The following is a 60948-nucleotide window of genomic DNA, read 5'->3' as shown; positions in this document are numbered from 1 at the left end:
TGGCAGTATGGATACAAAATTGGCTAAGGAGTGAACGGTTGTTTTCGCACTGGAGGAAGGTACACAGTGGTGTTCCTCAGGGGTCGGTACAAGAACCATTGCTTTTCTTGATATATATTAATGACTTGGACTTGGTGTACAGGGCATCATTTCAAAGTTTGCAGAAGACAGAAAACTTGGAAGTATAGTGAACAGTGAGGAGGCTAGTGATAGATTTCAAGAGGACATAGACCAGCTGGTGGAATGGGCGGACATGTGGCAGAAGAAATTTAACACAGAAAAGTGTGAAGTGATACATTGTGGTAGGAAGAATAAGGAGAGGCAATATGTACTAAATGGTACAATTCTAAAGAGGGTGCAAGAACAGAAAGACCTGGGGGTATATGTGCACAAATCATTGAATATGGCAGGGCAGGTTGAGAAAGCGGTTAATAAAGCATACGGGATCTTGGGCTTCATAAATAGAGGCATAGGGGCCGAAATTCAGCCTCCCGATAAGGCCTGTTACCGCCAGAAAGCGGGGGCCACGCAGCGATGTCGAATGGCCGACGATATGTATTCGAATAGTCGTCGCTCGCGAAATTCTCCCCGGTGGTTTTTCTGATGGTTCTCACTTCCGGCCCGCTGCTGCCATCCCCTCCTAAGTGCATTATCAAAGCGTGCACCACCGATGTCCTGCCACGGAAGGAAAACTCACTGTAGAAAATCTTCCAGCCGCCGCTCAGTGCCCCCAACAGTTTTTTCTGTCAGTGCACTGTGTTTGCAGTGTGTGTAAAATGGCGGTGCGGCCTCCATTAAAAGGGAGAATGCACACTGCCACAGCCGCCATGTTATTTTTTTTGTCAACTGACTGCCAGGTCAACCTGACCATTATGGCCCCGGGTACAGCCGGGCCACCAACAGGCAGCCTGGTGCCAAGTCGCTGGCCTGGCCAAAACCCTCCCTGGTGGCCCACTGGTTAAAAAACTGCAGAGCTTGTAGCAGCTCTCCCCTTTAACAGAAGGAAAGACATGTTGACGCGCCAGCACGATGACATCACCAGCCCAGTGCTGATGACTGACAGCGGCAGACACGCCACCCTCTTCCACTTCTGCTCGTCTTATGATGGACACTCCGCTCCCGCCCCCACTTCCACCCCCATTATGACCGACTTCTGCCCTGCTTGAAAAAAACGAAAAAGAGCTGAATTTCGCAAGATGGGCCGCCACATCCATTGCAGCGGCCAATACATGAGAAAAACAGTAGCTGCGACCCATTTCCGGCCGTGGTGAATTTCGGTCCCATAGTGTCCAAAAGCAAGGAAGTTATAATAAATCTTTATAAAACACTGATCCGACCTCAATTAGAGTATTGTGATCAATTCTGGGCACCGCACTTTAGGAAGGATGTGAAGACTTAAGAGAGGTGCAGAAAAGATATACAAGAATGGTTTTGGGATGAGGGACTTCAGTTACGTGGATAGACTGGAGAAGCTGCGGTTGTTCTCCTTGGAGCAGAGAAGGTTGAGCAGAGATTTGATAGAGGCGTTCAAAATCATGTGGAGTCTAGACAGAGTAGATAGAGAGAAACTGTTTTCATTAGCGGAAGGGTCAAGAACCAGAGGACACAGATTTGAGGTGATTGGCAGAAGAACCAACGGCGACATGAGGAAAAACTTTTTATGCAGCAAATGGTTAGGATCGTGAATGCACTGCCTGAAAGGGTGATGGAGGCAGATTCAATCCTGGCTTTCAAAAGGGAATTGGATAAGTACCTGTCGGAAAAGAATTTGCAGGGCAACGGAGAAAGGGCGGAGGAGTGGGGCTAGTTGAAGTGCTCTTGCAGAGAGCTGGCATGGGCTCGACCGGTGGAATGGCCACCTTCTGTGCTGTAACTTTCCCTGATTCTATGAATTTATGATGAGCGAAGATGACCTGTCTACCCAGGGGAACACGGGGTAATATTGTTTATTTCTCTGTATATCTACCGCTCAAAGACATTGGCCCAGAAATTGCGGTCAGAGGCTTCCCGCGGGCGGATGCCTCCGACCGCAAAAAAATTATGAAAATACCTGGTGGTCCCAGAGGTGGCTCCGGGGCCGAGCTGCGCAGCCCAGTGCAGATGCTCATGCATCCCAGGAGCGTTATCGCATCTTGGGATCACGTGGGCTGGGACTACCAATCGAAATGTAATATTCCCAATCATAGTAATGGGAGCTGCCATTACTGTTAATGAGAATAGCCCCCAAAACAAAGAAAACACTTTACATAAATAAATAAAAAACATCTCACTTAATACAAATTGAATTAAATTAAATGTTTTAGAAAAAAATATTTTTTTTAATGTGTTTTAATATTGTTAAAAAATAAACTTACCTTAATGGACAAGGTTTTTAATATAAAAATTATTCATAAAATTAATTTTTTCTCTCTTAAACTTTTTTACGCTGGTAAAAGCAGGCCTGCTTTTTACCAGATGTAAGACTTTTAAGGACATTTGCTGGGCAGGATTTGGGAAAATAGCCCAACTTTTGCCTTGCAGAGGCCCTTTACTTTTGCATTTGTATGATCTGTGAAAAGAAATGTTGAAAGATCGCAACTTCCGTGCACGCCTAAACACGAAACTTGTGAGTATCACCCGGAGATGCCGCAATTTATGGGCCAAAGCATGTGTCTGCACTTGGTCGAACACAATAAACTGATTTTGTTGTATCCATATTTGGTGTTGGATTCGAACTGTCTTGCATGTCAAGCTCAACTCTAAGCTCTGCTGAAGGGAACAGAGATGCTAACTCCAGGGGCCCAGCCTTCAAATGAAAACTACTTTCAGTAGATGTGCAATTGTATGATGTATTAGAAAGTCAGCCAATGAGTTGCCGTAGCATGTCTGAAAGTTTGGAGAAGTATGGTTGGCTTCCAGCTTGTGTGGCGTCCTGTTGCAGGGAATCAACACTGTGTGGCAACCTCCGTAGATGTTGCAATAGGGCTCTCACACCGGGGGGGGTAAGTTTGACTTCGGCTAATAGTGTAAAATAGGCGATGTCAATTCAGTCACCCAATATACATATCTCCTGATTTTCATTTCCATTTAAGTCAAATATTTGCTTCAAATGGTTAGGGAGAATCAGGGGACATGAGTATAAGTTACTTAAACGTAAAACTAGATTAGACATCAGGATGTTTTGCTTTTCACAGAGGGTCATGAATCTTTGGAACAAGTTGTCAGCTTGTGTAGTGAGTGTAAATTTGCTGCAAGCATTCAAGAGGGAGCTGGAGGAGTTCCTGGCTTTGGCTGATTTTACTGCATCAAAAAGTAGGTGGAATGTTGGGTGACGAGCCTCATGATAACTGTGGTCTCCTTGAAATTGTTTTGAATGCCTTTGGGGGTCACAGAGAAATTACCCAGAATGTTGTTTCCCTGAGTTGGCCTAGAATTTTTAAATGGATTTTGTTGCCTCGCCAAGGAGATTATGTGACGATAGCTGGATGGGATCATGATGTTTAGTTGCATCATGACTATATGGGACAGGCTACACGGACCCCAGTTGGTCCTTTCCTGTCAGTCACTTTCGTATGTTCATATGACTTGGGATGCCCTCATCCTCACCTAGTGGTGTCGTGCTCTGTGCTCTCACCTCACTGCTGACAGTGAATCCACCAGTGAGCCAAATCTACCCCCAGCACTGCCAAACCTCAGGCTCACCCTCCATCTTTAAATTAGCAAGAATCAACCCTGGCCCCCACCACCATCACCACTACCACATGTTGTTAAACTCCAAAGAAAGCAAATGGCATGTTGGCCTTCATAGCAAGAGGATTTGAGTGCAGGGCAGGGAGGTGTTACTACAGTTGTACAGGGCCTTGGTGAGGCCACACCTGGAGTATTGTGTACAGTTTTGGTCTCCAAACTTGAGGAAGGGCATTCTTGCTATTGAGGGAGTGCAGCGAAGGTTCACCAGACTGATTCCCGGGATGGCAGTACTGACATATCAAGAAAGACTGGATCAACTGGGCTTGTATTCACTGGAGTTCAGAAGAATGAGAGGGGATCTCATAGAAACGTTTAAAATTCTGACGGGTTTAGACAGGTTAGATGCAGGAAGAATGTTCCCAATGTTGGAGAAGTCCAGAACCAGAGGTCACAGTCTAAGGATAAGGGGTAAGCCATTTAGGACCGAGATGAGGAGAAACTTCTTCACCCAGAGAGTGGTGAACCTGTGGAATTCTCTACCACAGAAAGTTGTTGAGGCCAATTCACTAAATATATTCAAAAAGGAGTTAGATGTAGTCCTTACTACGAGGGGGATCAAGGGGTATGGCGAGAAAGCAGGAATGGGGTACTGAAGTTGCATGTTCAGCCATGAACTAATTGAATGGCGGTGCAGGCTCGAAGGGCCGAATGGCCTACTCCTGCACCTATTTTCTATGTTTCTATGTTTCTATAAAAACCCCACTGGAATGGACCTAACCATAGTACACCCATCCTAGTTCTGCCAAAGCTCGACACCATCTTCAGCACTATCAAAGCCCAAGAACACCCCTAGTGCAATTAATCCCCACTGTCACATCTCAGTACTGCTAAATACCAGAGCATAAAACTGCTGTCCGCTGCTTTGCCATCACCATGACCCAATACCAAATTCCAGGAATGGGGTCATTTACATTGTACTGGCCAGGGCACATGCTATTAGTGGCACTACAGAGGCAAACACGCCATAGTCCCACCAGGACTTTGTAGCAGCACCTTGTTCTGTGGGAGATGGCTTTGGGCCAGTCTGGTTGAAGACTTGAGGTGCTGCTTCTTTTTCTTTGGCTGCTCTGTGGATGGTAGTTCTCATCTGGGATTGATTACTATTTGAATAAGGCAGAGTAGGGCCCACAAATTGCCCCGCACAGCCAGTGTGCCTGCTTCCTATCGGCGTATGGCCTGCTGGATGCCATTTTTCTGGAGGTACTTCTGGACAAGCTCAGGAAATCCCTGGACCTGCCCTAAAGCTGACAACAAGGTACGGGAGGCGGGGGCTTCAGCTGGAAGAAACGTCTGCCACTCCTGCTCTCAGACGTTTGTTGAGTGAACATGCTGTAAGAGATTCCGAAGGTGAGCGAACCAATATGGTGTGTAGCGAGTATATTTTATTAATACATTTAAAAGAACACTCAGCAGTCACAGAGTTAACAAGCTGATTCACTAATAAAACACAATTCTTATGCTCAAGAATGGCCTTGTACTTCAACAAGTTACAATGATCAATACAACTGGGAGGAGTGTTGAGCTCAAGACTCACTTCTTTCTCTGCCTCGACATGTGGAATGTCTTGCAGTGTTTTGTATTTTGCCTTATCTTGTTCGCATTCTTTTTCGTCTAACTATTGTGGGAGATTGATGGGGGCATCTATTTGAAACACACTGGTGGAATCAGCACACTTTATTTTTAAAACCAACAGGATAAGGCAGGACAATACACACCCAACATTTCCTTTGGAACAGGGGTTCTTAACCTTTTTGCTTCCGAAGACCCCCTCCCGTGTAAGAAAAATTCCACGGTCCCCTGTAAACACAATTATTTTTTCTGTGTATAAATTAGTTATACAATTAAACATATATATATTATTATTACTTATTATTATTTTTGTTTTAATTACTTAATGTGACTAGAAGATTGATCACATAATCTCCCATGCAGTACTGAGGGAGTGCTGCATTGAGACAGTTGGAAACTAGAGGTAAGAAGTGGCATGCCAACAGGGTGAAGGAAGTCTTAAAAAAAGCCTTCTTTAATATGCACTGTTGAACACACTGGTATTATAGAATTAAGAAATGTTCTTTTGTACAGATACTCAGTTTGGCGGATTTCAATGCACTGCTGTTTAGGACCTGATTAACTTAAGGTAGCAGGCAATTGGAAAAACAATCTTGAGTGCATTCAACAAGGTCTTTCATGGGTGTGAAAGAATCCCGCAATGCTTGTGATATGTAGAGTTATATTTTTGAATGGGCAAAACTACCTCTTTACTATATATAGTCGTTAAGTCTATTTATTACATAGATGATTTTAAACCCAATTATATATTAACCCCACCCCTTTTAATTAATAACTGAAAATCACATGCAATTTTATTTTTCCACTATCGTTAAGTCAGAGCCAAACTAACACAAGATATGATCTGAACCATGCTTTAAACCCCAGTATTACTGCACCTGGTCTGCTGGAAAAGAATGCTGGGACACTTAGCCCTTCTACAGTAATGCCAAGGCTCACGATTTAATCGTGGAACATGTGATTTTTAATGAAAATGCTCCAAACATGCTACCTCACAATTCCACTCAGTTAATTCATTAATTTGCGATTTCTTCCTGTGATTGCCTGCTGGTGACATGTGGGTTGGAGGTCAGGAGTGACGTGTTGTGTCACCCTCTGTTAAGCGCCACGTGCTGCAGGCAGAATCTGTAGAGTTGGTTGATAGTTTTGGTGGAACATCTGGTCGTGGTAAAACTGGAGGGAAAAGAAAGCACGCGCCCAATCTAAAACCCATTCATCCAGAGCTGATCTCAGTTTCCTGTCGGCCGCATTCACCGGCAACTGCGCAAGGGTCACTATGCCAACCATATCGGAGCCGGAGCCCCCGTTTACCTGGCTGCTCTCCTCGAGTACCTGACCACCGAGATCCTGGAGCTGGCGGGAAACGCGGCCCACGACAACAAGAAGACTCGGATCATCCACTGCCACCTGCAACTCGCCATTGTGATATCTTCATCTAGCACAAGCACACATAGCTTCCTACATGGCAGGCAGCTCTTCGGAAGCCTCATGGCTGGTGATTGGTGAGTAGCTTTTCTTTTATTTTTATTGTTATTACCAATTTAAGGGTATCTAAGGTTAAGACATGGCAGGAGAGCTCGGTCATGTGATATGCTCCTCCTGTACCATGTGGGAACGCGGGGACACTTCCGGTGTCCCTGACGACTACGTGTGCGGGAAGTGTATCCGCCTCGAGCTCTTGACGGTCCGCGTTGCGGAATTGGAGCTGAAGGTGGATTCACTCTGGAGCATCCACGATGCTGAGAATGACGTGAGTATCACGTGTAGTGAGTTGGTCTTACCGCAGGAGAAGGGTCCACAGCCAGATAGGGAATGGAAGACCAACAGGAAGAGCAGTGCAAGAAAGATAGTGCAGGAGTCCCCTGTGGTCATCCCCCTGCAAAACAGATACACTGCTTTGAGTACTGTTGGGGAGGATGACTCATCAGGGGAGGGCAGCAGCAGCCAAGTTCATGGCACCGTAGGTGGCTCTGCTGCAAAGGAGGGCAGGAAAAAGAGTGGGAGCGCGATAGTGATAGGGGATTCGATGGTGAGGGGAATAGATAGGCGTTTCTGCGGACGCAACCGAGACTCCAGGATGGTATGTTGCCTCCCTGGTGCAAGGGTCAAGGATGTCTCGGAGCGGGTGCAGGACATTCTGAAATGGGAGGGAGAACAGCCAGTTGTCGTGGTGCACATTGGTACCAACGACATAGGTAAAAAAAGGGATGAGGTCCTACGAAAAGAATTTAAGGAGCTCGGAGCTAAATTAAAAAGTAGGACCTCAAAAGTAGTAATCTCGGGATTGCTACCAGTGCCACGTGCTAGTCAGAGTAGGAATCGCAGGATAGCGCAGATGAATACATGGCTTGAGCAGTGGTGCAGCAGGGAGGGATTCAAATTCTTGGGGCATTGGAACCGGTTCTGGGGGAGGTGGGACCAGTACAAACCGGACGGTCTGCACCTGGGCAGGTCCGGAACCAATGTCCTAGGGGGAGTGTTTGCTAGTGCTGTTGGGGAGGAGTTAAACTAATATTGCAGGGGGATGGGAACCTATACAGGGAGACAGAGGGAGACAAAAAGGAGGCAAAAGCAAAAGACAGAAAGGAGATGAGGAAAAGTGGAGGGCAGAGAAACCCAAGGCAAAGAACAAAAAGGGCCACTGTACAGCAAAATTCTAAAAGGACAAAAGGTGTTAAAAAAACAAGCCTGAAGGCTTTGTGTCTTAATGCAAGGAGTATCCGCAATAAGGTGGATGAATTAATTGTGCAAATAGATGTTAACAAATATGATGTGATTGGGATTACGGAGACGTGGCTCCAGGATGATCAGGGCTGGGAACTCAACATCCAGGGGTATTCAACATTCAGGAAGGATAGAATAAAAGGAAAAGGAGGTGGGGTAGCATTGCTGGTTAAAGAGGAGATTAATGCAATAGTTAGGAAAGACATTAGCTTGGATGATGTGGAATCTATATGGGTAGAGCTGCAGAACACTAAAGGGCAAAAATCGTTAGTGGGAGTTGTGTACAGACCTCCAAACAGTAGTAGTGATGTTGGGGAGGGCATCAAACAGGAAATTAGGAGTGCATGCAATAAAGGTGCAGCAGTTATAATGGGTGACTTTAATATGCACATAGATTGGGCTAGCCAAACTGGAAGCAATACGGTGGAGGAGGATTTCCTGGAATGCATAAGGGATGGTTTTCTAGACCAATATGTCGAGGAACCAACTAGGGGGGAGGCCATCTTAGACTGGGTGTTGTGTAATGAGAGAGGATTAATTAGCAATCTCATTGTGCGAGGCCCCTTGGGGAAGAGTGACCATAATATGGTGGAATTCTGCATTAGGATGGAGAATGAAACAGTTAATTCAGAGACCATGGTCCAGAACTTAAAGAAGGGTAACTTTGAAGGTATGAGGCATGAATTGGCTAAGATAGAATGGCTAATGATACTTAAGGGGTTGACTGTGGATGGGCAATGGCAGACATTTAGAGAACGCATGGATGAATTACAACAATTGTACATTCCTGTCTGGCGTAAAAATAAAAAAGGGAAGGTGGCTCAACCGTGGCTATCTAGGGAAATCAGGGATAGTATTAAAGCCAAGGAAGTGGCATACAAATTGGCCAGAAATAGCAGCGAACCTGGGGACTGGGAGAAATTTAGAACTCAGCAGAGGAGGACAAAGGGTTTGATTAGGGTAGGGAAAATGGAGTACGAGAAGAAGCTTGCAGGGAACATTAAGGCGGATTGCAAAAGTTTCTATAGGTATGTAAAGAGAAAGAGGTTAGTAAAGACAAACGTAGGTCCCCTGCAGTCAGAATCAGGGGAAGTCATAATGGGGAACAAAGAAATGGCAGACCAATTGAACAAGTACTTTGGTTCAGTATTCACTAAGGAGGACACAAACAACCTTCCGGATATAAAAGTGGTCAGAGGGTCTATTAAGGAGGAGGAACTGAGGGAAATCTTTATTAGTCGGGAAATTGTGTTGGGGAAATTGATGGGATTGAAGGCCGATAAATCCCCAGGGCCTGATGGACTGCATCCCAGAGTACTTAAGGAGGTGGCCTTGGAAATAGCGGATGCATTGACAGTCATTTTCCAACATTCCATTGACTCTGGATCAGTTCCTATCGAGTGGAGGGTAGCCAATGTAACCCCACTTTTTAAAAAAGGAGGGAGAGAGAAAGCAGGGAATTATAGACCGGTCAGCCTGACCTCAGTAGTGGGTAAAATTATGGAATCAATTATTAAGGATGTCATAGCAGCGCATTTGGAAAATGGTGACATGATAGGTCCAAGTCAGCATGGATTTGTAAAAGGGAGATCATGCTTGACAAATCTTCTGGAATTTTTTGAGGATGTTTCCAATAAAGTGGACAAAGGAGTACCAGTTGATGTGGTATATTTGGACTTTGAGAAGGCTTTCGACAAAGTCCCACACAGGAGATTAATGTGCAAAGTAAAAGCACATGGGATTGGGGGTAGTGTGCTGACGTGGATTGAGAACTGGTTGTCAGACAGGAAGCAAAGAGTAGGAGTAAATGGGTACTTTTCGGAATGGCAGGCAGTGACTAGTGGGGTACCGCAGGGTTCTGTGCTGGGGCCCCAGCTGTTTACATTATACATTAATGATTTAGACGAAGGGATTAAATGTAGTATCTCCAAATTTGCGGATGACACTAAGTTGGGTGGCAGTGTGAGCTGCGAGGAGGATGCTATGAGGCTACAGAGTGACTTGGATAGGTTAGGTGAGTGGGCAAATGCGTGGCAGATGAAGTATAATGTGGATAAATGTGAGGTTATCCACTTTGGTGGTAAAAACAGAGAGACAGACTATTATCTGAATGGTGACAGATTAGGAAAAGGGAAGGTGCAACGAGACCTGGGTGTCATGGTACATCAGTCATTGAAGGTTGGCATGCAGGTACAGCAGGCGGTTAAGAAAGCAAATGGCATGTTGGCCTTCATAGCGAGGGGATTTGAGTACAGGGGCAGGGAGGTGTTGCTACAGTTGTACAGGGCCTTGGTGAGGCCACACCTGGAGTATTGTGTACAGTTTTGGTCTCCTAACTTGAGGAAGGACATACTTGCTGTTGAGGGAGTGCAGCGAAGATTCACCAGACTGATTCCCGGGATGGTGGGACTGACCTATCAAGAAAGACTGAATCAACTGGGCTTGTATTCACTGGAGTTCAGAAGAGTGAGAGGGGACCTCATAGAAACGTTTAAAATTCTGACGGGTTTGGACAGGTTGGATGCAGGAAGAATGTTCCCAATGTTGGGGAAGTCCAGAACCAGGGGTCACAGTCTAAGGATAAGGGGTAAGCCATTTAGGACCGAGATAAGGAGAAACTTCTTCACCCAGAGAGTGGTGATCCTGTGGAATTCTCTACCACAGGAAGTAGTTGAGGCCAATTCACTAAATATATTCAAAAGGGAGTTAGATGAAGTCCTTACTACTCGGGGGATCAAGGGGTATGGCGTGAAAGCAGGAAGTGGGTACTGAAGTTTCATGTTCAGCCATGAACTCGTTGAATGGCGGTGCAGGCTAGAAGGGCTGAATGGCCTGCTCCTGCACCTATTTTCTATGTTTCTATGTTTCTAATCTGCCTGGTTCAGTTTATTATTAACTCTGCAGTTGCAGTACACAATACGTCCATATCCACAGTGTGGAGCTACAAACATTACAAGCTTACAGACATTATACTTCTCCCTCTTTAATGAAGAAGTTAGTATAACAAACATCATACATAACTTTCATGTTTACACTTAACACAGGATATAAACCTATTTTTCCCCATATTTACAAATTTAACTTTACCACTTGTTTTTTGTTTCGAAGAGGATACCTTCGCTCTCGAAAAGAACCTTCCAAACCTGGTGTCGAATGTAAACTCATTCGAGGCACATCCTGAGGAACGTTTTCCTCCACGGAATTTCCTTGATTTTCATTTGAACTCACTCTAACTTCAGGCTCTTTGTTTTCCTGACTCGGACTCAGACTTTCATTCTGATTCTCTTCTGGATTTGTTTCCTGTACATTGGATTTAGGATTTGTTACTGGTGTATCAAAACTATCTGATGAGTCAGAAATAATTGAATCATTCCCACCTTTAACTCCTTCCATGTCTGTAGGTAAAATATGATCAATATGAACAAACCTAACCTGTCCATTATCAAACATCTTTAACAAATATGTGCGAGGACCACATTTCTTCACCACTCTTCCTGGTAACCACTTTAACTATTTATGGTGATGGTTCTTCACTCTCACCTTCTGGTTTAATATCACACTTCTCTCTTTTACTCTACCTCTATCATGATTCTCTTCCTGTCTTAATTGTGTCTCTTCTATGGACTGTGCTAAATTTGGCTTTAACAAAGAGAATCTGGTTCGTGGCTGTTGTTTGAGAAACAACTCTGCTGATGTTCTACCAGTAGTTGTATGAGGAGTATTTCGATATGTAATCAAAAAATTAGCCAATTTGTGATCCAATGACAACTGTAATTTCCTTGGATTTGGATCTAACATTTGTTTTATGAGGGCATGTTTTACAATTTGTACAGTGCGCTCTGCTGCACCATTCGAAGCAGGATGGTATGGTGGAACCTTGGTATGTTTCACACCATTTTTGCTCGTGAATTGTGCAAATTCTTCTGAACGAAATTGTGGTCCATTATCCGAAACAATTTCTTCAGGGAGGCCAAATGAAGAAAATAATTTTTGCAAAATATCCAATGTTTTACTTGTTGTTATTTTCCACATTGGAAACACCTCAACCCACTTCGAATGGCTATCAATCACAATGAACAATTGTTGTCTTTCTAACTCAGCAAAATCAATATGTAGCCTTTGCCACACCCTGGGAGGCCATTTCCATGGCTGTAAGGTGTTGGTGGTGGTTGCTTGCTTACCGATTGACATGTCGTACACTGACTCACGATGTACTCTATATCTTTATCAAGACCTGGCCACCATAAATAACTACATGAAAAATTCTTGGTCAAGCACATTCCTAGGTGCTGGTCATGGAGGTCTCCTAATAATTTGGACCTGAATTTATTTGGTATAACCACTCTTGCACCCCACATGATACAATCTTTATCGACTAATAATTCATTCTTACGAATGAAGAATGGATGTATATCTTTGTCTGTTACTTGGTTTAGCCATCCATTTGCAATATACTCATACACCTTTGACATCACTGGGTCACATTTGGTTGCTCTACTAATCTCTTCAGCTGTGACTGGCAGTTCATCAATGTTATGAAAAATAAAACACTTCTTCCCTATCGGGTGTAACTTGTGATGGGGAAGGCAATCCAGACATTGTATCAGCATTACTATGATCAGCTGATCGTCTGTATTCAATATCATATGTATATGCTGACAAAATCAAAGTCCATCTCTGCATTCGGGCTGCAGCTAATGTTGGAACTGGGGACTTTGGATAGAGGATTGCTGTTATGGAGTTTATGGTCTGTAATGATGGTAAACATACGACCATACAAGTATTTGTAAAACTTCTTGACCCCAAAAATTAATGCCAAAGCTTCCCTTTGAATTTGCACATAATTACTTTCACTGGCACTGAGAGTGCGTGAAGCAAAAGAAATTGGTCTCTCCTCCCCACTACGTGATACATGAGAGATCACTGCCCCAACTCCATACGGAGAGGCATCACATGCTAGCTTAATCTCCTTAGATATGTTATAGTGAATTAACATGGTGCTCTCTACCAATTTGCTTTTACACCCCTTGAATGCTGTATCGCATTCGTTTGACGACTTCCAATGGACCTGTTTTTTCAATAGTTCATTCAGTGGATGTAATACTGTAGCCAAATTTGGTAGGAACTTTCCATAATAGTTCAAAAGACCCAACAATGAACGAAGTTCAATGACATTCCTGGGAGTGGGTGCATTTCTAATTGCATCCAATTTTTCCATGGTCAGCCATGATCTTGTTGAATGGCGGAGCAGGCTCGAGGGGCTAGATGGCCTACTCCTGTTCCTAATTTTTATGTTCTTATGTTCTTTGTAAACCATCTTTGTCTACTCTGTACCCTAAGTACTTCACTGAGTTTTGAAATAACTCACACTTACGAGCAGACACTCGTACTCTGTGCTTCTCTAGCCGTTTGAGGACTTCATTCAATGTGTTATTATGAATTTGCCTATTTGGTGCTGAAATTAGTATGTCATCCAAATAACATACTACCCCTTCAATACCTTGCAAAATCTGGTTCATCACCCATTGGAATATGGCAGGGGCGGAAGACACTCCAAACGGTAGCCTATTAAATTGATATAGGCCTAGATGAGTATTTATAGTCAAACATGACTTGGACTCCTCATCTAGTTCAAGCTGTAAGTAGGCATTCGTAAGATGCAGTTTTGAGAAGATCTGACCACCTGCAAGTGTGTGAATAAATCTTCTATATTTGGTAATGTATTGGGGGCATTACCCTCTGGAACCTGGTTTATGGTTACTTTATAATCACCACACAATCTTACCTTACCGTCGGATTTAGGTACAACAACAATGGGTGTAGCCCAATTACATCGATTTATCTTACAAATAATGTTCTCAGTCTCTAGTCTTTTGAGTTCTTGCTCAACTTTCTCCTTGAGTGCATATGGTACGGAACATGGCTTGTAGTAAACCGATCTAGCGTCCTGTTGTACCCTGACACTCACCTTGAAGCCTTGGATTGGAATGCCCGTTTCGCAGAACACCTTCGGATACTTCTTGATAACCTCATCCGTTGATGAAAACCTCGCTTCCACACAGAAAATCTTACTCCAATCCAGCTTCAGTGAGCTCAACCAATTTCTTCCTAGTAAGGCAGACTTGTCTCCTTTCACTACTATTAGAAGCAAGTTCTGAAATTGATCTTTATATTTCATCAGTACGGTGATATGACCTACTACAGGAATTTTCTCATCCGAGTCGCCTCGCAGCTCTATCTTGGATTTCTCCAGTTGGAAATCACGCAATTTGTCGCGGTGTAGTGATTCCGGTACTACACTCATGGATGCACCCGTGTCAATTTCCATTGGTATCTTGAATCCCGCAACATCTATGTGGATTTTGATGCTTTCCGAATCGCTGTCCGTTAACCTCATGCTCCTGATGACATGTAATTCTAACATCTCCTCGTCCTGTTGTTGTTCTTCCATGCTATGTAGTCTCTTGGTATTTCTACTCGTAGCTTTGAACGCTGGACTCATAGCTTTGAAAGCTGGTTTTCCCTTCAGTCGGCATGCCTTCGCAAGATGCCCAGTCTTTCTGCAGAAGAAACACTCTGCCTTCACGTATGGACAACTTTGAGCAATGTGTTGTCCCAGGCACCTATAGCACAACTTCGACGCTCTGTTAGAATTTCCAGTTTCTGAGACTTTGGGCCCCCACCATCTTTTACTTTGAACCTGCAAGTGATTTACCTCGGTTGACTGACAACCGTAATCATTATTTATTCTCGGGAACATTGTTCGGCCATGCCCATCGACCTCGCTGTCTGACAAGCAATCTCAAAAGTCAAGTCATCCGTCGTCAATAACTTCCTTCTGATTGCATAATTTTTCACCCCACAAACAAAACGATCCCGTAATGCTCGGTTTTGAAAGTTTCCAAAATTACAGTGCATTGATAGCTTTTTTAATGCTACGATATAATCACATACTTACATCAGTCTTTTGATTCCAAATTCCAAACGATAGCTTTCAGCAATTTCTAACGGTTTGGGGTTATAGTGCTGCTCCAGCTTTGTTAAAATCTCTTTAAGCATTGTGTCCTTTGGCTCGTCAGGCACAAGCAGATTTACAAGGGTTTTGTACAATGCCGGACCCGCCTCCGATAAGAAGATCGCTTTCTTACGTTCCAACGCAGCCCGGTTCTGGACTGCATTGTCTGGAACTTCGATTATGTTATTTGCAGTGAAATACATTACTAGCCGATCCACATATGCTTTAAAACATTCCCGGTCGTGTCTATATTCCCCCAAATGTCCGATTACACCTGTCATTTTAATCGCTAGCTGTTCACACCGCGTGCTGTGTTTTACCTCGGATTTTGTAGCTTTTTTCCAAAGACAGAAACTTCCAAAGTCTCTCTGTCGGCTGGCTGAATCCTTCACCAACAAAATTTAAGCTTTAAATCATCCGAAAAATCCCATCTCATCGCCAAATGTGATATCTTCACAGAGCACAAGCACACACAGCTTCCAACATGGCAGGCAGCTTTCTCGGAAGCCTCTGGAATCTGCCTGGTTCTGTTTATTATTAACTCTGCAGTTGCAGTACACAATACGTCCACATCCACAGTGTGGAGCTACAAACATTACAAGCTTACAGACATTACAGCCATCTGCAATGACGACAGCTGAACAAGTTGTTGGGTGAGGTCACCATAGCCCAGGGTGGGGTCTTACCCAGCATGCAGGCCATTCTGCTGCCAAAGAAAACCACCTATCCAAGCAAGGTTTACGCTGACATGACAAAAAAAATAAACCGCTCGACCCTGGGCACCTCTAACGGGCTGGCTGTGGGAGGAGTGCCGCGTAGCAGGAAAAGCTCAGTCGTCTCGGCTCGTACTATGGCTGAGGACCAGAACCTGTGTGATTGAGGCGGATCATATGGGGCCCGGGATAATGACCCAAATCATTGAAGGATGCTGAGTCATCAGTACCGGGAGCTCATCAACAGCAATCAGCAGAATCGGGAGGATATGACCAGACCCGACAGTAATAAAATAACAGAAGCACTCGAGGAAGCTAACAAACTGTTTTCCAATATCCGACAGACACACGACGCAGCCTTGGATGCCCAGTTTCTGGTGCTTGCAACAAACCTGGTTCAAGAGAAAGCTAATCAGTTACGCACAGATATGGTGCTTTTTGACCCATCCGTCTTTGCAGAGGAACTGCTAACATTCATGTGTTTGAACCGACTGGAAACTGAAAGGAATGATGATGGCGATGAGTCTGCAGGGTAGCTTCCTAAAGATGCCTGGACCAAACTAGGAAATGAAACTGAAAAATATTTTAAAAGAGCTCAAGCCGTCATTATATGTTGGGATCTTTCAAGTGAACCTCCAGTTCCATGACGGAGAACTGAGAGATAGAAGAGGGTCTGAACTAAGGAAGAATGCAGAATAAGGTCTGTGAAGAAAATGGGTGAATCTCACCAAGAACCCACTGAAAATGAAATAGAGAGGATCTTAGAACTATTGTAGGCGTACTTCAATTCTGATCCCGAAATGGCAATCAATTTATTTGACTTTGTAATTGATTCACATTCTTACTCGCAGACTGTAGAGAACATTGTCCCTGTCTCCTTCATTGTGAGAGATGGTTTTGCTGCAATTGGGCTTGACCAAGACAAACTACCCATCATTGAGCCAGTAAATGAAAGTGTGGATAATGAAAGGCCACAACAACCAAAGCAACAGTTATTTTTTGAGTCAACAGTAACGATACATTTGAAACAGCAGATGCTATGATACCAGCATTCACCCAAGGAGACTGATAACATTACTCGATAAATTTAATGTGCCTTATACAAATCCCTACAACAAATGAAAAATGTGGTTTTTCAGAAATGAGGATTATTTTGTACATATGGCTTTAGACAGCAATACAATAAATGCTAATGCCTTCATTTGTGTACTTTTCCAGTTCTATTTTTGAAATTAAAAATCACGGCTACTTTTTGCCTAGCTATAGTTATGCATTTACACTTTTTTGAAAATAAATGGTTCAAATTAATAAAAAAACAAATCAGCCAGTTCCCATGCGTGTCCCCCCTTCTCCTTTGGTGCCACGGTTACAGAAAATAAAGCGAGCCAGATCAGTACAGCCGACCTCCACTGTGGAGCTGGACAAAGCATTCAAATTGGTGGGAGAGATCAGTTGATATCATCTTCTTACTAATTCTATTACACGTGAGTGAGCCGCCGAGTTTTACCTGCAACAAGGGAGCAAGAAGGTACTTTGTTGCTTTCAGATGGCAGTGGCATGTTTTCGAAGAGGAAATGAGAAACAAGTTTGTGAGAATTGTGAGCTGTATGTGAATACGCTTTGTAAAATAAAATGATCCGACTGTAGATGGGTTTGTAAGATCAGGCTTTCAATCATTAGTTGAGGCAAGGAAGTATTTTAGTAGAAGGAAGAAGAGTGATTGAAACAGGTTTAACTTCATTTTATTAATTACTTTCTATTAAGTCCAATACTCCACCAGGGGACGGATTTATGGTTTAATCTTGACGCTGATGAAAGTTAATTAAAATTTTAATAACATAAAAAGTGGGGCAAATTTTGAAAATCAGAATTCTGGTGTCAGGTTTACATTTTTAGAAATGTTGAGGCACCTCACTTTCTACAAGCCAACCCAATTAGTACATCTGTCTGCTTAAACATTCAATCCGTTTGGGGGCAACAAAGGTTGCCTCTTGTATTGGATGGTAGCGTGAGTGTGGCCAGCTGAAGACATGGCCGTCAATGGCGGAATGATTAAAATTGGGAATGCGCAAGAGGCACAAATAGGAGGAGCACAAAGATCTCGGCGGGTTGTAGGGCTGGAGGAGGTTATGTTTCAGAAAAAATAAGGTCAAAAGCAGAGCGAGGGCAGCCTGTGAGTGACGTGACAGCGGGGCCACTGACCCACCCACTCCTGCTCCTTTTTCTTATGTTCTTATGTCAGTAATCGGCCGAATGCTCTTCCTGTCTGGGGAAAAGGTCAGGGAAAACATAGCAACTCATGATTTCTTGCCAAATCTCATGGTTTTTAAGAGTTTGTCTCATGATTTATTACCGGGTGGTGTTGGCATTACTGAGACTTCTAGGTTATATCTTACAACATAAAAATGAAACACATAAGTAGAGGAATATATTTATGAAATTATAAAGGACACTCTTTTATGATTTTCACAGAATAACAGATATAATCATGGAATTCAATCTCCAAATCACTAGTAAAACTCCCAGAATATAATTTAATGAAAATGGAATTTGATTTATTCAGTCAATGTAAATGAGAAGCCCTGATGTTATTCTCTACATGGCATAAGCTCCCTTATTTTCATAAACAGCAAATCTGACTCAATGTGATCAGCACCACGGGAGATCTGCTATATATCTCATATTTTGCTTGGAATCTATTATAGAAATGTATCACTCCTCTCCTATGGAACTATAACAACAATTCACCACAACAATTCATTGTATGGCAACCAGGTGGAAATTTTACCAATAATTATCGCAAGTGAACAGCAGAAAGTAGAGGAAGTTTTACTAACTGTTATACTTGATCTTCGATTTCTGGATAGTAACACTGAGTGAAAAATTTAGAAAAGTGTTCCACCCCCAATATTAACATCTCTCACTGTGAAAAACATCGGCAACCTATTCAACCCCAAACAGAAGTTTCAACCCCATTTTCATTGGCTGTAAAGTGCTATGGGGCGTCTTGAGATTGTGAAAGTTGCTATATAAATGCAAGTCTTTCTGTTCTTTTTTAATTTCTCTCCATCGCACAGACTGCTTACTTCCACCTTTATAACATTTCCCACCAACTAATTTCTCCTTCTTTGGCTCGGTTCATTTTATTTCTGATTAAGGGAAGGTCGTGTCTGACTAACTTGATTGAATTTTTTGAGGAGGTAACATGGAGGGTCGACGAGGGTAGTGCATTTGACATGGTGTATATGCATTTTAGCAAGGCTTATGATAAGGTCCCACATGGCAGATTGGTCACAAAAGAAAAAACCCATGCGATCCAAGGCAAAGTGGCAAGTTGGATTCAAAATTGGCTCAGAGGCAAGAAGCAAAGGGTAATGGTCGAGTGTTTTTGTGACTGGAAGGCTGTTTCCAGTGGGGTTCTGCATGGCTCAGTACTAGGTCCCTTGCTTTTTGTGGTATATATCAATGATTTAGACTTGAATGAAGAAGAAAGCTGTAGACTGCAGGAAGATATCAATGGACTGTTCAGGTGGGCAGAACAGTGGCAAACGTCATTCAATCCGGAGAAGTGTGAGGTAATGCATTTGTGGAGGTCTAACAAGGCAAGGGAATACACAATAAATGGTAGAACACTGAGAAGTGTAGAGGAACCTTAGAGTGCATGTCTACAGATCCCTGGAGGTAGCAGGTGATTAAGAAGGCATATAGGATACTTGCCTTTATTAGACGAGGCATAGAATATAAGAGCAGGGAGGTTATGCTTCAACTGTACAAAACATTAGTTAGGCAACAGCTAGAGCACTGAGTTCTGGTCACCACATTACAGGAATGGTGTGATTGCACTAGAGAGGGTACAGAGGAAATTTATGACAATGTAGCTTGGACTGGAAAATTTTTGCTATGAGGAAAGATTGGATTGGCAGGAGTTGTTTTCTTTGGAACAGAGGAGGCTGAGGAGCGACCTAATTGAGGTGTATAAAATTATGAGAGCCAAGATATGGTGGATAGGAAGGACTTATTTTCCTTAGCAGAGGGGTGAATAACCAGGGGGCATTGATTTAAAGTAATTGGTAGAAGGTTTAGAGGGGAATTGAGGAAAATTTTTTTCACCCAGTGGGTGATGGAGGTCTTGAACCGACTGCCTGAAAGGGTGGTAGAGACAGAAGCCCTCATAGCACTTAAAAAGTACTTGGAAATGCACTTGAATTGCTGTAATCTACAGGGCTAAGGACCAAGAGCTGGAAAGTGGGATTAGGCTGGATAGCTCTTTGATGCTCGGCACGGACATGATGAGCCGAATGACCTTCTTCTGTGCTGTAAATGTCTATGATTCTATGCCTCTGTGAATTATAGTGGGCTGTTTATCTACATTAAAGGCGTTGGCTTTATTTTTGGGTCATTTTCGACCCGATTTTCGCTGGGTTTTGACCCTATGCGGTGGAAAATGGAGCAGTCAGCTGTTTTTCGCCTGGTCGCAATCCTTGGGTCAATTTTTGGGGCGGTGCTTTGAAGCAACGCCGGGGAGAGCTGCACCGCATGTGCAATGGCTCGCAATGTGACACCATTGCGAGTTTCGAGTCTCACCTGACCCATACGCCGCGAAACGCGCCCCGTGATGTCTGCCAGGGAAAACACAGTGGTGCAGCCCTGCCAACGGCAGTGAGTTGGATAAACTGAAAAAAGGGTAAGTTTTTATATTTTTATATTTTTAGATTTTTCCAGCGTGTAAGAATCAGCGAAAACAAGCTTTTTGGACTTTTTGGAAATTGCTTGGACATATTTACTGTACAGCAGAAGAGCTGACCTGGAGCAGGTCAACTTAAACATGTTTAAGTTGAATACACATCAACTGGGCGGAAATGAGAATGAGCTGAATGCGGTAACATCATGGTTGATGAGTGCCTTTTGTCATGGAATCAGTGAGATATGAAGTAAAGTTGCTGGTGTTTCAGGCCATCGAAAGACAAAGGAAAGCTATTTTGACCACAGGAGCCACCCATCGAGGGACAGCCCAGTTGACAAAGGGGCAGGCAAAGGCTTGGTTTTGCTTTTCAGTTGGACAGTCTCAGGCGGGAAGAACAGTTGGATTTTAATCTTGCACGTATAAGAGAATGGCTGTTGGAAGCCATCTCTCTCTCTCCCCTCTTCTATGCCTGCTTGCAATGCACAAGGATCAAGCATGCCATCTGGAACAGAAAGAAGAAACCACCATCGACAAGCCAAGAGAGCCTTGCTACTTCGACTGGGAGGCTGATCTTGAGACTGGATTTGAATACCACAGTTTGGTATGGACCCAGAAGATACGCCTCATCGAGAGAAGCAGCGAGTAAGCCAGAGGGGTAATTGGTGAGCATTTATCCCAGCCCATGGATCTTTAAGACCACTGCATAGTGTGAAAGGATATCGTGTGTCCCAACCAAGCTTTAGAGGTTTTAGTGGGGAGGATTTTGCAAGGATCATAAGCACGTGCACATTTCTGTTGGACAGATTTAGTGGTGCATTTTGAATTCGAGCAGGGGTGTTTTAGATGTGGGTACTTCGCGTTAGGGGCCTGTTTAGATTGGCCAGACTGTGTATTGTACTGCATTTGTTTGTTTTACACACCAGGGTGGGTGTGGCTTTACTGTGTGTTTTAACTTTAATAAAAGCATTGCTGGTACTCGGACCAAGGTACCCGTCCCTGACTCATTTCATCTGTTCAGTACAGTAATTCACTCCCAGCATTAGAATTATTGTAAAATGGGGGGTGCTTCGAAAACACCTAAGGGAAACCACTTACAAGCGATTTGCGAGGCAAGTGTGTTGGCAATGTTTTTTGAATGTTTATTTGAATTTTTTTGTTGTTTTTTTTCCCCCTCCCAAGGCACCTCTCTCAGGGTGCTCCCAGCCCCGCACTAAAGTTGGCGAGGTTCCTGCTTTTGCGCCGTGAAAGTAATTCAATGTCTCCCTTTGCGCTGCGTTCCGGCTAACATTAATTGGGCAGTAAATTTCCCACCCCGCCTCCGTTTTCACCCTGAAAACGGCAAAGCTGAAAACCCAGCCCTATTTAAATGTATGTTTTGTTTTTGAACAGGATACAGTTGGCTCAACAAAAAGTGACTTTTTTAAAAAAGTGTCGGCTATGTTGTAAAGTTTACCATTCACAACTATAGTACAAAGACTATCAATTCTAATTGTCCTAGTTACCATCCCTTCATAGGATAACACTTAATCACAAAATCTTTAGCATTTACCTATGGTGAACTTTGAGATCATTTCCAGGAAACTAAACAAGTCAGAGCCTTTGGTTTATTTATAACTTGGCATCAGAACCAAGGCCACTAAATGGCAAAGATAAGCATTCCTGAACCTAAAGATATCACCGCTGTTAAATGCAGATGTACGGAAAGACAAGTCGGCAACATGTCATCATGTTGGGATCATTATCAAAACCAATTGGTTTGAGACTATCTCCAGAAACTCAGTGTTTTGAAATAATATAGGAATGGACCTTCTTTGGAATTCTTTGAGGATACAATGAACAGGGTGGATAAAGGGGAACCAGTGGATGTGGTGTATTTGGACTTCCAGAAGGCATTTGACAAGGTACCACATAAATGTTACTACACAAGATAAAAGTTCACGGGATTGGGGGTAATATATTAACATGGATAGAAACATAGAAACATAGAAACATAGAAAATAGGTGCAGGAGTAGGCCATTCGGCCCTTCGAGCCTGCGTCACCATTCAATAAGATCATGGCTGATCATTCCCTCAGTACCCCTTTCCTGTTTTCTCTCCATACCCCTTGATCCCCTTAGCCATAAGGGCCATATCTAACTCCCTCTTGAATATATCCAATGAACTGGCATCAACAACTCTCTGCGGCAGGAAATTCCACAGGTTAACAACTCTCTGTGAAGAAGTTCTACACCAGAGGTCCAAATTCATAAAATCTATCCTACAGATTTTTTCCATCCCATCAGCGACCCATTGGACATATTTATTCAGCAGACAAAGAAACATCAGAATTTATTTAGTCATGTTCAGGTATTACATAAAGATATCTTTTATTTCTGAAATTTCAGAAAAATCTTACCAGCTAATCTCATTAATGGCAAGAATTGATAAATTATTGGGTTGAACTAATACTTGTAGCTATTATAATAATGGTCAAGAAACATTGATGATATGTTTACTAAACTTTTATTAAAAATAAAGAACACTGCAAATATTCCTTTAAATATGTTTCTTATAAAGCAATATATACATGCAGAATTGTAATTAAGTCTCAATGTGCACCAACTGAGTTGGCTAACTACTTTGCTAATTATTCTTTGCTGGGTTCTCAAAGAATTGCTGTTTATTCATAGGCAAAATGCAAGCTTAAACCCCTCATATATTCTCCAACAGCATCAACAAGCTACTAATAAAAAAAAAACAATCAGTACTAGAAAAGAAGGGACTGAAAAATGTGGTCAATAACTTGCATCATTCGTCATGTTCTACACAAAGGGATAAAATTGTAGGATTTATACCAAAAGAATATACTTACAGAACACAGAGAGAAGCTATTTGGCCGATTTTTGGCAGATAAAACAGTGGACAACCAATAGGAAACATTCAAACAGAAGATGCCTAGGGTACAAACTGGACATATTCCACAAAGGGGGTGCATTAAAAGATGAAGTTCTTTGGATGATTAGAAAAAATAGAAATTAAACAGAGACTTTTAAAAGTGGCGAACCTAGGGCTACTAATACAAAAGAGAATCAAGTGGAGTATAGAAAATTATGCGGGGAAGCAACAAAGATTTGAAAGGCTAAGGAAAGTGCTATAAAGACTGGAAGGTAAGATAAGGGGAAAAGTATATAATTTTATAAACATAAAAAGTAAAAGAATTAAAGAAAAAGGGCCAATTTAAGTAGAAAAAGGGCCAATTTAAGTAAAAAAAGGAAACTTTGCAGAATGGCTGCCATTCCTGACATGCCCTTACAAAGCAAATGTCACCAGGAGGAGGGAGGACAGGTGGAGCCTGAATCACGGATTCCCTACCCTTGGGGGTTCTGCTAGCCTGGCTCAGTCAGGAACGTGGCTTATCTCCGAAGCCCAATATACCAAGTAAGTCGATGCATGATTTGTAAAAGTGTCCTGGACCAGTTGAACTACAAGCAAATTTTTCGAGACTCTCACTAATGGAGACTACCTACTAAAACTTCCTTTTGTATACCTCCCAAAGGCAAAACTACTGTAATAATATGGGATTTCACAGAGGCAAAACATCATTTTTGTTGACAGTGTAATTATGGAATCACAGGAATATCCATCACATATTGACCTAGTGGAGCAGGATTATCCAGTGATTAGTTTTAGTGATAACAATAGATTTCGGGTCAGATTTGGATAGTGCAAAATAAATGCAAATTCAAATTGAAAAATATATATATGATAGTATTTTTACTGTATTACAATTGAAAAAAAGGAAATCATTTTAGCTGTGCAGATTAAATTGTGATAGGTGTATTGTTGTCTCCCAGTGACACCTCTTCCCTGCAGGAATGGTTGTGTCTTGAAATTCTCTAGCTGCTTTTAAAACCATTCATAACCAGCTAACAGTTTGTGTGCTGTTGAAGGGCCCAGCTGAAAGTTGGCTAAATAAAGGTAACTCAATATGAATATCAGTGAAAACAGCAATCTTCTAGTTGGAAATTTAATGACAACTACTGAAAGATCAGAGGTGATATAAAATGTTAAAGTTTATTTTATGAATCATTCCTTGCCTTTATGTGGTAGGGGTTTTCTTTTCTTTTAATTTTTTTTAGCAGTTAAAAAAGTACCTTCTGTTAACCTAGCTAAACTTTACATTAAAGTCATCTCACACATTTTCAACAAAGCCCCTTATTTAAATGTACATCACTATTACAAACTGTAGTAAATTTAAATTACATCTTGAAATGTCACAATAATGCTTAAATAGCATAGGAATATTTTATTTGTCCAGTGATAATATTTCCCCTCTTTGGTGCATGAATATTTTAGACAAATTCTGATCAGATTATAAGCTTATGACTAAATTATATATATATATTTAAGAAAGCTGGAGTAATTTTACTCCATCAGAAACAATTAATGTCAAATCAAATAACTCTTCATGAGATGCTGGACAAATAGTTGATTAAGAATGGAATTCAAGATAACACATATCTGAAGTCCCATTTGTCTGTTCCATTGGTTCAGGTGGATGTTAAAGATCCCATAGCACTATTTGATGATGATCAGGAAGTGCGCCTGATGTTATGGCCAACATTCCTCCTTAAACTATCACAAACAACAGATTAACTGGACATTCGTCTAATTGCTGTTTGTGGGACCTTGCTGTGTACAATATGGTGTTATGTTTACCCAAGAATCAACAATAACTGCACAATGTTATTGATTCCATGTGAAGTGTTTTGGGGACATTTCTGAGAACCACGTTAAGAGGTTCAGAAAATGCAAGTTGATGTTCCTTTTGGAAAGTTTACCTCAGGTTGGTTCATCTCCTCAAAAGATCAAATTAATTGAGTAGAGGTCAGGATAATGTAAATTGTAGATAAATCTGTGGGAAGGGCATGGATGGGTCAATGGCTCTTCTTGTACCATAAATTCTTCATTCTTCAGAGTTATATGCGGATTAATTCTCATCTTAGTCAGTCATTTCTGAGTCTTTCAGTGTAGTTTTCAGAATCTTAAAGTTTGCTACTGACATTGAAGATGTACTTTCTATGGTCATAGATACAATGAGGTTTGCATGAACTACTGACTGTAATTATATGATCTCTGGGTCATCAGACTCTTCTGTCAAAGAACGAGTAAATGGTTGATCCATTTTGGGAATATTCAGATGCTTTAATATGCTTTGCTGGCATAAGATATCTTATCTTCTTCCAAAAGTATGAATTTTGTGATAAAGACGTATTTCTCCACTTCAATGTCCTGTTTGATCTCAAAATAAGCTGAAGTGATTGTGGCAAAAATGTAATGTCTCTTATTGGATTATATTCAATAAGTATCGGATTTATTAACCTCTCAACCAAAGCTTGATGAAGACCTGTCATCAGTTCATACATAGAACTGTCATCTGCCAAGCATTTAGCACATAGTATTATAATTAATCTTCTACATTTGTTAATGTAGGAAAGTATGTCATCTGCAGAAGCTGAAAAACAAAAAAAACATTTTTAGGTGATCAAATAATTTTAATAAATGGATTACATGCACAAATATGAACAAACACAAACTCGAACTGTTTTACACAACCATTTTTCTTTGTGCTCAATGTATTTTTATTGTTTCATTTTATGTTATTTCTCAGCTGGACAATTCACATTGTCAAAATGGGTAAATTAATGTATTATCCTCAAACATTCACTCTATTATATTGGCATTTGATATTCTTCATATCAACTCTACCATCTAAACAGGGTGTCAAAGTTATGAACAGTATGGTTCGGTCTGAGAAAATAGCTACGGTGGGGTTATTTTCTCAGACTGGTGGCTGAATTGGTGGCGAAGATATGGAGTTTGTGGCAGGAGCAGAAGATGATGGATTCAGTCTTCTCAATGTTTAACTGGTGGGTCATCTAGGACTGGATGTTAGACAAGCAGTACCAGGCAGTGGAGGGGTCGAGAGAAGTGGTGGAGAGGTAGAGCTATGTGGCATCAGCACTCATATGGAAGCTGACCCCATGAGTGTGGATGATGTTGCAAGGGGCATCATATCGATGAGGAACAGGCAGAGGTGAATCCTTGGAGGACTACTGAAATGACAGTTCAGGGGTGGAAGGAGAAGCCATTGCTACAAATGCTCCGATTACAAACAGATAAACAATGTTGAACCAAGCAAGGCCAAACTGATGGAGCTGGATAATGAAAGAGAGATGTTGGAAGAGGATGGTGTGGTTAACTATGTTATATCTTCAGTACAACTCACAAACAAACACATCCTTAAGATGGCAGAACACTCCGGAACTCTAGTCAGGTGACCTGTTCCCTCTTTATTTGTACATAGTATTGGCTGCAGTGCCACAGTAGTCCACAGGTGGCGCTATATATATATTACACCTCTCCCTCCTTAATGAAGAAATAATTATAACAAAATAATCATCATACATAACTTGCATGGTTATACATAACAAAAGATATGGACTTATTTTGCCATGTTAACAAATCAAGCTTAACCACTTGCTTTCTGTTTCGAAAAGGATATCTTCGCTCTCAAACTGAACCTTCCAAACATGGTGTCGAATTTAACCTCATTCGAGGCTGATCTTGAGGAAAGTTTTCCTCCAAGGGATGCCCTTGATTTCTATTTGAACTCTCTCTAACTTCAAACTGTTTGTCTGCCTGACTCGGACTCAGATTTAAATTGTGACTTTCTCTTGGATTTGTTTCCAGTACATTGGATGTAGGATATGCTACTGGTACTTTACTTGTATCAAAACTATCTGATGAGTCAGAAATAATTGAATCATTCCCACCATCAACTACTTTCACGTCTGTCAGTAAAATATGATCAATGTGAACAAACCTAACTTGTCCATGATCAAACATCTTCACCAAATATGTGCAAGGACCACATATCTTCACCACTCTTCCTGGTAACCACTTTAACCATTTATGGTGATGGTTCTTCACTCTCACCTTCTGATTTAATTTCACACTTCTCTCTTTTACTCTACCTCTATCATGATTCTCTTTCTGCCTTAATTGTTTCTCTTCTACAGACTGTGTCAAGTTTGGTTTTAATAACGAGAATCTGTTTCGTGGATGTCGTTTGAGAAACAACTCTGTTGGTGTTCTACAAGTAGTTGTATGAGGAGTATTACGATATGCAATTAGAAAATTAACCAATTTGTGGTCCAAGGACAACTGTCGTTTCTTTGGATTTGGATCCAACATCTGTTTGATGAGGGCACGTTTTACAATTGTACTTTGTGCTCTGCTGCACCATTTGAAGCGGGGTGGTACAGTGGAACCTTGGTATGTTCCACGCCATTTTTGCTCGTGGACTGTGCAAATTCTTCTGAACAAAATTGCGGTCCATTATCAGAAACAATTTCTTCAGGGAGGCCAAATGAAGAAAATAATCTTCATAAAATATCTCATGTTTTAATTGTTATTTTCTACATTGGAAACCCTTGGACCCACTTTGAATGGCTATCAATCACAATGAACAATTGTTGTCCTTCTAGCTCAGCAAAATTGATATGTAGCCTTTGCCACACCCTGGGCGGCCATTTCCATGGCTGTAATGGTACTGGTGGCGGTTGCTTGCTTACCGATTGACATGTCGTACACTGACTGATGATGTACTCTATATCTTTATCTAGACCTGGCCACCATAAATAGCTGTGTGCAAAACTCTTGGTCAAGCACATTCCCAGGTGCTGGTCATGGAGGTCTCCTAATAATTTGGACCTGAATTTATTTCGTACAACCATTCTTGCACCCCACATAATACAATCTTCATCAACTGATAATTCATTCCTATGAATGAAGAATGGATGAGTATCTTTATTTGTTACCTGGTTTGGCCAGCCATTTGCAAAATAATCATACACCTTTGATATAACTGGGTCACCTTTAATTGCTCTACCAATCTCTTCAGCTATAACTGGCAGTTCATCAATGCATGAAAAATAAAATACTTCTTCCCTATCGGGGAAGGCAATTTAAACATAGCACCAGCATTTCTGTGATCAGCTGATTGTTTGTATTCAATATCATATGTATATACTGACAAAATCAAAGCCCATCTCTGCATTTGGGCTGCAGCTAATGTTGGAACTGAGGTCTTTGGATGGAGGATTGCTGTCAGGGGCTTATGGTCTGTAATGATGGTAAACTTATGACCATACAAGTATTTGTGGAACTTCTTGACCCCAAAAATTAATGCCAAAGCTTCCCTTTCGATTTGCGCATAATTACGCTCACTGGCACTGAGAGTACAAGAAGCAAAAGCAATTGGTCTCTCCTCCCCACTATATAGTACATGAGAGATTACTGCCCCAACTCCATATCGAGAGGCATCACATGCTAGCTAGATCTCCTTAGATATATCAGAGTGAACTAACATGGTGCTCTCTACTAATTTGCTTTTACACTCCTTGAATGTTGTAACGCATTTTCTGACCACTTCCAATGGACCTGTTTTTCCAATAGTTCATTCAGTGGATGCAGTACTGTAGCCAAATTTGGTAGGAACTTCGTATAATAGTTCAAAGGACCCAAAAATGATCGAAGTTCAGTGACATTCTTGGGAATGGGTGCATTTCTGATTGCATCCAGCTTTCCCTTGGTTGGATGTAAATCATCTTTGTCTACTCTGTACCCTAAGTATTCCATTGAGTTTTGAAATAACTCACACTTACGAGCAGACACTCATACTCTGTACTTCTCCAGCTGTTTGAGGACTTCATTCAATATGTAATTATGAATTTGCCTATTTGGTGCTGAAATTAGTATGGCATCTAAATAACATACTATCCCTTCAATACGTTGCAAAATCTGGTTAGTCACCCCTTGGAATATGGCAGGGATGGAAGACACTCCAAATGGTAGCCTATTAAATTGATATAGGCCTAGATGAGTATTTATAGTCAAGCATGACTTAGACTCCTCATCTAGTTCAAGTTGTAAATAGGCATTTGTAAGATTCAACTTTGAGAAGATCTGACCACTTGCCAGTGTTGTGAACAAATCTTCTACATTTGGCAATGTATTGGGGAGATTACCCTCTAGAACCTGGTTTACGGTTACTTTATAATCACCACACAATCTTACTTTACCATCGGACTTAGGTACAACAACAATGGGTGTAGCCCAATTACATAGATCTATTTTAGAAATAATATTCTCAGTTTCTAATCTTTGGAGTTCTTGCTCAACTTTCTCCTCGAATGCATATGGTATGGAACGTGGCTTGCAGTAAACCGATCTAGCGTCCCTCTGTACCCTGACATTCACCTTGAAGCCTTGGATCGGATTGTGGGTTTCACAGAACACCTTCAGATAATTTTTGATGGCATCATCATTTGATGCAAATCTCGTTTCAACACAAAAAATTTCACTCCAATCCAGCTTCAGTGATCCCAACCAATTTCTTCCCAATAATGATACTTAAAGGGTTGACAAATGATACTTAAAGGTGGATAGACAATGGCAAAACTTTAAAGTTCATATGGACGAACTTCAACATTTGTACATCCCTGTCTGGAGTAAAAATAAAACGGGGCAGGTGGCTCAACCGTGGCTAACAAGGGAAATTAAGGATAGTGTTAAATCCAAGGAAGAGGCATACAAATTAGCCAGAAAAAGTAGCAAGCCGTAAGACTGGGAAAAATTTAGAGGAAAGCAGAGGAGGACAAAGGGTTTAATTAAGAGGGGGAAATAGAGTACGAGAGGAAGCTTGCCGGAAACATAAAAAATGACTGCAAATGCTTCTATAGATATGTGAAGAGAAAAAGATTAGTGAAGAGAAACGTTGGTCCCTTGCAGTCGGATTCGGGTGAATTTATAATGGGGAACAAAGAAATGGCAGACCAATTGAACAAGTGCTTTGGTTCTGTCTTCACAAAGGAAGACACAAATAACCTTCCCGATGTACTAGGGGTCCGAAGGTCTAGTGAGAAGGAGGAACTGAAGGATATCCTTATAAGGCGGGAAATTGTGTTCGGGAAATTGACGGGATTGAAGGCCAATAAATCCCTAGGGCCTGATAGTTTACATCCCAGAGTACTTAAGGAAGTGGCCCTAGAAATAGTGGTTGCATTGGTGATAATTTTCCAATAGTCTATCAACTCTGGATCAGTTCCTATGGACTTGAGGGTTGCGAATTTAACACCACTTTTTAAAAAAGGAGGGAGAGAGAAAACGGGTAAGTATCGACCAGTTGGCCTGATATCAGTAGTGGGGAAAATGTTGGAATCAATCATTAAGGATGAAATAGAAGCAGTGATAGGATTGGTCCAAGTCAGCATGGATTTATGAAGGGGAAATCATGCTTGACAAATCTTCTGGAATTTTTTGAGGATGTAACTAGTAGAGTAGACAAGGGAGAACCAGTGGATGTGGTCCCACACAAGAGATCGGTGTGCAAAATCAAAGCACATGGTATTGGGGGTAATGTACTGATGTGGATAGAGAACTGGTTGGCAGACAGGAAGCAGAGAGTCGGGATTAACGGGTGCTTTTCAAAATGGCAGGCAGTGACTAGTGGAGTGCCACAGGGCTCAGTGCTGGAACCCCAGCTCTTTACAATATATATTAATGATTTGGATGATGGAATTGGGTGTAATATTTCCAAGTTTGCAGATGACACTAAACTGGGTGGTGGTGTGAGCTGTGAGGAGGATGCTAAGAGGCTGCAGGGTGACTTGGACTGGTTAGGTGAGTGGGCAAATACATGGCAGATGCAGTATAATGTGGATAAATGTGAGGTCATCCACTTTGGGGGCAAAAAAACGAAGGCAGAATATTATCTGAATGGCGGAAGACTAGGAAAAGGGGAGGTGCAGCGAGACCTGGGTGTCATGGTTCATCAGTCATTGAAGGTTGGCATGCAGGTACAGCAGGCGGTGAAGAAGGCAAATGGTATGTTGGCCTTCATAGCAAGGGGATTTGAGTATAGGAGCAGGGAAGTCTTACTGCAGTTGTACAGGGCCCTGGTGAGACCCCACCTGAAGTATTGTGTTCAGTTTTGGTCTCCTAATCTGAGGAAGGACATTCTTGCTATTGAGGGAGTGCAGCGGAGGTTCACCAGACTGATTCCTGGGATGGCAGGACTGACATATGAGGAGAGACTGGATCGATTGGGCCTGTGTTCACTGGAGTTTAGAAGGATGAGAGGGGATCTCATTGAAACATATAAAATTCTGACGGGACTGGACAGGTTAGATGCGGGAAGAATGTTCTCGATGTTGGGGAAGTCCAGAACCAGGGGACATAGTCTTAGGATAAGGGGTAAGCCATTTAGGACTGAGATGAGGAGGAACTTCTTCACTCAGAGAGTTGTTAACCTATGGAATTCCCTACTGCAGAGAGTTGTTGATGCCAGTTCCTTCGATATATTCAAGAGACAGTTAGATATGGCCCTTGCGGCTAAAGGGATCAAGGGGTATGGAGAGAAAGCAGGAACGCGGTACTGAAGGAATGATCAGCCATGATCTTATTGAATGGTGGTGCAGGCTCGAAGGGCCGGATGGCCTACTCCTGCACTTATTTTCTATGTTTCTATGTTTCTATGTAAAGCAGGCTTGTCTCCTGCCACTGCTAATAGAGGCAAGCTCTGAAATTGATCCTTGTATTTCACCAGTACGGTGATACGACCTACCACAGGAATGTTCTCTTCTGAGTTGCCTCTCTGCTCTATCTTGGATTTCTCCATTGGGAAATCACGCAATTTGTCGAGGTATAGCAACTCCGGTACTACACTCACAGATGCACCAATGTCGATTTCCATGAGTATCTTGGTTCCTGCAACATCTATGTGGATTATGGTACTTTTTGAATCGCTGTTAGTTAACCTCGTGCTCCTGATGATGTGTAACTCCTCGTCCTGTTGTTTTTCTTCCATGCTATGTAGTCTCTGGGGATTTCTACTTATAGCTTTGAAAGCTGGTTTACTCTTTAGTCAGCATGCCTTCGCAAGATGCCCAGTTTTCCTGCAGATAAAACACTCTGCCTTCACATATGGACAACTTGGAGCAATGTGTTGTCCCAGACGCCGATAGCAAGAGTTCAATGCTCTGTGACCATGTCAGTTTCTGAGACCTTGGGGCCCAACTTTTAACCTGCAGGCGATTCACCTCGGTTGTCTGACGACTGGAAATAGTATGAAATTCTCGGGAATATTGGTCGGCCATATCCATTGATATAGTTGTCTGACAAGCAAAATCAAAAGTCAAGTTAGGAGTTGTCAATAACTTTCTTCTGATCGCATCATTTTTCATCCCACAAACAAAGCAATCACGCAAAGCTCGGTCCGGAAAGTTTCCGAAATTAATGCTACAATGTCCTTGCTGATATTTTCTTCAGTTAACTGATCTCGTATTCTGAAATGATAACTTTCAGCAATTTCTTGAGGCTCAGGACTGTAGTGCTGTTCTGCTTAAGAGTTTTGTCCTTTGGCTTGAACATTTTTTCAGGGTTTCATACACCTCAGGCCCTGCTTCAGTTAAGAAAATAGCCCTTTGTCTTTCCAACACCACCTGGCTATAGTTTTCATCATTGAGGACTTTGATGATATTATTTGCAGTGAAAAACATTTTTAGCCGCTCCACATATGCTCCAAAACTTTCACGGTTGAGTTGAAACTCCCCCAAACACCCTATTATTCCCATAGGCGCGGCCATCTGGACTTTGGCAGTTCAGACAAGTGTGCTTGTAATTTACCTTGAATTTGTAGCTGTTAATCAAAACAGAGAAGCTCTCAAAGTCTCTCTGTCGGTTGGCTGAATCATCCACCAACAAAAATTGCAGCTTTTTTTCCCGATTATCCCATTCTCATCACCATTGTTATATCTTCGTACAACTCACAAACACACACACATCCTTAAGATAGCAGAACACTCCAGAACTCTAGTCAGGTGGCCTGTTCCCTCTTTATTTGTATACAGCACTGGCTGCAGTACCACAGTAGTCCACAGGTAGCACTATATATATTAAAGGCAGAAATATCAAGATGGGTATGTATGCATATTGTACTACAGTCCGTCACAAAGAATGTCGTTCATGACTTTGCTTAGGGGTATATTAGTGCTGAAGGAGAGACAGAAGCTAAATTGGTGAAAGTCAAACATGATGCTGCAGGAGAGATGGGCATGGACCTGGGGTCAATAACACATGCCATTACTCTGGAGAGGAAATAGAGCTTGGAGGTGGGATGGTTACGATGTTGAAACTTTTTTTTGGCAGTGGGTGATACTGGCACTTTTGAAAGAGATGGGGACAATGCCTAAGGAGAGGGAACTATTTACAGTAACAGTTAGCATGGTGCCCAGAAATCAAAGTTGGGTGAGCATGAATTTAAAGGGAATGGGTTCATGGATGAGTTGAGCTTGGTGAATGGAAGAGATGGGGGAAAAATTAGAGACAGATAGACAGAAAGTGTTTCAGGGCTAAAGTAGGAGGGGATTGGGAAAGGTTTGGCATAATGGGCAAGGAGCAGGTGGGGAAGCATCAGAGACAAAGAAATTCATGAGCTCTTCACATTTGTTGTTGGAGGTGAAGTAGGAATTGGAAGAGAAAAGAGGTTTAAGGAGGCAGCTGGTAGTTGCTCTCTGGAATGATCCGAGCGTGGTGGACTGTTTTGTCAAAGGAGAGTGAGGCCCAGTAGAGTTTGATGGTCAAGCCTCTGGTATGGATGGATTAGATCTCTGCATTTTAAAAGGAACTTAGGGAAGAGATCATCATCATAGGAGGTCCCTCGAAATCGAGGAAGACTTGCTTCCACTCTAAAAGTGAGTTTTTAGGTGAATAGTCCATGTTCAGTCCAATACGGGAACTACAGGTTGGACAGACAGTGGTTGAAGGAAAGGGTGGATGGGACTGGTTTGCCGCACAATGCTTCCGCTGCCTGCACCTGTTTTCTGCATGCTCTCAGCAACGAGACTCGAGGTGCTCAGTGCCCTCCCGGATGCACCTCCTCTACCTAGGGCGGTCTCTGGCCAGGGACTCCCGGATGTCGATGAGGATGTTGCATTTTATCAAGGAGGCTTTGAGGGTGTCCTTGAAATGTTTCCTCTGCCCACCTGGGGCTCACTTGCCGTGTAGGAGGTCCGAGTAGAGCGTTTGCTTTGGGAGTCTTGTGTCAGGCATGCGAACAATGTGGCCCACCCAATGGAGCTGGTCGAGTGTGGTCAGTGCTTCACTGCTGGGGATGTTGGCCTGATTGAGGATGCTAACGTTGGTGCGTCTGCCCTCCCAGGGGATTTGTAGGATCTTGCGGAGACATTGTTGGTGGTATTTCTCCAGCGATTTGAGGAGTCTACTGTATATGGTCCACGTCTCTGAGATATACAGGACAGCGGGTATTACTACAGCCCTGTAGACCATGAGCTTGGTGCAAGACTTGAGGGCCATTCTTTTCCTCAAGCGACCGAAGGCTGCGCTGGCACACTGGAGGTGGTGTTGAGCCTCGTCATCGATGTCTGCCCTTGGGGATAGTAGGCTCCCGAGGTATGAAAAGTGGTCCACGTTGTCCAGGGCACGTTGTCCATGGATCTTGATGACTGGGGGGCAGTGCTGTGTGATGGGGTCAGGTTGGTGGAGGGCCTTTGTCTTACAGATGTTTAGTGCAAGGCCCATGCTTTCATACGCCTCAGTGAAGATGTTGACTATGACTTGAAGTTCAGTCTCCGAATTTGCGCAGACCCAAGCGTTTTCCGCGTACTCTAGCTCGACGACAGAGTTTGGGACAGTCTTGGATCTGCCCTGGAGACGTCGCAGGTTGAACAGGTTCCCACTGGTTCTGTAGTTTAGTTGCACTCCAGCGGGGAGCTTGTTGAGTGTGAGATGGAGCATGGCAGCGAGGAAGATCGAGAAAAGTGTTGGGGTGATGACGCAGCCCTGCTTGACCCCGGTCCGGACGTGGATTGGGTCTGTGATGGATCCGTTGGTCAGGATCACGGCTTACATGTCATCGTGGAGCAGGTGGAGGATGGCGACAAACTTTTGGGGGCAGCTGAAACGGAGGAGGACGCTCCATAGTCCTTCGTGGTTAACAGTGTCAAAGGCCTTTGTAAGGTCAAAGAAGACCATGTACAAGGGTTGGTGCTGTTCCCTGCATTTTTCTTGCAGCTGTCGTGCCGTAATAATCATGTCCATTGTACGCCGTAGTGGACTCAGCCACGGAGAAGACAGTTGAGGAGGAATCTAGCAACGACTTTCCCAGTGGCTGATAGCAGGGAGATTCCTCTGTAGTTGCTGCAGTCGGACTTGTCCCCTTTTTTAAAGATGGTCACGATTACTGCATCTCTGAGATAGCAGAGGCATGGGACACATATTACACATATTTAATAATCTGGTAGAAAAAGGTGCAGTGGCAGAGGACTGGTGGATAGCTAATGTAATACCTATATTTAAGAAGGGAGATAGAACATGTCCATGGAACTATAAACCAGTCAGCTTAACATCAGTGGTGGGAAAGATTATGGAATCCCTACTAAAGGAGAAAATTGAAAAAACATCTAGAAACCAAAAATATAACAATAAATAGTCAACATGGATTTCAAAAGGGAAAGTCTTCCTTGACCAACCTCATTGAACTCTTTGAAAAGGTAACAGAGAGAGTATACAAGGGTAATGCAGCAGATATAATTTATCTTGATTTTCAAAAGTCCTTTGAAAAGGTACCACATCTTGGACTAATGAACAAGGTCAGAGAATGCAGAGCCATGGGACAAGTAGCAGAATGGATAGCTACCTGGCTTCAAGACGCAAAGCAGAGAGTCGGGATAAAATGTAGTTAGTCACAGTGCCAGAACGTGGGTAGTGGTGTCCCACAAGGATCAGTCCTGGTGCCACAAACTGACATCTCTGCGGTAGAGAATTCCAGAGGTTAACAACTCTCTGAGTGAAGAAGTTTCTCCTCATTTCAGTCCTAAATGGCTTACCCCTTATCCTTAGACTGTGACCCCTGGTTCTGATGTGGAATGGCCGCCGAGTCTCCGTGGAGGGGCCGCCATTTTGAAAATTGCCCTTCATCAGGTTTGGAGCAGTGTAGGGGACCGTTCCACCCATTTTCCCGTTGCAGTGTGCATGTGCCGACCCTTCCCGAAATTGCTCCGTTCGGGAAATTACCCCTTTCGCAGAATTGCCTCATGGGAGCGGCCCCACCGCCGGTGTTTTGCTGTCGGTATACTCTGTGGCTTGATGGCATGGCCGCCCTTAAAGTGGAGGTGGCACTGCTGGCGACGCCATGTTTTTTTTTGTCAGCTGACTGCCACGATGGGCCGACAATTATGGCCACGGGTTCGGCTGGGCGGTCAACCCCCTCTTGAATGCCAGGCTGCTGGCCCATCAGAAACCCTCCCTAGTGGCCCAGTGTTTGCCACTAAAGTAGCTGCAGAGTTTGCAGCAACCCTCTCCTTTAACTGAAGGGGAGAGATGTGACGCACCAGCGCAATGATGCCTTGCAGCATCGGTCACTTTGCCCCGCCCCCACTTCCGCCCCGCTAATGATGGCCATTCTTCCCCACCCCCACTTCCGCCCCCATGATGAGGCCACTTCCGCCCACATTCAAAAAAAAACTCGAAGTGCTGAATTTTCGCAATTTGGCCACCCCATGCATTGGGGCGGGCAGAACACATTGAAAAAGGTAGGTGCAACTCGTTTCGGGCGATGGGCAATTTTGGCCCCTGGGTCTCTTTTCTCTTGAAAACAGAAGGCTGAGGGGTGACCTAATAGAGATCTTTAAAATTATGAAAGGTTGTGATAGAGTAGACACAGAGTGTTTCCGCTTGTGGGGAACAGCAAAATTAGAGGCCATCAATATAAGGTAGATAAGCATATGAGGGAAACATAGAAACATAGAAACATAGAAAATAGGTGCAGGAGTAGGCCATTCGGCCCTTCGAGCCTGCACTGCCATTCAATGAGTTCATGACTGAACATGCAACTTCAGTACCCCATTCCTGCTTTCTCGCCATACCCCTTGATCCCCCCAGTAGTAAGGACTACATCTAACTCCTTTTTGAATATATTTAGTGAATTGGCCTCAACAACTTTCTGTGGTAGAGAATTCCACAGGTTCACCACTCTCTGGGTGATGAAGTTTCTCCTCATCTCGGTCCTAAATGGCTTATCCCTTATCCTTAGACTGTGATCCCAGGTTCTGGACTTCCCCAATATTGGGAACATTCATCCTACATCTAACCTGTCTAAATCCGTCAGAATTTTAAACGTTTCTATGAGATCCCCTCTCATTCTTCTGAACTCCAGTGAATACAAGCCCAGTTGATCCAGTCTTTCTTGATATGTCAGTCCCACCATCCCGGGAATCAGTCTGGTGAACCTTCGCTGCACTCCCTCAATAGCAAGAATGTCCTTCAAGTTAGGAGACCAAAACTGTACACAATACTCCAGTTGTGGCCTCACCAAGGCCCTGTATAACTGTAGTAACACCTGCCTGCCCCTGTACTTAAATCCCCTTGCTATGAAGGCCAACATGCCATTTGCTTTCTTAACCGCCTGCTGTATCTGCATGCCAACCTTCAATGACTGATGGACCATGACACCCAGGTCTCATTGCACCTCCCCTTTTCCTAATCTGTCACCATTCAGATAATAGTCTGTCTCTCTGTTTTTACCACCGAAGTGGATAACCTCACATTTATCCACATTATACTTCATCTGCCATGCATTTGCCCACTCACCTAACCTATCCAAGTCACTCTGCAGCCTCATAGTATCCTCCTCGCAGCTCACACTGCCACCCAACTTAGTGTCATCCGCAAATTTGGAGATACTACATTTAATCCCCTCGTCTAAATCATTAATGTACAATGTAAACAGCTGGGGCCCCAGCACAGAACCTTGCGGTACCCCACTAGTCACTGCCTGCCATTCTGAAAAGTACCCATTTGCTCGTACTCTTTGCTTCCTGTCTGCCAACCAGTTCTCAATCCACATCAGCACACTACCCCCAATCCCATGTGCTTTAACTTTGCACATTAATCTCTTGTGTGGGACCTTGTCGAAAGCCTTCTGAAAGTCCAAATACACCACATCAACTGGTTCTCCCTTGTCCACTCTACTGGAAACATCCTCAAAAAATTCCAGAAGATTTGTCAAGCATGATTTCCCTTTCACAAATCCATGCTGACTTGGACCTATCATATCACCTCTTTCCAAATGCGCTGCTATGACATCCTTAATAATTGATTCCATTATTTTACCCACTACCGATGTCAGGCTGACCGGTCTATAATTCTCTGTTTTCTCTCTCCCTCCTTTTTTAAAAAGTGGGGTTACATTGGCTATCCTCCACTCCTTAGGAACTGATCCAGAGTCTATGGAATGTTGGAAAATGACTGTCAATGCATCCACTATTTCCAAGGCCACTTCCTTAAGTACTCTGGGATGCAGTCCATCAGGCCCTGGGGATTTGTCGGCCTTCAATTCCATCAATTTCCCCCAACACAATTTCCCAACTGATAAGGATTTCCCTCAGTTCTTCCTTCTTACTAGACCCTCTGACCCCTTTTATATCCAGAAGGTTGTTTGTGTCCTCCTGAGTGAATACCGAACCAAAGTACTTGTTCAATTGGTCTGCCATTTCTTTGTTCCCCGTTATGACTTCCCCTGATTCTGACTGCAGGGAAAAGCGATTGTGCTGATAGAATTAGATGAGGAAGGTTGGGATGAAGCTCGAGTAGAACATAAACACCGGCGTGGACTGGTTGGGCAGAATTACCTGTTTCTGTTCTGTATATTCAATGTAATTCTATGTAAGCATGATCAGCTATGAATGGCTAAGCTAGATGTGTGCAGGTATCCACAAGTTTGCATCCTTGGTCTTGAGGGAATGAAGATGGAAAACAGTGAAGGTTTTGCTGGTCTACAGTGCAGTAGTGATACCCGCTCTCCTGTATGTCTCAGAGACATGGACTATATACAGCAGACACTTCAAAGCACTGAAGAATTACCACCAGTGCTGCCTCCGCAAGATCCTGCAAATCCACTGGGAGGATAGACGTACCAACATCAGTGTCCTCACCCAGGCCAACATCCCCAGCATCGAAGCGCTGACCACACTCAACCAGCTCTGTTGGGCGGGCCACATTGTTCATATGCTAGACACGAGACTCCCTAAGCAAGTGCTCTACTCGGAACTCCTACATGGCAAATGAGCCCCAGGTGGGCAGAGGAAACACTTCAAGGACACCCTCAAAGCCTCCTTGGTAAAGTGTAACATACTGACTGGCACCTGGGAATCCCTGGCTTAAGTCCACCCAAAGTGGAGGAAGAGCATCCAGGAGGGTGCTGAGCACCTGAAGTCTCATCGCCGAGAGCATGCAGAAACCAAGCACAAACAGCAGAAGGAGCAGCGGCAAACCAGACGCCCCAGCCACCCTTTCCCTCACCCACTGTCTGCCCCACCTGTTACAGAGACTGTAATTCCCACATTGGACTGTACAGTCACCTGAGAACTCACTTTGAAAGTGGAAGCAAGTCTTCCTCGATTTCGAGGAACTGCCTATGATGATGATGATAAAAGGTGTGGTTAAAGAGATTAACAGCTACAAAAGTAGCAAATAGAGGACCAAAAGCTAGACAGCTGGGAGTTTGTAAGCAAGTTGCAGGAGAGCTTTTTCCAAAGGCAGATAAAAGATGAATGGGATTGAAGGAAGATAGGGGGGGTGTAGGTGGTGAGCCAAACAAGGGAATGCTAATAAATACATTTCATTATATAAATATATTCATTAAGTCCCATGATTAAATAAATAAGAATAAGTCCACCTTACCTCCTCCTGGAAGAACATCACGTTCAAAAATGCATAGCTGATAACCAAACTTTTGTTCTAGAATTGCAGGTAACAGTTCTAAAGCAAATGCTTCTTCCTTAGCAATGAGGAGAATGTCATCACTCTTAAGGAGCAACACATATGCGTCATATTCCTTATTGTCTGAAAATTCAATCCAAGGCACAGCATTAACCAGTATAGTTGAGGCATTGAACAACAAGATCAAATTAATGGTTTATTTTTTATACATGGATGTGTAGCACTGGTGGAAAATTCCAGTCACAAGAGCTTGTGAGCTGTGAAAAGCTACAGGGCTCATTTTTCAGCTCTTCTGCCCACACAAACAGGGCCGCAGCACCTTGAAAATAGTGGGCAATGATTTTTGCCATCTCTGTGAACATAATGTAAGAACATAAGAAATAGGAGCAGGAGTAGGCCCCTCGAGCCTGCACCGCCATTCAATAAGATCATGGCTGATTTGATTTTGGCCTCAACTCCACTTTCATGCCCGCTCCCCATAACCCTTGACTCTCCTATCGTTAAAAAATTCTGTCTATTTTCACCTTAAATATATTCAATGACCCTGCCTCAACAGCTCCCTGGGGTAGAGAATTCCAAAGGTTCCGATCCTCTGAGAGAAGAAATTCCTTCTCATCTTCGTTTTAAATGTGTGACCCCTTATTCTGAAACTATGCCCCCTAATTCTAGATTCCCCCACGAGGGGAAACAGTCTCTCTGCATTGTCCAGCCCCCACAGAATCTTATACGTTTCAATAAGATCATCTCTCATTCTTGTAAATTCCAATGAGTATAGGCCCAACCTGCTCAACACTTTCTTCATAAGACAACTCCTTCATCTCATGACAGAATTGGTGGTTCCTTGGCAAGAACACAGAGGCTGTTCGAAATCATCTCTTTCTTTAAATACCTCAAATGCATCTATTGCTGTATTACTATTTTTAATATCCAACTTTGAGGATTTTGCAGCTTCAGAAATAATTTTTAGGGTATATGACGACTGTGTTTCTATGTTACATAAATGATGTTGCCGAAGACTGTCAAATTATTTGCTGCAATGTTCCCTTTAAAGGTGCGTGGCCACCCAGTGCTCCAGGGAACCCATGCAGCCAGCTTTTCAATGCAAAAACCGTGCATGAATGGTGTTTTGAATAGCCCATGCAACTCCTTAAAGGGGATGTATGGCGCCAAAATTAATTGCAGAGAACATTGATTTTGTGATATATGTGGACTTGTATTTACTCTGTACAGCCACAAGAGGGCTCATTCCCCGGAGTTCTAAGGGATCCCATAATCCCTTGGGAGCACAGGTATTTAAAAAGGCTTCACAGGTTGGAGAGGCACTCTGGAGACCTGCAATAAAAGACTGTCACACGTTACTTTGAGCTCACAGTATTCATTCCGACTCTTTCTCCATACACAACAACCGGCGACGAGATACAGATAGTGAACCCAAAGATGCATAGAATAGTGGGCATCCTGGAGAAATTTACACCAGGAGATGATTGGGAAACCTTTGTGGAGCGACTCGACCAATACTTCATGGCCAACGAGCTAGATGGGGAAGAGAGTGCTGTCAAACAAAGGGCGATCCTCCTCACCATCTGTGGGGCACCAATGTATGGCCTCATGAAGAATCTGCTCTCTCCAGCGAAACCAACGAAGAAATCATACGACGATTTGTGCACACTGATCCGAGAGTATTTGAACCTGAAGGAAAGCGTTTTGATGGTGAGGTACCGGTTCTACACCTACAAAAGGTCTGAAGGCCAGGAAGTGGCAAGTTATGTTGCCAAGCTAAGACGCCTTGCAGGACATTGAGAATTCGAAGGACATTTGGAGCACATGCTCAGAGACTTTTTCGTACTTGGCATTGGCCACGAAACCATACTTCGCAAACAGTTGACTGTAGAGACCCCAACCTTGAGTAAGGCCATAGCAAGTAAGGCGTTCATTGCTACCTGTGACAATACGAAGCAAATCTCTCAGCACACAACTGCTGCTACAAGTACTGTGAACAAAGTGATGTTGTTTTCGAATCATAACATACAGGGCAGATCACACATACCTGCAGCTACATGTCCACAGATGTCTCAGAGTCCATCATCAAGGGTGGTGAATGCAAGGCCATTAACACCTTGTTGGCACTGAGGTGGTGATCATCGCTTCCAATCATGCCGATTCAAAGGATACGTTTGCAAGGGCTGTGGAACAATGGGACACCTCCAATGAGTGTGCAAGCGAGCTGCTATGCCTGTTAAACCTGCAAACTCCATGTTGCAGAGGAGGATCACAACGAAACAGAGCCTCAGATAGAGGAGGCAGAGGTACATGGTGTACACACATTCACCATGAATTGTCCCCCGATATTGCTGAATGTTGAACTAAATGGACTCCCGGTGTCAATGGAGCTGGACACGGGCACGAGCCAGTCCATCATGGGCAAAAAGACTTTCGAAAGGTTGTGGTGCAACAAGGCCTCAAAGCCAGCTTTAACTCCAATTCACACGAAACTAAGAACTTACACAAAAGAACTGATTCCTGTAATTGCAGTGCTACCATAAAGGTCTCCTCCGATGGAGCGGTGCACAAGCTACCACTCTGAGTGATACCGGGCGATGGTCCCACGCTGCTTGGCAGGAGCTGGCTGGGAAAGATATACTGGAACTGGGACGACGTCCAAGCGCTATCGCCCGCTGACGAAACTTCGTGTGCCCAGGTCTTAAACAAATTTCCTTCGTTGTTCGAACCAGGCATCGGGAAATTCCAAGGAGCAAAAGTGCAGACCCACCTAATTCCGGGGGCGCGACCCATCCATCACAAGGCGAGAGCAATACCAGACTTGAGAGAAAGGGTAGAGATCGAGCTAGACTGGCTGCAACGAGAGGGCATCATTTCACCAATCGAGTTCAGCTAGTGGGCCAGTCCTAATGTCCCAGGCCTCAAGGGAGACGGCACCATCAGAATCTGTGGCAATTACAAAGTAGCTATCAATCGTTTCCCCCTGCAGGACCAATATCCACTACCAAAAGTCAACGACCTCTTTGCAACGCTGGCGGGAGGAAAGACGTTCACGAAGCTGGATCTGACTTCAGCCTACATGACGCAGGAACTGGAGGAATCATCGAAGGTCCTCACCTACATCAGCACGCACAAAGGTCTTTTTGTTTATAACAGGTGCCTGTTTGGAATCCGATCAGTGGCGGCGATATTCCAGAGAAACATGGAAAGTTTATTGAAGTCGGTCCCACACACTGTGGTCTTCCAGGACGACATCTTGGTCACAGGTCAGAACACAGTCGAGCATCTGCAGAACCTGGAGGAGGCTTTTAGTCGACGCAACCGCGTGGGGCTCAGGTTAAAACATTTGAAGTGCGTTTTCCTGGTGCCTGAAATGTAGTTCCTGGGAAGGAGGATTGCGGCGGACGACTTCAGGCCCACCAACGCGAAGACGGAGGCAATCGAGAACGCATCGAGGCCACAGAACGTGACAGAGCTGCGGTCATTTCTGGGACACTTGAACTACTTTGGTAATTTCTTACCGGATCTCAGCACACTGTTAGAACCACTGCATGTCTTACTATGAAAAGGAGGCGAATGGGTTTGGGGCAAAAGCCAAGAAAATGCTTTTGTAAAAGCTAGAAAATAGTTATGCTCAAACAAATTGCTTGTGTTGTATGATCCATGTAAGCGTTTGGTATTAGCATGTGATGCATCGCCATATGGCATCGGGTGTGTATTGCAACAAGCTAATGATTTCGGGAAACTGCAAACGGTTGTTTATGCATCCAAGGGTCTGTCTAAAGAAAATGCATCAATACCTGTTTGGGCTAAAATTCGAATTGGAAACTGACCATAAGCCACTTATATCCCTGTTTTCTGAGAGTAAAGGGATAAATACCAACGCATCGGCCCACATCCAGAGATGGGCGCTCACGTTGTCCACATACAACAATGCCATCCGCCACAGGCCAGGCACAGGAAACTGCGCCGAGGCTCTCAGTAGGCTGCCATTGCCCACCACGGGGGTGGAAATGACGCAGCCCGCAGATCTAGCCATGGTTATGGAAACATTTGAGAATGAGCAATCACCAGTCATTACCCGGCAGATCAAAACCTGGACAAGCCAGGACCCCTTATTATCTTTCGTCAAAAGCTGTGTGCTTCACGGGAGCTGGTCCAGTGACCCAGTGGAAATGCAGGAAGATATTAAGCCGTTCCAGCGGCGCAAAGATGAAATGTCTATACAGGCAGGCTGCCTTCTGTGGGGCAATCAAGTAGTGGTCCCCAAGAAGGGCAGAGACACCTTCATCAATGACCTCCACATTACCCACCCAGGCATTGTAATGATGAAAGCAATAGCCAGATCCCACGTGTGGTGGCCCGGTATCTATGCGGAGAATTTGGAGGTGGTGGTGTTTCCATGCGCCTGCTGATCTTGTCCATCTAGATGGTAGAGTTGGTAGGTTTCAGAGATACTATCGAAAAACCTTAGCAAGTTGCTGCAGTGCATCTTGTAGATGGTACACACTGCAAATACGGTGCGCCAATGGTGGAGGGAGTGAATGTTTAAGGTTGTGGATGGGGTTTCAATCAAGCGAACTGCTTTGTCCAGGATGGTGTTGAGCTTCTTAAGTGTTGTTGGAGCTGCACTCATCCAGGCAAGTGGAGAGTTTCCATCACACTCCTGACTTGTGTCTTCTAGGTGGAGGAAAGGCTTTGGGGAGTCAGGAGTTGAGACACTCACCGCAGAATACTCAGCCTCTGACCTGCTCTTGCAGCCACAGTATTTATGTAGCTGATCCAATTACGTTTCTGGTCAATGATAACCCCCAGGATGTTGATGGTGCAGGATTCAACAATGGTAATGCCATTGAATGTCGAGGGAGCTGGTTAGATTCTCTCTTGTTGGAGATGGTCATCGCCTGGCACTTGAATATTACTGGATGTTGTCCATATCTTGCTGCATGTGGGCACGGACAACTTCATTGTCTGAGGAATTGCGAATACAACTGAACGCTGTGCAGTCATCAGCAAACATCCCCACTTTTGACCTAACGATGGCGGGAAGGTCTTTGATGAAGCTGCTGAAGATGGTTGGGCCTAGGACACTGCCCTGAAGAAGTCCTGCAGTGACCTCCTAGTGCTGAGATGATTGACCTGCAACAAACCACAACCATCTTCTTTTGTGCCAACATTTTCCCCCAATTCTCATTGACTTCAGTTTTATTCGGGTTCCTTGGTGCCATGCTCGATCAAATGCTTCCTTGATGTCAAGGGCAGTCACTCTCACCTCATCTCTGGAATTCAGCTCTTTTGTCCATGTTTGACCAAGGCTGTAATGAGGTCTGGAGCCAAGTGGTCCTGCTGAAACCCAAACCCAGCATGTTATTGGTGAGTAAGTTCTACTTAATAGCACTGTCGACGACACTTTCCATCACTTTACTGATGATTGAGACTAGGCTGACGGGGACGGAAGTTAGTCAGTTTGGATTTTTCCTGCTTTTTAGGAACAGGTCATAACTGGGCAATTTTGCACTTTATCAGGTGGATGCCAGTGCTATAGCAGAACTGGAACAGTTTGGCTAGAGGCACGGCTAGCTCTGGAACACAAGTTTTCAGCACTCCAGCCGGGATATTGTTGAGGCCCAATGCCTTTTCTGTATCCAGTGCACTCAGCCATTTCTTGATATCACATGGAGTAAATCAAATTGGCTGATGATTAGCATCTGTGATGTTGGGGACCTTAGGAGGAGGTCAAGATTGATCATCCACTTAGCACTTCTGGCTGAAGATGATTGTGAATACTTAATTTGCCTATTTCACATTCCTGTTTCACACAGGTGATCTTTTCTATCCAATCCTTGTCTGATATAAATGATCCCATTCCTGTCTGATGTAAGTGATCTGCTTTTGTATTAATCAAAATACAATGTGTATGGGGATTTTATTTTCATAATCCTACCTTGTAAAGTTTCATCTCTGGAAGTGAAGTCCCTGAAGCAAAGGATAAAGTAAATCTTGAATCTGACATACACAACTGCTACAATGATGAAAACAGCCACGCTCATGACTAGTAGCAGGGCTATTTGTCCAGTATCACTCTTGCCTATGAAAAAAAATATTAAAGAACATTTGTGGTTGTTAACAAAACCCCAGAACATCAATCTGATGTTGCAGCCTGTATTATCCAAATAATGCCCAGAACACAATGGTTTCTGCAGTTTTGCAATATTGGTGCTGGTACTGAGCAAATATCATTTGAGTAATGCAACTGGCAAGGCTTCAACAATGTTGGTTGTGAGTACATTGTATTAGTTACTTATTTTATGTATTTAAATGAAGTGAGCAGAAACGAATCCATCATAAATATAACGCAATTGTCAATTTACAGAGGGGCGAGTGAAGATCATGCTTGCAAAGTCCCCTCCCATCCCCAACCCCCACCCTCAAATGTTTTTACAGAAAATGCCATTATATCTGACTGTGTTGATCCAAACCCAACACAAATGCTTCTGCACCAAATGCAAAATACTGTACATGCTGGAAATCGGAAACAAAAACAATAAGTGCTGGAAACATACAGCAAGTCAGACTGTGGGAAAAACAGACACATGAATGTTTCAGGTATGAATCTTTCATCAGAACTGGAAAATATTACAGATAAACAGCATTCAAAAAGGAACAGAACAAATGGAAGGGCAAAGGGAAAACACACAAATACAGAGCGAGGAAGATCAGTAGAATGACCTTTAAAGTGTTAATGTGGAAAACAGGAGATGGTTCAATAGCAGAAATGTCTTGTATATGACGTTCATTTTGCCTCCTATTATCTCATGTCTTTATCACTTTTGCCATTTAACAATCTCCTGTTTTCCACTTAAGCACTTTAGTTTGTGTGTGGTTTTGCCCTCATTCTTGCTCTAGTTCTGATCCTTACTAAATGCTGTTCATCTGCAATACCTTCCAGTTCTAACAAATGGTCCATACCAGAAATGTTAAATTGTCTGAATTGTTCTTGTTCATTTAAATATTTTTACATGAATTAAAATAGAAAAGCAGTGAATTGCAGCCCAGAAAGAAATTGACACAGGGCCTATTTTCAAAATTCCACACTCCCTTGACACTAGTTGTGTACCTATAGCCCTGGTGTACACGATCAGGTGCTTGTGTAAATCTAAACAGTGAGCAAAGGCAGGTAATCAAACTTGGGGTGCATCACAGAGACGTCAATAATATCCTCACTAACATGCAGTAAGTACTGGATAGCAATTAGAAGTGAAAACGCTAACTGATTCCTCCCTTCCCCAGCAAAGGCACTGAGCACTATTGCATCACTGCAAATGTTGCTCAACTGAGGCCACCTAACTTTATATACACTTGATCGTACCCTTAGTGCCTCCTGTTAGCACTAGCAGATGGCACTAACAGGGCACTAGAGCATTATCACTGGGGGTGAGACGAATCCAATGCCATACTCCAAATCCTGGCTCCCACCCATGCAGCACCACCATTAACAATTATCGCTGGGAAGGTCAATGCCAGGTGGACCGTGGCGTCAGTGAGTATGCAACGCTCACTGAGCGCCCAATCGGCTAAATTGATTGTTGACACCTACCTTAGCGCTGAGGAAAACAGCAACAGGGAGAGCTGATGTGAAGCAGTTGGAAGGTGGCTCCAGGTATGTTATTTAAAGGGCTCATGAGTAATGATGCACAGCTGTCAGATTAGTGGAGTACCAGTGGTTTCTTATCAGTTTCATATAGTGTTACAGTATAATTCAATAATTTCAAGGTTTTTTGTATGAGGAGTGTTGTGGCAACTAAAAGGTAGCTATATTTATTCTGAAAAGATTCAAACTGCTGCACAGGTTACATTAATGGAGGCTGTACTGGCAGTCGACCTCGCCCTCCAGGATCTATGGTGGAGGGAGCGGAGGCAGCGAGAAAGACTGGAACATGTGCCCAGAGGGAGGAGCACTGTTATCGGGGCTCTCAACAGGAGGCCTTACTTTCTGAGGGTATTCCGAAAGCACTTCTCCTACCTCCAATTAAGTGAGGAGCAGTGTATTAGAAGGCTCCGCTTCACCAAAGAGATGGTCACAGAACTCTGCCGCCTCCTGCAACTAGACCTCCAGCCTCAGATCAGGGTGACCAGAGCTCTCTCAGTGGCAGTCAATGTCACCATTGCCCTCAATTTCTTTGCCAGCGGATCCTTCCAGTCTGCAACAGGAGACACAGCTAACATCTCGCAGTTTACCACCCATCGCTGCATCCGGGAGGTCACAGTGGCTCTCTACAGTAGGAGAAGGGACTAAATTTCCTTCCCCATCACCAAAGAGAAGCAGGACAAGCCTGCATGTGGCTTTACCAGGTTAGCGGGATTCCACCTTGGGGAAGGCGCCATTGACTGCACTCATGTGGCTTTGCAGGCACCTCATAACAATCCTGAAATCTTCCATAACCACAAAGGCTGCCACTCACTTAATGTGCAGTTGGTGTGCAACCACAGACAGCGAATCCTCAATGACAATGCTCACTAACTTGGCAACAGCTACAATGCATTCATCCTGCAGGAGACCGGGGTGCCAGCTCTGTTCCAGCCACCACATCAAGCTCGCAACTGACTGCTCGGAGACAAGGGCTATCCGCTCTCCACCTGGCTCATGACTCCCCTCCGCAACCCCAACACTCCTACCCAGCATTCATTTAATGAGAGCCAAGCTGCCAACAGGAATATCATTGAGCAGGCCATCGGGCTGCTGAAGCAACGGTTCCGCTGTATTGACTGCTCAGGAGGAGCCCTCCAGTACTCAGCTGAGCAGGTGTTCCATTTTGTGGTGGTCTGCTGCATGCTTCACAGCTTGGCCATCGTGAGGGCCCAGCCCTTGCCAGCAGGGATTGTGGGACCACCTCAAGAGGAGGAAGAGAGAGAGGAGGAGGAGGAGGAAGAGCAAGACAAGGAGAATGGCGAGGAGTATGAACAGGAGCGGGGGAAAAGATAGCCACTCAATCGGCCTTCCAGAAGAGCGGTTCGAATGAATTAAACCCCAGATCCCTGTTGCTCACCACATCCCCATCCTTCTATCCCTGTTGCAGGCTATATAACAGCGCAAAGCAGAAATGAGACACACCACAAAAGAATCCAAACTGAATTAACAAATTTATCAAGAATTAATGAACGCATATTTACCCCCAAAAAATGAACTATTCACCCTTGTGCAATCCCTTAGTGCCTCCCGTTACTGTGCTTTTGCCTACTCTAGTGCTCTTACGAAGTGTTGGCCCAGTGGCTGCAGCAGGGCTGGTGGAAGGCTGCTGAGTGTCCATGTGGGAGACTTCAAATGGCCTTGCAGGATGCCCCCGACCAGCTGGGATGGCTGGACGACAGACAGCGACAAGGGCAATGTTGGAGTGGCAGTGGTGGGAGCAGGAATGCTGTCATCCAGAGAGAGGACAGCAGGTTCCTGCTCTACTCATCCACTGCCACTCCCCCAGGGCAGCACCTCAGCATCCCCAGCAATCTGTTGCCACATAGATTGGTGGCCTGCTGCGACACCATGAAAGCCCCGGTTGACGGTGGTAGACCCAGCCACAATGGCTGCAGTCAGAGCTCGCGTGGCATCAAGCTGAGACTGCATGAGAGCAGACTGAGATTGGATGCCACCAAGCATAGACTGCATTACAGCACTAAGAAGTTGCATCGCTTCCGCCTATGCTGCAATGCAATCTGCCAGATCACCCATCACACGTGGCATCAGGTCTGGGTCACCACAGTCTCTCTGGATGTATACCATCCTTTGCAGATAGAAAATGATGGGCTCCATGGTGTGTGCAGAGCCTTGTGCAATGTTGGAGATAGACTCCTCCACGCTCCTTATCATTGCCAAAAGGCTCTCAGGCACCTTTGCCATTGCACCTCTCATCTCCGTGTGTATGTCCATCACGCTTCTTCAACATACCTCCCCATCGAGTTCCTCTTCCGAGTCTTGTACAGCAGAACTCGCACGAGAACTCACCCTCTGTGGAGCTGGTCCCCAGGCTACCCTTTCCCCTTGGCCTTGCAGCCCACTCGTTCCTGGTGCCTCACCCTGTGTAGATCCCACTACTGTACTAGCCTCTTAAGAATGCATAGTGCCAGTATCTGAGCTGGTACCTGCGGGTGAGACATACAGTGACGCGATGTGTTCTTCCTCCTCCTCTTCTATCGCCTCGCTCTCTAAGGTTCCCTCAGGGACAGGCTGCTCAGCTGCTTGCTGATTAGCATAAGCAGAAAGGCACAAGAGTCGGGTTAAGGTGAGGGGAAGGGGGCAGGAAAGGAGAAATGCATACAAACAGCATGATTAGCTGGAAGGTACAAAACTCTTGTGGGGTGAGGGGGAAGTGGGATGTGAGAAGAAGGAGTAGGGATGAACATACTGTTGTTGTCCCCAAAGGCGTCAACGGCACCGGTGGCCACGGCACCCAATAATTGACATCACTTTATTCTCCCGCACAGACAGTGTTTGGGTATCAACTTGCCTGTGCGCTCCTGCTCCCTCCTGTTGTGAGCCACCTTGGCCTGCAAAAGAAAAGAAAGTGTGCATGAGTGTTGAGCAATGTGTTTGGGTGATGTGCCTGCCATAGTTGAATAGCTGTCATTGTGTGCAAGGTGTGAGATGTGGGTGTGAGTGAAGGTAGGTAGAGATTTTTGGTGGGTGAGTGCGAAGGGTGTGGTGCTACAGACAGTGTGAAGACTGTGGTTCAGATGGTGATTTGTAGTATTTGCTGAAGCATTCACTCACCCTGACTACCCGAGTGAGGTTGTTAAATTTCTTCCTGCACAGTGCTGCCCGAGATGTGTTGCGTTACCTCCCTCCACATGGTGCAGAATACTTGCGGTGAGGGCCTCCTGCCACTTGCTGGTTGAGCACTGCCTTCCGTCTCTCCCAAGCGAACACCAATGTCTCCAATGCTTGATCACAGAATCTGTGGACTCTCCCTGGAGCGTGGATCTGCATTAGTACAGCTGCTTCAGTCCTCGACTCCTTCTCCTTGACCTGATACTGTTTGCTGAGGCAGCTGCACAGCCAGCACTGCTGAGAATGAGCATCAATGAACCTCCCCTTTAAGAACTGGGAAAAGCCTACGGCAATCATGACTTACGATTAGATGGCACCTGATATTGGTCCACCCTTTGAGTGTAACACCAACGAGCTTGGGTTTTAAAGACTTGAATGAGCGCTCCAATCATTTCTTTGAGCAGTGAGAATTAATTTTGCGCGCAGTCTGAAGCTTTAGCACCTGCCGCTAATTCTCCAACTTTTCTAATGATACCACCCATTCCTGATTCAGATACTCTGCTTTGATTCTGTTGAACACAAGCAGATTTATCATAGATGTTCTGTTGTCTTCTTTAACAATAATGAATTTCTAGCCCATGACTTATATGGTTAGTATTACACTGGGCTGAGTAGACCACCAGAAGAGGGAATAAATGGACATGTAATAGTGCTACAATTGCTCCAACCTGGATTTACTATCTCATTACTGCAGTGGGAGGATATAGTACCTTTTTCCAGAAGAATGATTTTACCGATTGAATTAGTCCCTGGGCAATCTAAAACACACTGAAAAGCTTGATTCAGATGCTCTGCTTTGATTCTGTTGAACACAAGCAGATTTATCATAGATGTTCTGTTGTCTTCTTTAACAATCCTAAAAGGCACAGAAGCATGTACAGTTTATGATTGAAAATACAGAAAGGCGTTAGTTAAAAAATAATTTCTATTTCAGCAAATAGCACAGTTGTGTAATGGTAGAAGACAACCAGCATTTGAAGGTGACATTGCCCCTTTTTATAGCCCTGTTAGTGCCTCCGGGGGGGGCTAACGGGGCGCAATGGCATTTTTGCCCAGGGGAGAGGGGCGCAACCACTTCCTGGGAAATTGCCCCGGAGTTTTGAGGGGCGCAGTCCCGGCAGCGCTGCGCCCGCGATTAGCGCCCCAGGCTGGCACGCAACCAGTGGTGACGTCATCGCCATGCGCGGCGAGCCCTCACCTCCCTGCACCGACCCCTTAACGCCCCATGGGGGAAAAGGCCTCACGGCCGCAAGGCTGCTGCGGATGGATGTCAACACCAGCTTTGCGGATCGCGGATCTGGTGGATATCCACTGTTGGGGCACACTTAAAGGGGAGGCCTTTAGCGCCCCGGGCCACCATCTATATTTGTCGGCCGACTCTTGGGGCAGCCCGGCAATGGCAGTCCTCGCGTCAACCGAGTCTAGTAGCGGCCACCAAAGTGTCCGCAGAGTGCGCAGCGGCCCTCCCCTTTAATAGCACTGTAGCGCTGGCTTGTTCCATGCGAAGCAGGACACAGCGGCGCGCTACCGCCCCAGGAGCGCCCCTCAAATGAAGTGGAGCGCCGGAGACACCCTGGGGCCGAAATTGCCCCTCTTCTTAAGGCCTGTTACTCCTGAAAATCGGCAGTCATGCTGCAGAATGGAGTGGCCGCCGACTTTTCATGGAATGGCCACTGATAGCTCAATTGCCCTCCCGAGTTTTCCCGGCGGTGTCCCAATCCCCCCACTACCGCTCCGCTGCTGCCGATCCGCGGTAAGCGCATCATCACTGTGCACACCGCCGATCTAACCCCCCCCAAAGGCGATATTACCCTCGGAAAATCTTCAGCCCAACCCAGTGGTGCTAAAACAAGCTTTTTCCCAGAGATCCAGTGAGGCTGTGGCCTTCTGCAGCGGCAGTATGGCTTCCCTTAAAGGGGAAGGCCTACTGCTGCTACCGCCATGTTTTTTTTTGTCGGCCGCCAGCTATGTCCACCCGACAATTATGCCCCCGGGTTCGGCAGAGCCACCAACAGGCAGCCTGGCACCCCCTCTTCGGTGCCAGGCCCCTGGCCTGGTCTAAACCCTTTAAGTGAAGTGGAGAGCCGTGGTGACGCGGCGCCATGCTGTCACCGTGGCACCTTTGTCCTTCAGGTGTAGTCACCGCCTCCATTAACACTGACTTCTGATCAAAACAACAAAAAACAAAGAGCCAAATGTCGCTTAAGAGGCAACCTGAACCGTTTCGGGTGGAGAGGGCAATTTCTACCATCCTGTTTCTGCCGAGCAGAGGGAATTACAATTGCTCCAATTGTGTAGATGGGCTGAATTGGGCAGATTAATCTTAATTGGATAAATGTAGATAAAACCGATGGTAACTATAAACATCTGTGTAACAGGAAATGCCCTCTGTTCAGCTACTTACAGCAGGTGAAGTTGTGGGAGGGAAGACCATGACAGAATAATTACATGTTTACTCTGGATGGAGCAGGTTTGATGGGCTTTTGTATTAATAAGAACAAGAATGAAATCCACTTTTCGCAGTGGGGTTCCTAAAATTAATACCAAAATGATTGTTGACTATTTGCATTTCGTGATTATCACCCTGCAGCATGATTTCTCACAAAATAACGGAGGGGTGAAATTAAACAATATACTGGAAAATTAAGGGAGTCAATTATTGAACTCTGGAGGATTGAGAATATCACTTTCAATTATTCTTCTCGTGGAAACAATTATGCATATGATAATGCACAGATTATAGTACATATCAGTACACCTCTTACCTATTTGGACTTTCATAGACTGCATCACTTCCATTGATATTTAAAAAACTATCTGGAGAAATCCAATATAGTATACAGAAATCATTCATTTTGTAGCCAAGGACAGCTTTGCATTCAATTTCTCTTTTTTCACCTAATATACAAAAAATAAAGAAGCTCAGTAATTTAAATGTTTGTTTTTGTGTAGTTCAGTAAAATAATAATTTGTTGTTTTTATCTCATTGCTTTACATCTAATAATCTAAATCATCATAAAAATACTCTTTGATTCCCTATCACTTAAAACGGACTAAAAATACGCATTGGGACTGAAAACCTGTGGTCCTTCCAGTGGGGCAACAAATTCAGTCGGGGCCTTGTTCCAGAGTTTCCGCCTGGCCAAGATCAGCAGCAGAGATTCTCAATGGATGCCATCCTGGCTTAACTGCTAGGATCATTGCCCTGCTGATTTTCGTCCCCAGTATTTTAACATCTAAATGGGGGCAAGAGAGATCGCTTGTGATTTGAATATCAGCAACACGTCTCAAGAGCAGCAGAGAATGAAAACTGGTGCCAACTGTGCCTTTAATGGTGCAAACACCTGCCCCTAATACTCAAGTGAGCCCATTCAGAGAATTTGGGATAGGGTCAATATGAGGGCCAATGGGTGGGCAGAAATCCTGCTACACTGCTCTTCCAGCAGTTCAGAAGCAGGACCACAATTTCTGGGCTGTCATCTTTACTCAGTTACACTATTTTGAACTATAGATCAATTGTATAATTTGAAATAAATAGTGTTGGTTAGGACTATTTTATGTTGTGATCATGATTGGAAATAAAGAATGAGGCACTGAAAATCCATGTTTGTAGGGTTGTGTTTGGAGCATAATGACAACACAACACAATTTGGAGCTAGTAATGGTCAGCGAGACTTATTTCCACCACTGAACCACCGATTTTCCAATCCTGAAATCATACAGCACAGAAGGAGGCCATTCGGCCCATTGTGCCTATGCCAGCTCTTTGAAAGAGCTATCCAATTAGTCTCACTCCCCTGCTCTTTCCTCATTGCCTTGAAAATGTTTCTTTTTAAAATATATATCCAATTCCCTTTCGAAAGTTACTATTGAATCTGCTTCCATCATCCTTACAGGCAATGCATTCCAATCCTCCAAAGTTTCTAGTCTAAGCTGGAGAACCCAGTTGCTACGCCCACCACTTCTCCAGCTTATGATTAAGAAGTCAGAGTTCCCAGGGTGTTTGACCCCATTCAATGTATATAAATGAGGCACAGACTTCTCAGTAGCTGATTCTATCAGCGGAAGTGAATCTTTTGAAGCTGCTTGCAGCAATGAAAATGTTTGATCGTTTCTCAGGTTTGCCTGCATCTTTGGACACAATTTTGTTTTGGTTTGGGGAGCTACGGAACTGTATTCAAAGCTGTTTGAGTGAGGGACTCTCCGATCTTCAGCCCATTTTCGTCATCCAACTATAATAAGGGATTTCGCTGTATGCTATATTAATGGGGGTGGAAGAGGTGATCAGAAGGTAACCATGGAGAATGTTGCCATGTGGTTCTGCATACAATAGGTCGATAATATCCTTATTGGGAGAGCTGAGGGGTTCATCTATTTTTGGATGATTCTCGAGTAGCAGCAATGATAGGCTATTTGGTGCTAGCATGTTGCTGGTTTTCCCAAAGTTCAGGAAACAATAGATGGCACCCACACTGCGCTGCCGCTTCCTACATTGGAGCCATTAAATTTCCTGAAAAGAAAAGGATTACTCTCCCTCAATGTTCAAATAATCTGCGACTAGCAATAACAAATTTCAGTTGCAGGCAGTTGTCACATAAGAACATAAGAACATAAGAAATATGGGGCCCGAATTTAGTGAAGGCCCCCATCCGCCCAAGTGCTGCCCAAAGGACCGCCGGTAGCCGCCAAGGTACCTGACGGTACTTTGGGTGGGGTTTTCATCAAAAAGGTCCTTCAAAGGGCGGCTGGTGGCAATTGAGGGACTTATGCCATCAATCTGGGCGGAAGCGGGCAGGAGCTCCCAATCTCGACGGCAAAGGCATTTGCCACCCAAGTGCCGCCGAGGATGGAGTCGGGCCCACAGAGGGTCGAAGACCTGCAAAGAAAAAGCATTAAAAAAATACATATCAGAACACCTTCAGGGGACCCCATACAAGTCCCTGTAAAGAAAACAAATTTAAAATGTTTACTCACCTTTATTTCCAGCTCTTCATACCTACCGTCGGGGACAGACCAGCCTCCTCGAAACTATGCATCCTAGTTCTAGATTCCCTCACGAAGGCAAACATCCTCTCTGCATCTACTCTGTGCAGCACCCACAGAATCCTATACATTTCAATAAGATCACCTCCCATTCTTCTAAACTCCAATGAGTATAGGCCAAACCTGCTCAACCTTTCTTCATAAGACAACCCCTTCATCATAGAATCATAGAATCATAAAAGTTTACAGCATGGAAGGAAACCATTTCAGCCCATTGTGTCTATGCCGGCCAACAAGAGGCTACCTAGCCTAATCCCACTTTCCAGCTCTAAGTACGTAACCCTGCAGGTTACGGCACTTCAGGTGCACATCCAAGTACTTTTTAAATGTGGTGAGGGTTTCTGCCTCTACCACCCTTTCAGGCAGTGAGTTCCAGACCCCCCATAACCCATTGCATGAAGAAATTTCCCCTCAAATCCCCTCTAAACTTTCTACCAATTACTTTAAATGTATGTCCCATGGTTGTTGACCACTCTGCTAAGGGAAATAGGCCTTTTTTATCCATTATATCTAGGCCCCACATAATTTTATACACCTCAAAGAGATCTCCCCTCAGCCTCCTCTGTTCCAATGAAAACAAATCCAGCCTATCTAATCTGTCCTCATAGCTTAGATTCTCCACTCCCGGCAACATCCTCATAAATCTCCTCTGCACCCTCTCCAGTGCAATCACATCCTTCCTGTAATGCAGTGACCAGAACTGCATGCAGTACTCCAGCTGTGGCCTAACCAGTGTTTTATACAGTTCAAGCATAACCCCCCCCCTCTTGTATTCTATGCCTCGGCTAATAAAGACAAGCATTCCGTATGCCTTCTTAACCACCTTATCTACCTAGCCTGCTACTTTCAGGGATCTGTGGACATACAATCCAAAGGTCCCTTTGTTCTTCTACATTTCTCAGTATCCTACAATTTAATGTGTATTCCCTTTCCTTGTTAGCCCCCACCCCCCCCCCGCCCCCAATTGCATTACCTCACACTTCTCTGGATTAAATTCAATTTGCCATTGCTCTGCCCACCTGACCAATTGATTGATATCTTCCTGCAGTCCGCAGCTTTACTATTCATTATCAACCACACAGCTGATTTTAGTATTATCTGCAAACTTCTTAATCATACCCCCTAATTTCAAGTCTAGATCATTGACGTATATCTCAAAAAGCAAGTGACCTAGTACTGAGCCTTGCGTAACCCCACTGGAAACATCCTTCCAGTCACAAAAACACCCATCAACGTCCGAGCCAATTTTGGATCCAACTTGCCACTTTGCCCTGCCTCCCATGGGCTTTAACTTTTGTGATCAGTCTGCCATGTGGGACCTTATCAAAAGCTTTGCTAAAATCCATATACATTACATCATATGCTTTGCCTTCATCAACCCTCATGGTTACCTCCTCGAAAAATTCAATCAAGTTAGTCAGACACGACCTTCTCAGGAATCAACTAGTGAACCTTCTTTGAACTGCCTCCAATGCAAGTATATTCCTCCTTAAATAAGGAGACCAAAACAGTACGCAGTACTCCAGGTGTGGTCTCACCAATGCCCTGTACAGTTGTAGCAAGACTTCCCAAATTTTATACTCCATCTCCCTTTGCAATAAAGGCCAACATTCAATTTGCCTTCCTAATTACTTGTGCAATCCCCATTAGGAACTCCAGCCTTCCAGTTCTATTCAGAATAGACAATGGAGAATCAAGATGGTTTTGAGGAGACAAGCTGCATCCTTTGCTTCCATGGCTTATGATCCAATTTTGACTGCCATACTTACCAGAAAATCACTAAAGTGTTCTGCTGTCCCGAAAAACAGAAACCACATGTTAGGCAACTCCAGCTGCACTGTACTGGGTACATGTTCTGGGGCCATTCATTAACAGGATGGCAGATCTAATAGCTTCCACAAAATTCTGAAAGCCCTGAGAGCGTGTCTCCATTAATCCAGTCCTAGTGACTGAAGGCCAGAATACAGGATCCTCTTAAGCCTCGCACTCAGGACCTTCAGGGCTACTGTCTGTGCTTCTGATAAGAAGGAAGCACCGGCTTCTCCTGGGAGCTGCTTTCAGAACAGAAGTCTGTCAGCTGCCTTATGCCTAGGATCTCCTGTTTGTGGCCTGCCTCTCCCAGGTATTATGTGCCAGTTTCTCCTGACATAATAATAACAGCAGTGGCTGCAGGTAAACATCGAAAAGGCAATTCCCAGGTGACAACAGGCAGCTGAAATAATTGGAAGGGCAGAGCTAGAAGGACCCAGTAACATGAGAGGTTAGTGTTGTAAGGAGCTGACTTGTGAGGGAGGAGTCCAAATAGTGGTTCCAGGTGTAAAAGTTAGAGACCGATTGAGCCGCAGTGCAATGTGAATGAAGACTTGTCATTCCATTCAAGGAGGAAGTGTGATCGGTGAAGGGGGTCCAATGATGCCAAAGTGAAATGGGAAGGTGGCTGTTCTCCTCACTTTGGCTGCCCTCAACATTCATTAAACATCTTGCAACACTGGTTCACTATCTGGGAATGATAGACGTGGCACTCTCTCCACGTGCGTCTGATGGCTTCTTTGAGTGGCTTCCTTCCCCACAAGCCCAGTAGATATTCTCTCATCTGTCTGACCTTATTGAGGATAATCTGCATCTGAAAAATTCTGGGCTTATCTCCTCTTTCCTGATACTTTCTTTGTGAGCCACCAGAGTGTGAGACAGAAGCTATTATGACATTGTGAGAAAGCAAAGGACTCCTTTGGCTAGTTTTCAATGTAGTTGAACTTTCTGACAAAAGCCGAAGGGGAAAACACACATCATGGCATACACCATTTACCTGCTGTGCCTCCAAGAACCTGCGGCCACAAGCAACATGTTTCCTTCCCCTCCCTCAATGACTTATTCCCATGTTGTATGGGAGTCATGCACTTGGTTCGCCAATGCATATTTAAATGAGCAGACCTTACAAATTCTCATGGGGTCAGCAGCGCAAATCACTAGTGGATGTCAGTCCCAAGCAGCTGGAGTAATAGGGACGCAAACCACAACACAGACTTTCAGGACCTGAATTACCTAAGAGCCTCTTACATATGGTAGGAAATTTCTCCTTCTTACGAATATACAGTTCTCCTGGTGGCCAAATGGTTAAAGCCTCTTGCCAACATGTTCTGAATGGTGTGATTTTAATGCAGTTGCTAACCCATGTAAGCTAAATGGGGTTTTAAAATAAATGGATAACATCAATCATGAAATCCAGTTTATTGTGCTACTAAGCCATATAGGCCAGAAGTTCCCAGGTTTGATTCTTGGGCAATGTATTAGCCTATCTCAGCTGGGGCAGCAATTAGGGAGCTCCTGGAATTGAATGGAAAAAAAGTAGCCACTGTTCTTGCTCCTGATTGCTCTCCTGTCATTCCTGTTGGCAAATGCACAGGGGTAAACAGGGGAAGAATAGGTTTGACTGTAATTCTTCGAACAGTCTTGACTAACACATGAAGAAGGCTACTTGAGTAAGCTTATGGTGCCTATTGAACTGTACCCTAGCTTTAATAGTACCTTCAGCAGAGAAGAAAGGAAATTGTCATGGATGTTCTTTGAGAAAGCTACTCTAAATTGTACATACCTAGTTCAACTTCAATTTGTTCTTCACCACCAGGATAAATTAATTTTGGTTTAAATGGTTCAACATACTCTGCGAAGAAAGAGGAACATGATATTTATTAACAGATCTTAATTTTTAATTAATGGGCCATAGTAGTACATTCAAAAAGAAAACTCTGGGGAACAAACAGAGGGCCTAAAATTCTGAGGGTTCCACCACTCTTCCATTGCGAGTGTGGTGAAGGGGAATCCTGTCCATCCATGCACCAAGACGCAGAAGCCGTCCCAAACTGCGGGAAGGGGGTCATTTGCATAATTGGTCTCCGATTCTCCCTTGTAAGACGAGCAGTCCACAGCCACTTCACTAGAGGTTCCTGAGGACCTTCTGGGCCAAAAAAAAAATACTTACAAAAGTCTTCAGCTCCGAGGGGTGCCATTCTGTCTCCGCAGACCTTTGAATCAATTCACCTAGTTTGGGTGCAGAACTCACACCGGCTCTCAGCTGGCAAAAGTTTCACTGAAGCCTTATAATGCTATCCTGGGTGGAATTCTTGGAGTAGTGTGGGAGCACTCTTAGATACACTGGCTTCTAGAGAGCATGTGGAATATTTATATTCTTCCCACCCCAATGGAACTGGGTCAAATCTAGTCTGCAGTGGGCAATCTCTACCCTTGGCGTCAACCAAAATTTTAGCCCAATATGTATAATTTATTTCCATAATTCAAAAGATTCTCTTGAATTAAAATGTTACTGGAGAAAAGCCAAGCAAACCACCAGTAAGGTTCCTCTAAAAGAAGCAGATATCACACATATATTCCTCAGCAGCTATTATTACTATGTCCCCATCCTGGAGTTGAATGAGATAGTTTTATGGTAATTATTAAAATAGGATTCTAAAATAGGAAATATATTCATTTTGCTTTAAACTTTGTGACACCAATAAAGTGCATTAGTTCAATGGATATATTGTTTCTCAGATTTTTATTGCATTTGAAAGAAGGAAAAATAGTTGAGAAGTTGTAGGGTCTCGCCCTGAGTTTCACTCACAAGAATGTGCTGCTGATATCTGGTAACATGGGCATAAAAAATATAAGAACATAAGAAATAGGAGCAGGAGTAGGCTATTTGGCCCCTCGAACCTGCTCCTCCATTCAATAAGACCATGGCTAATCTGATCGTGGCTTCAACTCCACTGAGATCATGACATTGGCTATCTCATTTTATTCACTATAATCTAA

General features: G+C 43.9%; 1 protein-coding gene and 1 pseudogene across 1 annotated transcript; one reads left to right on the top strand and one right to left on the bottom strand.

The window, feature by feature from the left end:
• The first annotated feature begins 15728 nt into the window (after positions 1 to 15728).
• LOC139274626 (non-structural maintenance of chromosomes element 4 homolog A pseudogene) lies at positions 15729 to 16793 on the top strand (annotated as a pseudogene).
• An 8674-nt stretch (positions 16794 to 25467) lies between these two features.
• LOC139274625 (interleukin-18 receptor 1-like) lies at positions 25468 to 57956 on the bottom strand. Its single transcript, XM_070891304.1, has 5 exons — positions 57909 to 57956; positions 50777 to 50816; positions 46222 to 46365; positions 40239 to 40400; positions 25468 to 25929 (listed from the first exon to the last, which is right to left on the bottom strand). The coding sequence occupies exons 1-5, from the start codon at positions 57954 to 57956 to the stop codon at positions 25559 to 25561; spliced, it is 765 nt and encodes a 254-aa protein (XP_070747405.1). The 3' UTR covers positions 25468 to 25558.
• Positions 57957 to 60948: the final 2992 nt, after the last annotated feature.

Source organism: Pristiophorus japonicus, chromosome 10 (genome assembly GCF_044704955.1).
Source record: "Pristiophorus japonicus isolate sPriJap1 chromosome 10, sPriJap1.hap1, whole genome shotgun sequence".
Lineage (NCBI taxonomy): Eukaryota > Metazoa > Chordata > Chondrichthyes > Pristiophoridae > Pristiophorus > Pristiophorus japonicus.
Note: the sequence above shows the minus strand (reverse complement) of the source record. Positions and strands in the feature narration are given on the sequence as shown.

Bases quoted from the DNA above. Each gene is read 5' to 3' on its own strand.
- LOC139274625 (XM_070891304.1), bottom strand. From the start codon at position 57,956: ATGTGGTTTCTGTTTTTCGGGACAGCAGAACACTTTAGTGATTTTCTG. The intron at 50,817-57,908 runs GTAAGTATGGCA...TTTCTTTTGCAG, and splicing joins AACACTTTAGTGATTTTCTG to GCCAAGGTGGCTCACAACAG. The intron at 40,401-46,221 runs GTAGGATTATGA...TTGAATTTTCAG, and splicing joins CAGAGATGAAACTTTACAAG to ACAATAAGGAATATGACGCA.